This window comes from Brachionichthys hirsutus, chromosome 1, assembly GCF_040956055.1.
Source record: "Brachionichthys hirsutus isolate HB-005 chromosome 1, CSIRO-AGI_Bhir_v1, whole genome shotgun sequence".
NCBI classification, from domain to species: Eukaryota; Metazoa; Chordata; class Actinopteri; order Lophiiformes; family Brachionichthyidae; genus Brachionichthys; species Brachionichthys hirsutus.
In genome coordinates this window covers 11,640,670-11,701,617 of record NC_090897.1, presented here as the reverse complement: position 1 = coordinate 11,701,617, position 60,948 = coordinate 11,640,670, and the positions used below count along the sequence as shown (strand labels likewise).

Sequence of the window (60,948 nt, the reverse complement as noted above, 5' to 3'; positions counted from 1 at the left end):
CATTCTTAGCGTATTCCACCCCAGTCTTCGCTTGCTTTATAATAATAGACTGAGTAAAAAGACCAGTCTGCTTCAGGTACAGTAAGTAAATCGCTGAATAAAATTCTCTCATTATTGACAATAATTACTGTTTTATTCTGTGTTTTTCATAGTGCAAAATGTCCTTTGGCCAACCATCACTGCATCACAGAGCACAATTTTCCAGGCATACCCAGACTGTTACGGAACATATTAAAGTTCTGTGACATCATATACTGAGCAGCATTTAAATGCTGCTTTGAAATCTAAAACTTCAAAAAGCACAAGTCGTCACATTGTGAGATGAGTCATTATCTATGCTTTAGGGTTGGTGTTGGTACCAAAGCGCTTGTACCTTCACTGCATCAGCAACACCATCATTTTTTCACAGAGGAGACAATAAATTAAATTAGTTTTATCCAAAATCAAATTCATAGATAGCGCTGTAACAATAATACAGAGTTATCTAAGAAGCAGCAGCCTCACGCACACACACACACACGCACACACACACATTAGTTCCATGGTTTCGGTAGTGAGAGGAAGCCAGAGAATCCGGAGAGAACGACACAGGGAGAACATGCAAAACTCCGCACAGAACCCGGTACTCCATCAACAGCGCCTCACACTGCGCCACCGTGCCGCTCACACCGTGCGCACTGCGCGTCCACCCACATCTCTCATACCCCCCCCTACAAAACACTGACAAATAAGAGAAGAGGATACAGTCGAAAGTGTATTCGCACATATTGTCTGGTTGCATACGAGCACCGGCCTGTCTCAGAGGGGTGGAGTGTGCTCCGGTGCCGCGCTCAAGTTTTACGCACGACATAAAATCAAGCTGACTTGTCACAGCATTGACTCGAGTATCATCCTCTTATGTTGAATACATGGATCCGTGCATGATCGTGATAAGTTCAAATGTTCCGTAAATACATATTCGTGAGTCGGTTACTGATGCGATTGACAATTAGGATGACGAAAAGAAGTCCAACTGTCTTGCGTTCCAAATGCGTCACTGTTTCAGGGTGTGTTCTTTACAACAGGGTATATAAACGTGTCACTGAAGGCACAGCGTTTATCACTGCGGCCGTCTGTTGCAACTCAACGCACAATCTCGGAGCGCTCTCGCCATTACAAATAAAATAAATAAATATGCAGGCTGAGGAATTCAATCGCAGAGGTGAATATTTATTCTGTTTTGCAGGATTGACTCGTTTTGTCTTTGACTTGGCTGTGACAGTGTATGTTACTGATCAGGTAAGGAGCTGGTGGACTACATCACGCACTACCTGGTCTCCATCAGGGACAGGAACGTCATTCCAGATGTGCAGCCAGGTTACATGAAGGACCTTCTCCCTGACTGCGCACCCACAGACCCGGAGGACTGGGACAGCATCTTCAGTGATGTGGAGAAAATCATCATGCCAGGAGTAAGTTCCTTGTGCCAGCCATCGTTATAGCTGTCTGTCTTAAAACCAAAGCAACTCTTTTCTCGTCTTGCCCACCAGGTGGTTCACTGGCAGAGCCCTCACATGCATGCCTTTTACCCCTCCTTGACGTCGTGGCCCTCCATGCTCGGGGAAATGCTTTCCAATGCCCTCAACTGTGTTGGATTCACCTGGGTAAAGGAACTCTCCACTCTTTCTTCTCCAATCCATGGCACAAAATAGCATATATATAATCACCATCATAGTCATCAATAAATATATTCTAAAATGTGAATAATAATGGCTAAATTTATGTCTTAATTAGAAGATATTATAATGAGTAAAAGGCTTTATTCAGGATATATCTAAAGGCAGCATGGCGGACACCGATCTGTCATAACAGGAATAATAGAAGAGTTGTGTGCGAGTCGCATTGATGATGATGGATATATTTATTAGATAGAATGTTAGAGTACAAGCACAGTCAAACAGTAGCATGTATTACAGTACAAGTACAGTCAAATATCCTGTCTAAGAGGAGCATTTCAAAAAAGCCCTTGCGGTCTTGTTTCCGTTGAAAGTCCTTAGTACATAATCATCGACATTTAACAATACAAATAAAAAAAATAATTAATTACTCCACAGATGCTAAATAACAATAAATAAAAATTAATGCATTCACATTCATTCACTGCTAAATTGCCATGTGTATACTTAATTGTATTTTAATTTATTCTTATTTTGCTGTATATTTTACATGCTCTACTAAGTAGAGTCTACTTAATCTGTGTGTTCCTGACCGAACAAAAACAAACAATATTATAATTACAATGAAGATATTTCTCTGCACTGTTTGTGAACAGGCCTCCAGCCCTGCCTGTACAGAGCTGGAAATGCACGTGCTGGACTGGTTGTGTAAAGCTCTGGGGCTCCCCTCCTTCTTCTTGCATCACCATCCTGACAGCAGAGGTGGAGGCATACTGCAGGTTTGCAACACCTGGTTCCATTTATGTAAAACCAATATATTGTGGTCTCTATGGAAACGTAATTGTCTTTTCTTCCTATTCTGCCTGCCTGTCCTATTAGAGCACCGTCAGTGAGAGCACACTGGTCGCTCTCCTGGCAGCCAGGAAGGACAAAATACTGCAGCTGGGAGACGAGCTCGAGCACCACGTGGACGACTCGGTCCTAAATTCAAGACTGGTTGCCTACGCATCAGACCAGGTCTAGTAGAATAACGTCTTATCAATCTGATGAAATAATAGGAGACATTAATTTCATGCGTGTCTGCATTTCTAGGCTCATTCCTCTGTTGAGAAGGCAGGTCTGATATCTCTGGTCAAGATCAGGTTTCTGCCCACCGACGAGCAGCTATCCCTGAGAGGAGGCACTTTGAAACAAGCCATAAAAGAAGACAGGGAAAGAGGACTGGTCCCTTGCATGGTAGGTGTTGAAAAACAAATACAGTACTAGGAAGGTGACATGGGAGTATTTGAGTGAAGGATTTAAGATGAACGCTACTTTTTTCCCATCGATTTTGCATCTTGCTGACGGGTCTGTAATAGGAGAACATTTTATTACGGTTGAAGATAATCCAAATAATCATTATTAAAGTAATTTAAGATCATTATTAAAATGAATACTACAGGGCACCACCCTGGAGACATGGAACATGTAACACTAGTTTAATCTCTGTGTATCTTTATACAAGTGATAACAGACATCTATACTGTAGTGTGAACAGTGAAGGGATGGATTTGAGCTCTGACTTTTTTGCTACAGCCTCAAAACAACATTTAGACAAAATAAAACAAAACATCTTTTGTGAAGATTAATTCACATAATTAATTTCAATCGGTGGTGTCCCTCAGTAATTAATTTAACTCAAGCAATAAACTCTGGACGTTCACCAGCATTGTCCTTTGAGCGCTGATTGGTTATTTATGGAAATGTAGGTCAGAAAATGGTAATTTCTGCATGCACGCCGAATGCACCGTGGGTTCAGTGAGTCTGTCACACAGAGGCTGACGTTTCACTGCCATAAGATGATTAATGATTAATGTTTCAATGCAACAGGTGCTGTTGTACGATAAACCAAATAATATATGTGAGCTTCAGATATCTTTACAGCGGGCCATAGATGTTTGTTCCACATTGAGCTCTGTATCTTAAATGATAACGGTGTAAGTGTGGGTGCGGCGATAAGGCATCATAGCTGATGAAAATAATGCGGCTTAAATGGATATAAACTTGACCAGCCAAACGTTCCAACACACTGTCTCATTCAGTGGTTTGCCTTTCTTTTTATTACTTTTTACATTGTAGATACAAACTGAAACTGAAGTTTTGATGCCCTCATTGAGAATCTACAAAGTAAAATAGTCACAAAAATAAATAAACACATTAAATGAGAAGGTGCATGAGCCTCACTTTAAGTGGGGTTAGGTGACTTGACATATTTTTTCAAGCATGCATTGTAAAGTTTTGAGGTACTGGTACAGTATTCTAATATAATGTCATTTAAGTTTTTTCCCCTCATTATTAATCTCTTTTATGTCACTTAATGAATGAATATTAAATATTTATCAAAATGTCCCGAAAAACCAGGCTCCAAACTTCCCAAAACAAACTCATTCGGCTACTCCTCAATCTGGGGCCCATGACCCACCTTCTTCCTGGACATTTTGCTAGCCTAAATGGCTCAGGGTAGAAGACAGGGTTAAACAACTCAAAATGGGATTGGCATTTAAAGAATAGTCAATGCTGTAGTCAGTCCCCTCAATCCCTACACACCTGACTCAACACCTCCAAAGATTTAGTGACACCCACAGCCACAACACTAGAGGGAGCTCAAACAACAACCTGGTTACACCCTCCTATAAGACAAACATGGGTAAATCATCTTTTTACAATACTGCCACCCAAGGGTGGAACGGTTTGACCCCTGCCCTCAAAACATGCACCTCTTTGGCCTCCTTCAAAACAGCCCTGAAAATTCACCTTTCAGGGGGACAGAAACGGAGATAGTCATCACGACTCTCTCCGGATCAACCCCCCCCCCCCCCCCCCCTTTTTTTTGTCCACCTACGTTGCACATATTAAGTGTTTTTTTAATGTATTGTTATTTTGCATCTGTGGAGTAATTTAATATTCATTTTATTTGTATTGTTAAATGTCGATGATTTATGTACTAAGGACTTTCAATGGAAACAAGACCGCAAGGGCTTTTTTGAAATGCTCCTCTTAGACAGGATGTTTGACTGTACTTGTACTGTAATACATGCAACTGTTTGACTGTACTTGTACTCTAACATTCTATCTAATAAATATATTCATCATCATCATCATCTTAAAAATAAACATTAAATTAAGTCGACGTAAAATGTCATGTGATCTCTGATTTTGCTTCTCTCCTGTCCAGCTTTGTGTAACTTTGGGATCAACGGGAACTTGTGCCTTTGACAATCTGTCTGAACTGGGACCAGTCTGTACGTCTTAACTCTGCACGTAAAAGTCAGCACATTGTTGTATTTAGAAATATCGCAAAGAAATGCAGCGCTTGTGTTGAAATCTATTTCACAGGCGCAGAAGAGGGAGTGTGGCTCCATGTTGACGCTGCGTATGCTGGCTCAGCGTACCTCTGCCCTGAGCTCCGCTGGTCCTTGGAGGGCGTCGAATTTGCTGACTCGTTTGTCTTCAACGCATCCAAGTGGATGATGGTCCATTTCGACTGCACAGTTTTCTGGTGCGTAAAAAAACCTTTAAGGAAGAAAATAAATACGAATAAGAAAGTCGAACATTGTCAAATCCAAAGGCAGTTTGAAAGGTGTTTGTTGTTTCAGGATACATTTTGTTTTCTCAGGGTAAAGGATAAATACAAGCTCCAGCAGACATTCACTGTCAATCCTGTTTACCTCAGGCATGAAAACTCACACGTAGCCACAGACTTCATGGTATGAGACAACCGATAGAATCTAATCTATGAGCGACTCCTTTTAAGCAGTAACACGGCTTCTTCTTTGGTTCAGCACTGGCAGATTCCGCTGAGTAGACGCTTCCGTTCTCTCAAACTCTGGTTTGTTATCCGCTCCTTTGGACTGAAAAACCTCCAGGCTCATATCAGACACGTGAGTGATAGTCGCTTATCTTCATGCGCGTACAAAGTGTTTTAGGAATGAATGATAAACGTTCAAACGTTATAATCAACATAAAATCGATGCCGTCTGTTTCAGGGGATTGAGATGGCAAAGCTCTTTGAGTCTCATGTGAGGAGCGACCCAAATTTTGAGGTTGCTGCTAAAAGGCACCTTGGCCTGGTGGTCTTCTGTCTGAAAGTATGTTACAGGAATGTGGCGAGTCTATGCACTGAGATTTAGCTTGTAAGCGTTGGGCTTTTGATTCTGCAGCCCTTTATGGATACTTGATTTCTATTTCTCATTCTAGGCAGGAAATGCTTTGACCCAAGAATTGTTGGGCAGACTGACACAGTTTGGCACACTGTTCCTCATTCCTGCCGACATTGACAGCAAACGCATCATCAGATTCACAGTGACCTCCCAGTTCACCACAGCGGATGACATCCTCAAGGACTGGAGCATGATCTCCAAAACAGCTTCCACTCTTCTCGCCGAGACGCCAAGCGTTAGCAACGGAGACCGATCCGCGGCCGAAATAAATGATGTGACGGTGGCTGAGAAAACCAGAGAGCCCATCCCAGATGCAAGGTTTGAGGAAGGAGAAAATGTGTTTTACAGGATAAAGAAGCACGAGGTGGATTTGTGGATTGGCAAGGCATGGAACGGGTTGAGCGGACCAATGCGCTCTCTCAGCTGCAACAGTGAACCGCTGCCTTACTCTTACAAAGGGCCAATTCCTGGCCATGACTGTGAACAAAAGCCTCACCTTAAAGATAAAGGTGTCGACCCCCCCAAAGCACCGACAGCAGCAGGACCCAATGTTGTGCCCAAGATTACAGACGGCCCCTCAAAACCTTTGGGTAAACAGGTCCAGAAAAAGATGACAAAATTCAGCAGCGTGCCAAGTTTCTGCAACAAGTGAGTGCAGTTTGGGAGCGAAGTACTTCCTTTGAAGATTGCACACACAGCCCTAAAACACTTGACCTCCACCTGCAGAAAGATTCAATGTCATCAGTCCTCTGTCTTCTCTAGATACTGTCAGCTGTTTTGATAGTACCACTCACACTTGGATCAGTGTCAATCACCTATCTGAATCATTGATTTGAGATTACTTTGATCATTTGCCTTTAAAAGTAATTTTAATAAACAGCTTTTCCAACCTTTGAAATGTGTATTTGTGTCAGAGTGTAACAATACAGTTGCCAATTCCATGCATTGTCACTACAAGAGGTTCAGCTTAATGTTAACAAAAATAAAATCAAAGTAGCTACATGGGCCTTTTCTATATATACAAATATAAAGTATAAAATAAATGAATACAATTTCAATATAACAAATCTTTACATTTGCTTTTCAAAAAGTTCTTATTCCATAATGGATTTCAAGGTTAAGTAGCTGTAACATAAACAATGTCCATAAATGTCATCCACCCCTGTTGACAGTATAAAAACATTATAGATTTAACTCCTCCATGATAATGATCATTTAATTTGGCCAATAATCAATTCTGGAGATTTCTCCAATAAAGACACGTCCTAAAGACACGATATGTTGTGTCTCGCCATGTCATTTTAGTCGTGTTCATGAATAGTGTTTCATGTTTTATTATTATTTGAGTTCATGTTCAACGGTTTGCCGTCATGAGCACTTTATATTAAGTTGAAGTCTCGTCGTGGACTTCCTGATTGTTGACCACGCCCTTCATTAGTGTCACCTGTTGTCAAACACCTTGTGTGTAAAATAGTTCTCCTTGCCTCTTGCTACCGGCCGCGGTCAGGTTTTCAGTTTAGATTCAGGTAGCAATGGCTCAATGAAGGCTTGTACCGAAAAAGGGTTCAGTCCTCGAAGCTTTTCAACACAGTGCTCTCTGCTGCCACCTGATGGTCACATGCACGAATAGCATCTTGAATCTACAAATTCAAGTAAAGTTAAAGTCTAAATTTCCTGAGGAAAGCAGTGTGTTGTTGTTGTTGTTGTTGTTTTTTAACCTCTTCTTCAAATGGACCTTCGCTACATTCAAGTTTGAGTTAAGTCAGTGTTTTTGTTCTGTACGTTGTATTTCCTTCTTGAGGGTGTCTTTTTATTTATTTATTTGCCTTACTAAGACAAGACAAGGCTTCCCAATTTTATTCCACGCTTATAAACAATTCAGATTATATGACCGCCTCAGTTTTGATAACAATGTAGGGAAATGGCAACCGTCTGGAAGTCGAGGACTTCCGACTATGGCCATGCTAAAAATAAAATTAAACTACTATAATAGCCACGATTTTCTTTCAGACATTTTCAGTAAAGATTTTCATGTTCTTTGTAAATTAAGAGGTATTTTATTCACTTGTATGCGAGTTAATCATATGCTTGCAAAGCCAGGAATTTTGACATTTTATGCAGCATTGGTAACAAAGTCCACGCTCTCCTTTAGGTTCATTGCTGCAATTCATATTGTTCTGTCATAACTCCGTCCATGGAGGTCAAAGGTAAAGGGGGTTGTTTCACAACGTGAGTTAAACAGCTCTTTTTTGCTATAGCAGTGTACGAGATTATTACATTTTTGATTGTAACTTTTTGCACGTAGTAGTTACCCTCGCCGAAGGGGAGGCGAGGGTATTGCAATTGGGTGCGTTTGTATGTATGTTTGTCCTAAACATCTGACACAGACGACACTTCTCTAAGGCACCCCAGGGACAGCGACACAGAAAATAGTTAAGATAGTCCTGCACACAAAGACAAATGATCGAAGCCAGCAAGGCAAAAGGTCTCATTGGGATTCATTACCATTCATAAGGGAGCCGTTCTCCCACCCACCCTCACGTGAGCTGTCATGGTGAGCTGCACCCAGGTGTCGTGAACCATTCACTTTTTTTTTATAATAAAATGATCCCCTTAATCTATAATCTGGGAATAAATGCATTGACCTGTATAATGTATAACCAATAAGGTAGGGAACCTTCAAGGTCCACTTTGTTCAAAGGTGAGTTTTTAGCCTTTATCTTTGACTTGTCTCAGTGTGGTGAAGTAGAATAATTCAAGATTCAAGATTCAAGATACTTTATTGTCATTATGCAAGCATAATAAAATCGTGAGAAGGCCCACGGCTTAAGGCACACATCATAACAAACTAAATTCTCTCTCTTAAGAAACAATATATATACACACAGAGAGAGTGAGAATCACAGGCAGTAGTGCAAAACCAAAAAATTCCATCCATCCATCCCTTTTCTTCCACTTTTCTGCTCATACATAACAAGTTTCTTCTTTGAATGAATGCATCAAGCACAGAACACACATTATTGAGATTTGAAATTGAGACGTAAAGACAGGCATGCATTTTCAGAGCTCATTTCTATTTTGACATAGGTGAAGGGCAGGTCTCTATCAGTGCTTTCAGAAAAGAACAAGCGGAGACCTTTTAATGGAGTGAAAAATGCATGCATTTTATTTGGATGCCCCCCCCCAAAAAAAAAAAATTGATGCAATTCACAATGACCTCACAGTTTCTGATTGCAGATGACATCTTTGAGGGCCGGAGCATCATCTCCAGAACAGCTTCCACTCTTCTTTCTGAGACATCGAGTCTGAATAATAGTGAATGCAGCTTGTGAGCAGAGTGTTTCCTTTGAAAGTTCTATACATACAGCCCAAAAGACACGTGGCCTCCACCTGTAGAGGGATTAAACGTCTGTAGTCTTCATTAGAACCTTTTCTTTCTTTCATTCACACACAAATGGAAATGTGTGATACTTTTCAAAACAACAAATGTTTACAAAAACTAAGATTTCAAATACAATTATATCCCTTGACGGCTTTCCATCAATAATCACCATAGAAATGTAATGTTGGTTGTTCATTGCCATTTTGGATTTGGTGACATAAAACTCAAATGTTCTATTTGAGTTTGAAGATCTGTCATAAACATAAACTCATTCACAGCCTAATTCTGCCCTCTGCAATAGAGTTGAATCTTTGCTGAGTCATGGGTACGTAGCCCTTGTTGTCCTCCAGGTAGAACAAAAGATCCCCAATGGTTGCAGGATTAAAGCCCTCGTTGGCCAGTGTCACCTTCATTTGTTTAAACGTGCCAGTTATTTCCAGGGTGTCCTGTCAGAGAGAAATTCTTATAGTTGCCAAAAAATATATATTTTCAGTCAAAAAAAATTATGTTGTAAATAAATTCAACAGGATTTTGTTCACCTGTATGCGAATGAATCGTGGTCTTGCATAGGAAGGGAGGTAGTTTTTCACATGCTGATATGCAGCATTGCTGTCAAAGTCCGTGTTCTTCTTTAGCTTCAGTGCTGCCATTCCGATCCTTCCCTCGTGTCCTAATGAGTTACGGTAAAAACGAAAAAGGGCGGGGTTATCTTACAATGTGAGAGCACAGCTCTCGATGTGTAATACAGAGCAAAAACATATGAGCTCTAATTGCGATTGTAGTATTGTGAACTGAGTTTGCAAGCTGACATGGATCACGATAGTGGAAATTAATAAATATTAGGCATGTTGATGGTTATTTAATTCAAAGGCTTGAAACAGGCTAAAAAAAAATAGATATACCGGTAGTTCTATTTGAAAAGACAAGTGATATTCTAATTACACACCTATATCCTTCAAAAATCTAAAATCGATGTTACCTGGCACCTTCACACCGTAGACGTTCGCTTCCTCAATACAGTCAACCATAAGCAAATGATCGGCCACTTCTGTGGTTGCCACATTTTCTCCTTTCCACCTGTGTTTAATGAATATACAAAAAACGACACAGTTGTTAGTTAGTTCAGGAAACTGTCCAAATTTAAATAAAAGCATGTTCACGATCAGACTGCCACATTTATTTTATCTGCAGACCTGAAAGTGTCTCCAATACGGTCTTGAAAGAAAATAAATCCCTCCTTGTCAATATTTAGAAGGTCTCCGCTGTTGAAGTAGAGGTCTCCCTTTGCAAACACATCACACAGCTTCTTCTTCTCAGTCTGTTGCTTGTTCTTGGCGTAGCCACTAAAAGGTGTTCTATTTCCAATCTTTGCCACCAACAGACCAGTCTCTCCTGCCAGTGACAGCACGAAACAAGGGATGTGTAAGAATGTGCGCTTTCAGGTTCAGGAGGGAGGCCAAGTTGTTTTTAGGAGACTGGCTTACCTCTGGGGACCTTAACACAAAACCCTCTGGAGTCCCTGACTGGTTCCTCCTTCTCTGTGTCGTACCTTATAAGGTCATATGGACATCCAATCTGAAAATCAGTTCAATAAAGAAGGAAAAGACAGACCTAAGTTCACATCTTGAACTTATACTGCATGTCTATGCAGACGATTGAGATTCAAAGGATGCAATTAGCTCTGTAAGGTAAAAGTTCACCTTGCAATGCGAGATCATCCCACAGTCCCACCCCACCGTAAAACAGCAAAACTCGATTGCATAAGGCGGGAGAAAGCCGCATTTCTGCTTGTCTTACCTTGTGGAGAAAATGCTCCTTGCCAATAGCTCCAACTTTTCCAATGTAGTTGACGAAACCAACATTTGATTCCGTTGCTCCGTAGCATTCGCAGATATGAATATCTCCAAACCGCTTCAGGAAATCCACCCAGGTGTCGGCCCTTATCCCATTTCCTATGGCCAGCCGTACTTTATGTTCTCTGTCGGTGTCCATCTACAGCGGAGGGAAGGAGAGGTGAGATTAAAACACAAGCAAGTGAATCTGATGATGCGCGTTTCACAAAAACAAAAAATTCACCTTTGGAGTGTTGCAGAGGTAGCGCATAATTTCTCCTATGTACTGAATGACAGTCACATTGTATTTCCTACAGTCATTCCAGAATTGGGATGCGGAGAATTTTGGTTTTATAACAACAGTTATACCTAAAAAAAATAAAAATAATAAAAAGCAGAGATTTCACAATATCGTTTTACACTGGCAACTTAGTTTACTAGCATGTAAATGATTTAGAAATGTAAATAATTGTGATTGAAGCCAAACTGCCTTTTATTTGAGGCCATTTAAAAGTTTAATAATTTGCAAACTGAAATTGCAGCCTAGAAATCGTGTTTTATGTTTTTGTGAGTCCATGAATCACCTCTTTCTATGGCTCCACAAAGTCCCATCATGAAGCCAGAACTATGGTAAAGAGGAAGGTGTACGTAGATGATATCATCAGAACGCACGCCAGCAAAGCTCTGAAGAAATGACGCCATCCACAGCCTCTCATGGTTAATTATAGCTGCTTTGGGAAGACCTGAAAAGAGCGCACCGCCATGGAAAACAGAAATAGCACATGCTTACTTTCCAAATTCTTTCGCTCAAGGCCTGCACAGAAGATTCGAGGCGAGTGCCAGATTACCTGTGGTTCCTGAGGTGTAGATGTATAGCGCAGGGCTCCTGAGAGTGATGTTGGCCCTCAGGTGAGGCGACAGAGGCTGGTCTGAGGCCTGCTGAATCTTATCAGAGAGGCTTTCAATGCCCTCCACATTGTGTTTGTCGCCGAGCATAAACACACACACGCCCATCTGGTTCAAGGAGGGCAACACCTCCTCTACAGCGCCTTGCAAGTCTGTGTACAGGAGGGAAAACAGGAGTAGAGGCTTCAGGGAGCTTTTAATTTATGGGCCCAGAGAGACCTAACCAGATTAATTCCCCAACCCAGGCATGACATTGAGGGTGGGTTGATCAAGTCTGTGCCCGTCTACTTTCATATAGCTAACCCATTTTGAAATGATTGAGACAACATACAGCATATTCCATCTAGAATCGATTATCGTTTCGCTGGGTGTGCGGATCACAAATGCCATCTGCATGAGACTAGCTGGTGAAGTGACAGTGCTTTCAGCTCTCTCTCTCTCTCTCTCTCTCTCTCTCTCTTCTGAAAAGTCAGCTCACAGCAGTTACGGTAATCGCATTCCCTGAAATCATCTTCACAAACAATAAAGCTTAAAGACGCTCAGAGTGTCAGTGATCTGAAAGAGCCGCTTTGTCGGCCGCCACGATCGACAGCAAAACGTTCAGGTTTCTGTCTGTTGACAGAATAGGAGTTAATGTTAGTCGTTTAGCGAAAAAACAACTAAGAATTAAAATGTATTATAATCAGCAGATGCACAGCTCTCAGATAAAACAGACAAATCATAGAAAAACGATTATATTATTTATTATAAATTACCACATGAAGATAACTGCTAGACCAGGGGTGGGAGTGTGTGTGTGCGAACTAATATGAATGCGATGTAAAAGCCATTACATGAATGGATTTGGCCTTTTACAGGTAGCGAAGCATGAATATACAAGTATCATTGTACAAATCACAGGGAAAAGGCAAAATGAATGAGGTTTAATTATATGAAAATGTTATTTAATGATATAATTCGGACAAATTCGGCGGGCCGGATTAAAAACCCCAGCGGGGCCGCATGTGGCCCCCGGGCCGTAGTCTGCCCATCGACTCAACTTACCGGCCCCGGCGACCAGGAGCTTTGCTTCGCAGCCGGAGAAGCAGTGCAGCAGGGACTTGGACCTGATGTTGCAGTTCAGCAGAGAAGCTTTGCATCCCAGCTTGAACAGTGCGAGCCAGATGAGCACGAAGTGCGGCTCGTTGCCCAGGAAAAGGGCCACCGTGTCGCCCTCCTTCAGGCGGCCGTGCGCGGACAGCGCTCGGGCCGCCTTGTTGCTTTCTTTGTCGGCCTGGCTGTACGTGTAGCGGCGCTCCCCGAAAACGATGAACGTCTTGTGTGGCTGCTTTGCCACGTTGTCCAGAAAGCAATCCAGAATACTGTGGAACGGCTTCTTCCTGCTGATTTTAGCCAGGCGGCTCCCGATTTGAAGGAAAACGATCGCCTGCTTTAGATCCTGAATGAAATAAGGGTTTTTGAGATAAAGCAAAAACGGTAAAATCACCAAACCGGCAAGAGCCGTGGAGAGAATGTACGCGATCATCGTAGGAGCGCCTCTGTCCTGGTCCTGGTCCTTGTCCTGGTGCGTAACGAGTCCCGGAGTGGGTCGCCTCGCCTTCCAACGTGCTCGTGGGTCCGGGTTGATAAACCTTGAACTTTGAGCGACCTTCGCTGCAGAAGGAGTTCAAACAGAGCCGAGGGTTCGTGAAGAGAAGCGGATCTCCTGCCAGCAGTTCACTTCAGAGTTTATTGCGCTCCTTTTTTTATGTGCGTGTCCCTCATCATCATCCTCCTCATCCTCCTCCTCGTACTAAACCGAACGCTTTCAAAGCAACAATGCGCGTTTAGATTGTTGACATTAAGCTAATGATTAAACCGCGTCTCAGAGAGTTGAGAAACCAGAAACCGATTCGCACTATCGCGTTATTTTGGTGGCGAGCAGCAACCTTCGTTTGATTCTGCAGCGCAAAAAAAAAAAAAAACCAGGACGCATTCTGCTGTCACGCGCACGCGCCTGAACTTATTTCGCAGACTGAGCGCTGCATGTAAAAGCCCAATCCGTTAATATTCAACACGATGAACTGTGCCTGTTAAAACGAGTAGCAAAGCGTGTCGGAGGAAGGAAACCTATTTCCTGTCCAGCTAGCTCAGATCTCTGAAGTTTTCATTTTTGCCATCTTGCAGTAAAGTTGTGTTTTTCTCTGTGCAAAGGTAAATAGATTGAGCCAATGGCCGCTGACTGATGGCCACTCATTTGACCAGTATCTTTATCTCTGTCTCTATGATCTCAATGTCTGTTTCATGTCTCTCTATCTCTATCTTCATCTTTGTCTCTACTTCTGCCGCTGTCTATATACTTCCATCTGTTATACTTCTCTTTGTGTCTCTATCTCCATCGCTATACTTTTGTATACTTTTGTTGTGCTTTTATTGGTGTGTTTTCAAATCAAAATAGAAAAATCATGCAAAAAAATACATTCAGCACAAACCACAGCACCTTTGAGTTGACTCTGGGGCCTGGCTCAGGAAAGCTGAACAGACGCTCCCGTTCTGTTGTCTTTCTGATTCTAAGTCTGTCCTGCCTGGATGCGAAACATTTATTATTTTGCTGCAGATAAATGGATTTGCAATTGCTTTCTCATGAAAAAGTGATATTTGAACTCATGAGCTTACCATCGAATAATTGCTATATAAAGTAATTAAAAGAACAATTGCAGCCTGACTTTATTTTTTATCCATGACCTTATTTTCCGACCCACTTCTCTCTGGGTTCTCCGGATGGATCTCAGCCACACTGAAGACAGAGATTCTGGTAGCACATGCATTTGTCTCCACCGTGTGGAGTGTCATAACCAAAATCAGTCCTACACATAAATACTTTTCTTCTGATTTTAAATTAAGAATCACATGAAACAGGTATGGACAGCATCTGTATTGGTGTATTTTTATTTTTTTTACTAAGAGGTGGGATGCAATGTGAAACAAGAATGGCCAATCAATTTTTGTTCACTTTTCTCTTGGCAAATGAGTTGCATTGTGTGTTGCTGGCAAATTGAAAGGGCCTGAGTCTTACTGAGATCCAAGTATATTAAAAAAAACACACACAATGAGTGTCTTTTGTCCAATTCCTGATGTCAAGATTTGATGTGGCTCAGTGGGTTGGGACCTGGGCTGGGAAACGGAGAAGTCCACCACTTCCCCGGCTCAAGTCCCAGCTCTGGTGAAATGTGGAGTGTGGGCTGGTGACTGGCGAGGGGCCGGTCGCCATCCAGAGCACTCCCGCGGTGCCCTTGAGCAAGGCACAGTCCCCGCCTACTCCCTCACGTCTTAGTGTGTGGTTGTTTCAAGGCCCCTGTTTTTCATTGTGTGTCAGGACAGATAATGCTTAAATAAAGTATTTCATTTCATTTCGTCAACTTTCTCCAATTCCTCCTGTCTGACATTTTTACCAAACACTCTGTAAACAAAACAGAAAGCTGAATTTCTACCAGGTCAGTTCTCTTTATTCATGTCCCCCTATGCCGGCCTGAAGCAATATTACTATATATATAAATATATACTGTATACAATATTAATATTATTATATTAAGCAATGTCACTAACAAATAGCATACGCTTTCATAGCTAAACTGACTAACATTTATTCATTCCTTAATTTTCTTGATTGCTTTATCTGAAATCCGGGCGTTGCTGGAGTCAACCCCAGCAGTAGGCAAGAGGTGGGGTACACCCTGGACAAGTTCATGACAGGGCCATACATAGACAATCTTTCACACACACACTCACACACACTTATGGACAATTTAGCGTAACAAATTTTCCTAAATTGCATGATTTTGGTGATGGGAGGAAAGCCGGAGAACTTGGATAGAAAAGACCCAAGCTGGATTTGAACTCGTGACCTTCTTGCTGTGAACCTCTTGCTACCCATTGCACCACCATGCAGCCCTACTGACTAAAACATGTGGGAAATGGTCAATGTATTTACAACAGTCTGACCTGGAGGGTTATTCAGATAATCAGGGGCAGTTTGCTGACCCTAAAATGACATTTCCAGATGGTGGTCGTGACTGATTGCCTCTCCAAGAAGCCAGGCCGTGGAACATCTGAATGTCATCAATTGCAGATCTGTTGTTGGGATGGGCCTGAAATAGCATAAAAGCTGTAGGCATCTTCCATTTGTTAGCGACACACTCTCAAAGTGCTTCATCTCCATGCTGCCTGTATCAAAGTGATCTGATTCATCCCACCGAGTCTGGAATTCTACAGAGAATTAGTCACTGAACCAGGAAGAATTTCCCTGACACACACGTATGATGCTAACATCAAAAGGTTCCCATAATGTCATTATTTCCTATTTTGACTAATATCAATCTTGAATGGCTGTTGAAGTTCTACAAGCCACCAGATGGCACTGTTCTTGATGGTTTTGACACTCCAATGTTAAAAATAAATTTCGTCAGATTGACGGCATGCTTTTTACAGGGCGTGTCATGTGGGCGTGTCATGTGGGCGTGTCATGTGTCACTGCTACATTGTCCTGCTCTTTCTCCTGCTCTATTGTCTGTTTGTTCTTTAGGCTCTGTGAAGCTAAAACCGAGTTATAGCTTCACTCTAAACCCAAGAGAGACGAAAATGACAATTAGAAATAAAATTAAAGTTATGGAGGCTTTAGTCTTGCTTCAGAGCCTTGGTGAGGAAGACTCTGATGGAGGAGCAGGGTCAGAGATTGATGTCTCTTGGTGTTTGGAAGAAGCTTCAATTCGCTCTGAGTGATTCAAGAATCATTTTAGAGATGCCCCCTAGCAAAAAAAGACGAATGGAAACATCGAATTCCACACCTATTGACATCCCATCAACTAATTTTCAAGGTATGAGCCTACAGGAGGACTCCTTATTATCAGCATTATTATTAAGCTATATTTCTGGAATGTAAGCCTCTGCTAGTTTTATGGGATCTTGTGAGCTTCTTTGCCTTTATTTAGGTATGCAGGCCTCCAAATAATTTATAAAACAGCATGATTTTGTGATAGGCAGCTTTTTGGTCCACATTTCTGCACTACAGAGGTGCTGAAATGTGACAGTGCAACAGTCTATCAATGCAAACCAAGGAAAATATCTCCATACTAAGCACTGTCCACACAGCTGTCAACAAGTGACCGCAAGGCTAAACCGGAGACTGTTATACTACAACAGAACCAAGCTTGACGTAGATGTGCTTGATCAAATGGGGAGGAAATACTCAGTGAAAGCACCACGAAGATTGACTGCGTTTTATAATATTCTTGACCTGGCTGCCGTAAATGCTTCGATCCCGTTCAAGAAATGCACCAATGAGATGCTGTCATGGGGGAACTTCATAATGCGAGTCGTAAATGAACACATGACAGCAAAAGCTAGACCAATGATGGTGCGAGAGCCCCGGCTGGAGCAGCAGAAGCAAAGCAAATTGGCATCGCAACAGCAGAGTGTCTTCAGCTGGCTGGCCGCCCCCTCAAAGCGTTTTGGAATGTTCATTATAGTTAATAATTATCATTGTAATTATTGTAATGAGGTCTAATGATGGCACCAACCTGTTTTGAATATTTATGTTTATAATGGTTAATAATTATCATTGTAATTATTGTAATAAGGTCTAATGATGACAATGATGATTCATTCATATACTTGCGGTAATTGAAATACTACTTTACACTTCAACTAAACCTCCTCTACTATCTGTCCAATTATGCTGTTCTACATTTGTCTGACCGATCTAGACACTTCTCATATTGCAGGTTTAATTTTCTTCCCATCTAATACAAACCATGTATTTCAAATGTTGCTTTATGTCAAAGATAAAATAAAATAAATTCAGACAAACAGAAAAACCAGAGTGTAGGATTTAGTACCAGCTATAGTAATGGGTTGAAGATTGCAGTTTTGCAAAAAAACCAAAAACAAAAGGGCCTCTTGGGAGTCTGTCTTTATTTGTCAATACTGGAGGACTATTGAGACATGGCAGTGTCGCAATGTGGACTCAGTAGAAGAAGACCCTTACAGATATCAGAGTGTCATTTTCTGATGGAATAAAAAAACTGTAAACTGTAAACGGGGCCTTGACGTCAGAGCTATGTTTGTGGTGCTTCTGGATTTGTGATTAATTACCGCAAGTTGATTAAGACCCAGGCTGAAAGGTAAAAGGCAATGCCATCTATAGTCCTAATCACAGATGAACCTGTCTGTTTCATGCAGTTCAGTTTTATATGTAATCTGAGATTATGGGGCACAAATTAAAAGATAACACATGTTGCATTCGATTTGTGCCAGTTGATCGCTGCAAATCTTGCACACTGAATAATGTTCCATTATGATTTGATAAATGAAGGAAAAAATAGCCCCAAAAAGCACACATTTATAATTCATACATACAATTCATTATGATAAATATGACCCTTGGATGTGAGCCCGCTTACTTGATATGGTAAAGTAGCTTGGCCAGCATCTATTCCTAGAGGTGACCAGATACAGACGAGCCTCTTACTGCTACATGCTCATGCAGTAAATTGAGACCGCTGTTCATGTGATGCAACTGGACACTGTGAATTGTCATATAGCTAGTGCGAAGGTTTTCTCCCTGATACAGCAAGAGGAGAACACGAAAACGCAAACATATACAACGAGGTAGTTCTTAAAAGTCTGCTTGACAACTAACGATGCAGAGGATTGGCGTCTGCCCCGAGGTTTAACATTTTATTTTTTGGGGGGGGGGGAGCCAGCTGTGCTGTTGCTGTTGGGAATTTACAGATTTGGAAAGTTAATCCCGGACTATATCTGACTCTGGCAGCCTGCTGCAGCCGGTTCACAGTTGTCTGTCTCTGCAGATGTCTCAAGTGAAAGAATTTATGAGAGGAGGGCAGAGAGGGGCGTGGCTTTCACAGCCCGCCGCTGAAGGTCCTGCTTCAGCTTCTTGCAACCCCCCCGTGTAATGCCGGTGAGCACTTTGTGGTGTTCCCGTGCACATCCGTCGTGTAGAACTTGGCATTTCATGTCCTGATCCGTATTTTTGATGATGTTAATGTATTTTGGGGGGGATTCCATATAGTGTGCCATGAGTTTCCGTAGCGGCCTGCGGTCTACACTATCGAATGACTTTTCAAAGTCAGTGAAATTGACATAGACAGGTGCGTGCCATTTTATGAATTGCTAAATGATGATCCTGAGGGTGGAAATTTGGTCCCTGCACGGTCTACCGTTCCTGAAACCGGTTTGGTTTGTCTCTCAGTTCATCATCGACGCCTTTTCCCAGTCTGTCCGAGATAATGCGGTTGAACACTTTGCCTTGTGTTGAGAGCAACGTAATCCCTCGCTAGTTGTGGTGATGTATTTACAAAACAAAGTTCTTAGAAGGAAATAAATGAATAATAGATGCAAAGACAAAACTATAGTTTTGTTTTAATTAATTATAAATATAATATAATAGCAGTTATTTATATTATTATTTTTTTAACTATAGTTTGTTATAGTTTAGTTTTTTTAGTTTTTGCTTTATGTCATTTAAATACCATAAAACAACTTCACCTTAAGGAATATAAGAAATTTGCCACTTAATTGCAATCCCAAAAATTGCTGGGCAATCAATGGCGGCCACACCGATACACTTGAAAGCATGGACAACATCAAAATTGAGTTTGTGGTTGATGAGTACACTTATCCTCTGCATCATGTGTCAAAGCCAGGCCATGAGATCTTCATGAAATTCAAGGATTCAAAGTGTTTATTGTCATATGCACAGAAGAGAAAAGAGTTTCCCTCATGATAATAATAATAGTCAAGGAAATTGTCTGTCTTGTTGGTTCCATGTTTCACTGTGGCGTGGCACAGCCATGTAGGAAATAGCACTTTCATAAAACATGATAACAGAGGGCAGGTGACGGTCACGATCACTTAAATAAAATACATTGCATGAAACTCAAACAATGACTGACATCATGTATGATGTCATTTTTGAGCACAAATGCAGACAAGTAGGAAAAAGTAAAAAGTTAAGAACACACTCAAAAAGATTTGTACAGACGTGTTTTAGGAGTTCATTACTGAACTACGGAAACTACGAAGCATTGACTGGACGGTTTATTTAGCTGACCATTATAATGTGGAAACATGGGGAAAGTGAGTTTTTCCATAATATGGGACCTTTAAAGGAAATTGTAGAAGCAGAACATGAGTGTGGGGCCACAGGAACACACACACAGTCAAACAGCGTGACCATAACAATGTGTGGCCCTGCGTTGAGCTGGCGTCTCATCCAGGGAGTACCGGCCGTAGCCAGCTGGGACAGGCTCCAACAACTCTCCCCCCCCCCCCCCCCCCCCCACACACACACACACACAGATAAGCGGCTGTAGCCTCTGGACTGAGACCTTAAGGATCGTATCAGGAGTCAATGAGGACGCCAGGTTGTGAAACTGATGGTGAAGGAAGCACAAGGTCATTCCTTCCACCCTTTGCCCCACAAGATGATAATGATTATGAGATAACCACGAGCATGCAGTCTGATGTTTGGAAACATTTAAATTAAATGAGAGGAATGAAAGCTCTTTATTTGTATGCCTTTCGAATATTGCATTAATAATTATGTACCCAAATGTTACCAAAAGGTTTATTTATTGTGAGTCCTTTTCTGCAAACAAAACAAGACGACATAAAAAACATTTATGAAAATATTTGGGTGCACCTTTCCGTGGAAAGTCTTAAACTCAATAACCTGCTGCAGCTTGATAAGAATTTGCTGGCGCCGGTGTTGTGGTTGCAGAAATATTTTCTGTCCGTGTCACGTTGCGCCTTAACGCGAAGGCGACCAATGATCTCGGATTGACGCGGACCGACTCCTATAAAGCCGAAGCTTCTTCAGTCACGGGGCAAAAACCGTGAGGCGGATCCTGCTGCTGCGTGATTTCACTCACCATTTTCACGGGACGATGCTGCGGGTCAGGTGTCTGAGAGGAGGGAGCAGAGGGGCCGAGGCTGCCCATCTGATCGGAGCCATGGTTTGTATTACGGTGGTTTCATTTTCCTAAAGATTTTAGAGGGGGGGGGGGGGGGGTGCGGACGGGGGAAACCATTTTATTTGTTTAAAAACACAATGTCAATCATTTTGAATAAAATATAAGTTGACATTTTTGCTCACTAAGCTGCATCCGAGATGAATCTTTCACTTAAGCTTAATTTAAAGGATTCGTCGCGTTAATTAATTACTTAATTAATTAGAAATCCCTCAAAAAAAGATTTCCAGACAAGCTTCAAATAAAATGCTGGCTTTAAATTTGTCTCGAGCTCATTTGTAATGACCGATTTGTTTTTATTTTTTCCAGTGTTTTCTTTCCTTTGGCCCCTGAGGGACACTTGAGCTGGTTCTGTAGTTCTGATCTAGCAGAGGCGCTGCTATCTATGCTATTTATAACGCTTCTCAACCACACCTGCACTTTGGCAGCAAATAAACTGAGGGCATTTATTATCTATGTGTCCAAGGTTGATAAGATTTTTCTGGCCTTTAATGTAATTATTTCGTTGAGCTTTCAGACGAGTCATTAATTTAACAAAAAATAAAATTTCACTGACATAAAACTGAAATATAAAGAAATGAAGGTCGGTCTGGCGCTTGCGAGTGACTTTTTTTCTTTTTTGCACGCATTGTGTTCATATGGATTCTATATAAGTTATGAAAAATCCATTAGATGAAGCATTGTTCCGAATTTGATTCGCTGCCAAGTTTGCTCAAGTCATGCTCAAATGAAAGTGTTAAACCTTTCCGGTTCTGGTCTCCGAACCTTGGTTGGGGGACACCGGGGAGACGTCTTCTCCAGGGCCGGAGGCAGCTTGTCCTCCGGGGTTAACCTCCCGACTTCTTCACGCTGGGGAAGAGGGCTGAATTGCAGCAATACAGGACGCCAGACGTGCTGAATTACTGAAGCTGCTTTATTTCCTTTGCACTCAGAACAAGACTCCTTTGCGCTCCTATCGATATATATATCTCTCCTTTCGCTCCTCGGAGGGGGAAGGGCGCATTCCTCAGCTGGGCGCACACACACACACACACACATCCACATCTCACAACAAAAGGGAAGGTCTGTCCAAACATTGACTGGTGCTGTATGCTTTTTATTTTGAGCCGCAGCACAAAACAGAGCAATATTAAACAGAAAAAGTGATATATTTTTTCCCTCCACCTTCAGCTTGGCCGGGCAGTGACTGGACGGACCCAGAAGCTCTTCCAGAGCACCTCAAGTGCTGCAGCTGCACAGGCGCAGCATGTGGTCTTAGAGGAACATGTTACTAAACCCACAGAGCAACAATGCCCTGTTTCCAGCTACAATGAATGGGACCCTCTGGAAGAGGTGATAGTGGGCCGTGCTGAAAACGCCCGTGTTCCTGCCTTCACTGTGGAAGTGAAAGTAAGTGATGAAGCTGAGATGCCTTATATGTAAAACACATGCACATTACATAATGCCCATGCTTAGCTATGTAGTTACTGCTGCTGCATAATAAAGCATCAACATCGTATATATAGTGGCTAATTTGAACTGCTACCCCCTCGACAGGCCAACACATATGAGAAGTACTGGCCCTTCTATCATAAATATGGGGGCCACTCTTTTCCCGAGGACCACTTAACGAAAGCCGTTGGCGAGATTGAGGAAATGTGCAATATTCTGCGCCAAGAGGGCGTCACTGTGAGAAGGCCAGAAGTCACCGACTGGTCAAAGGACTACAAAACTCCAGACTTCGCTTCATCAGGTAACGCAACCTCTGAAGCCGAGGTATTACTCACTCCTTCGGCTTCAGTTTCAACATCCATTCATGTGAATGGGTACTTTATACCTTATGCTACTACTTCAGAGGGAAATAATGAAGGCTGCTTTTTTACTCGGCTAAATTTACTCTCTCGTCTGCAGTTACTTGCAGATTTTGCATACAAAGCACAAGATCAGTTCATTCAAAATTATGCATATAATGTTAAGAGCACAAATGAATCTGTATAAATGACCCCCTCCAACCACGGGCAGCATCAATGTGACGTAGAATTCAATGCTGTAGCTAATACCTGATGTAGTAATTCTCTATGTAAGGTGCATTCTGATTCTGATTATAACCTAAATAACATTTCATCGGCAACACTTTAATGTGGAATGGACTATTTCTAGTCTTCATACCTGCACCGCTGGTCACACATTTATCTGTGTATGGGAACAATTTTGATTAAAAAAATATTTTTGTAAGCTAATCCTATGGAAACTCATTGTGTCATGCATCATGTGACAGGCATGTACGCTGCCATGCCGAGAGACATCCTTCTTGTTGTGGGAAATGAGATTATCGAAGCTCCTATGGCATGGAGGTCTCGCTTCTTTGAGTACCGAGCTTACAGACCTCTGATCAAGGAGTACTTCAGAAAAGGTGCTAAATGGACCACTGCTCCTAAACCTACCATGGCCAATGAGCTGTATGATCAGGTGAGGTTTAGGTTAATCATAAATGCAAACCACACCACGTATTAACTGTATGATTATCCTTTTATGGCATGGGATGATTAACTTCCACACGAGGTTGGTTCTGTATCAGAAAGGTTAACATCCTCATATTACCCCCTGACCGTTTTGCCCTGTGCTCTTTGTTTCACTTCATGCCAAGAGATTATGCATTGATGGCTATTTGCCAGGTTGTGTATCAAAATGGTGTGATGTCATTCAGGAATATCCGATACGAACAGTGGAGGACAGGCACCGGCTGGCTGCCCAGGGGAAGTTTGTGACCACGGAATACGAACCCTGCTTTGATGCTGCCGATTTCATCCGAGCCGGGAGGGATATATTTGTCCAGAGGAGTCAGGTATGAAGGTTTTTTTTTAAACACACAGCTATGTCTGCTATGTGATAGGGAGGCAAATTCCTTCTTTCTCATATGTCGGTCGCATGCAAAGATAGCGAAAGGAACATTTTGCTAGTGCAATAGAATAGCAGAGGGGTCTCTGTTTCCTCAAGCAACTCTTACCATCCATCCAGACAAAAGGCAATACATACCTTACATGAAATAGTTCTGGACTTCTTTCATCTGAACTTTCATTCACATCCTTTTCCTTTTCTTTGCAGGTTACAAATTACATGGGAATCGAATGGATGCGTCGTCATCTGGCCCCCGACTACAAGATCCACATAGTCTCATTCAAGGATCCCAACCCCATGCACATTGATGCCACTTTTAACATCATCGGGCCAGGACTGGTGCTGTCAAACCCTGACCGCCCCTGTCAGCAGGTACTCAGAGAAGGGGGGCTTTCTCTCCCCACTCTGTACTTCCCTCTTGTGGACTAATGCTTTACCTAGTTTTAAAAAGATAAGCTGCTCCGTATGAAATTGATCCATGTTGTTCATTTCTACCTCAGATTGACATGTTCAAAAAAGCGGGCTGGACTGTTGTGAAGCCTCCAACACCTCTGATTCCTGATGGTGGGTACTTCAGCTACAACTTGCTTCTCTTAGATAATACGTTCACTAAAAAGCGGGCCTCTTCAACTGTGCAGACCACCCCCTGTGGATGTCCTCCAAATGGTTATCCATGAACGTCCTGATGTTGGATGAGAAGCGCGTTATGGTTGATGCCAATGAAACCACCATTCAAAAAATGTTTGAAAATCTTGGTAAGTCCATATGTTCTAATTTATGTTCAATGTGAACAAAGATTCACATTCAAGATGCATTTCGAGAATGCTCCACTTCAAGTTATTTTTTTCTTCCAGAAAATAAGACCTCTACGCTGTGTAACGAGGGATAATATTTTGATATTTGTTATTGCAGGTATCAAAACCATAAAGGTGAACATTCGCCACGCCAATTCCCTGGGTGGCGGCTTCCACTGCTGGACAACTGATGTCCGCCGCCGTGGTGCCTTGCAGTCCTACTTCTATTAGCCTTGCCAGAAATAGGCAGTTCATATTGAGCTTTGAAAATCATAGCCTCAATGTCTTATCTTAATAGCACTGATACTGTCGATTCTTTTTATTGCCAATGAATCATTTATTTAACAGGTGAATTAAGGGTGGAGGATTCTTCTGCTGGCAAATTACATGCTTCAAAAGTAGACCTATTTGCTGCTACAGCAAATCAAACTGGCTCATAGTTCTTTCTTCCAACCTTTGACGTGGCATTGCTGTGCAAATATTGCATTGTCTTGCATACAATCTATGTTCAGTAGCAACAAATTACTTCACACAAATCTAAAATCTCAATATTTACTGCATTTCTGGCCTGGCTATTGTGAAGCTGAATGGTTTATGATTTCAACATCTGAAAGTCATAATGAGTTTGAGGGCAAGGTACAATTTGGTATGCAAAAAATCATCAGACAAGGACACAGGAGGAAAGAAGCTACCTCCTCATGGAAAGTCATGAAATCTTCACTTTATATTTCCCAAAATGTTTTTCTATTGAAAGAAATGTGTAAAAAAAATGTTTAGGTAGGTCAGTGAAGAATATTAATTTCCTATTGCCAGTATATTATTAAATATTGATATTTACATGCTCTTTATTGGACTTCCCGACAAATGTTGTCTTTTTTTAAAAATGTTTTTACTTTAATTTGTACATCCATATCAGATATTGTGTACCATTTGCCTCTTCTGTTTACTTCTATTGCATATCTGGGCCAGTTATATGCTACGAGTCATTTTCAGTGCTTGACTGCTGTTGTGCTTCAATAACATTGTGAAAATTGATGTTTCCTCATCCTTTTGAGTTTATTTAGCTGGATGTAAGATGTTTACTTCTTTCTGTCTTCCTTGTTATTTCTTATGAATTCAAGGTAAATTACAGCTTTGGGGAGAAATGCGAGTTATGTATTGTGTTATGCAAAATTATTAAATTCAAGTTCAAAAGTTGTGTGTCACTCTGATGATTGTGTATTTGTTGTTAATTAGAAGATAATAAAATCATATAAATCAAAATTATAGTAAATTGTTAAATACCAAGCAAGTATTTTTTACATTACATTATCAACACAACCAGTTAAAACACTGTTTTTATTCACATAAGCATGCAGCTGTAGTATTGCATTACAATTGCTATATTGCTTTTTGTTTTGAATACTGCATCATGATTACAGCTATATGGCAAGAGCTAGTTGATTATGAGCAAATAACCAGATGACTCTGTGCTAAGGGACACTGTTGTGAGGGTCATGTCATTTTGTGATGATGAATATATTTATTAGATAGAATGTTAGAGTACAAGTACAGTCACACAGTAGCATGTATTACAGTACAAATGAAGTCAAACATCCTGTCTAAGAGGAGCATTTCATAAAAGCCCTTGCGGTCTTGTTTCCATTGAAAGTCCTTCGTACATAAGTCATCCACAATTAACAATACAAATTTAACAATACAAATAAAAATAAAACCAATATTCAATAACTCAATTGATGCAACGTAACATTAGAAAAACAAAAATAAAATGATTTTACACCGCCGATGCAAACTAACAATTAATCTAAAATAAATTACACCACCGATGCAAAATGACAATGGATGACAATAAATTACATAAATTACAATAAATTACTAAGGCAATTAATATGTGCAACGTAGGTGGACAAAAAAAGGGGGGGGGGGGGTTGATCCGGAGAGAGTCGTGATGACTATCTCCGTTTCTGTCCTCCTAAAAGGTGTATTTTTAGGGCCGTTTTGAAGGAGGCCAAAGAGGTGCATGTTTTGAGGGCGGGAGTCGAACCGTTCCACTCTTGGGTGGCTGTATTGTAAAAAGACGATTTACCCATGTTAGTCCTATAGGAGGGGGTAATCAGGTTGTTGTTTGAGCTCCCTCTAGTGTTGTGGCTGTGGGTGTCACTAAATCTGTGGAGGTGTTCCGTCAGGTATGCAGGGATTGATGGGACTGAGGCCAGAGCTGCATTGACTATTTTAAATGCCAATCCCATTTTGAGCTGTTTAACCCTGTCTTCTACCCTGAGCCATTTTAGGCTAGCAAAATGTCCAGGGAGAAGGTGGGTCATGGGCCCCAGATTGAGGAGTAGCCGAATCAGTTTGTTTTGGGAAGTTTGGAGCCTGGTTTTCAGGGACATTTTGATGTTTGAATACCAGGAGGTGCTAGCATAGTCAAAGAGGGGCTGAACGAGGGCTCCAGCAAGTGTCCGGAGAGCACTTTTGTTGACAAAAGCAGACATTCTGCCCAAAAATCTTGTTCTTTGATTGACTTTCTTGATCACCTTAGTTGCCATACTATCGCCAGACAGGTATTTGTCAAGAACACAGCCCAAATAGGTAATCTCTTCTTTGCTGGAGATTACTGTATTATCGACTGTGACCTTGAAATCATTAACATTTATCTCACGTAGAGAGTGTTTAGACCCAAAAAGAATCGATTCGGTTTTACCAAGATGTAGTGACAGTTTGTTATCGGTAAGCCAAGTACGGATTCTGGTGACCTCAGAGCTGTGATGCCTTGTTGTTTTCCTTTTCACTCACACCTTACGGATTAGTGTGGCGGTCAGCCAAGACGCACCTGAGGTGGATTTCCAGAATCACGTGTGGCTGGATCTTATGTTACCATCGGATTAGTAGAGCTTGCTTTTTAGTTCTTTCTCTCGCCAGTGAGATTTTGTTATATGGACTTGTTACAGGACCTGACGTAATGCTGTGATGTTCTGTGTTCTGCCAATCACATGCTCTGCCTGCGCGCATGCGCATTGTTGTACGGAAGCTGCAGCGCGCTTAAAACAGCGGACCTGATAAACAAGCTTGTTAAGTATTCCTGTGTCCATCATTCCTTCATTTGTTAGCACCGACACGAACAGGACTACGTTGGGCTCCAGCCGGTCCTCGCCCTGTTTGCATGCTCCAGATTGTTTGCTCCTCTATTGTTTTTTTGTCAGTAAAAAGAGTTCAACTGTCGTAACGTCTCTATTCTCTGCTTTCTGGGGTCCGCTCATGTTAGTCCACAACAGTAAGAGTCTCGCTGACTCACTTAACCAACTTACCTCCACCGTAGCACAAATAGACGGCCGAGTAGAACAAGTTGCCGGGGCCGCAGCGTACTAGTTCCATGGACGTCCTGGCGTTGTATGGGAAGCGCCTATCCAAGGTTACACACCGCACGGTCCCCGTCTCCCTCCAGTTGCGCTTTCCCTACAATTCACCCCCACAATGGAAAAGGAGGTTAAGGAAACCATTGTTCCCCCGTCTTGTGTGGTGGGCATAGAAATTGCATCCAGGTTTGGACCAAGGATCACATGGTGATACAGTATTGGTGACTCTAAATGGTCTGTAGCCATGAATCAGAGTGTGATTGGTTGCGTGATGATTCAGCAAAATTCTGGTCTTGGGTCTATGATAACTGACTCTTTATTTCCTCCTTTAGTCCTAGTACATTGGCACTTGATATAAATCATGAGACAAAATTGTCCATCAAGGAAAATCCTCTCAATATTTGTCTTCAGTAAAATATGATGACTTTAACCACTATGGTGGTATGAGGTCACTTTCTCACATCTGAAAAAGCTCCAGTGGAGAAGATACTGTTCGATTTAAGACTTTTTCTCCCACTCTTGTGGAATGAAAGAAATCGGCCGAGCTCTCCCCCAAGGGGCCCGGTCCTCGTCAGAGGACTGTGTGAGCTGGTGTTGAGGAGACTCGCCTAGCACTTACACACACACACAACATGACGGTTGAAAAGGCAATGACACCCAGCCTGCATTTTTTACGCTGTTGCCATGGCGCTGGCAACCCCGCCTATGGGGAGGGGTCCGACACCAACTTTGTCGGACAGCCATGAAATTCGGTACAGACATGCGTCATGTCAGGGCAAAAATATATATATATATATAATGGCCACGCCCCCAGACACACAGGAAGGCGGCCATATTGGATTGAAACTTCAAAACTCCTGATGGCAGAATGCCATATAATCCAAGTAACGATTTGACTAAACTGTGAGCTACTAATGCAGCTCAAATCTAAACACTTGTGAAGCACTCAGGACAAAAGCGGCGTGCGTCGGCGGGTCAGCTCATTGGCCTGTCGGCCGGCGAGGGCCTACAACGCCGCTTGCGGCTTTAATTATTATTATTATTATGTTACAAGTTTAAGCTCTGGTACCACCTGCTGGTAAAACTATTTACAGTCAAGGGTGGGCGTGCGGGGGAGCAAACGCACAGAAGGTGAATACTGAACAGACTCGGTCCGGCTGTATGTTTTGGGTTCGATTTGTCCGAGCACTGTAAAAAGTTTAAACCCCACAGAGTGTATTGTAACAAGCCAAAATACGATTCCAGTACAGTAACAGCACAACAGATCAGCTGAGACATCTGAGCCTGTGTCAGGGCCGTCAACAGACTTGCTGGGGCCCGGGACAAGCAGGAACCATATGGGCCCCCCCCACCAAATAATCCTCCAGCACAACATCGAGCGATTTGTTTAAATTAAACAGCCATACAACGGGAATTTGAAAATTACTCTTACTAACAAAAACTGAAGTATATAAGAACATTACAAGAACTTCACAACCAATTTCAATTAAATTGAACACAAAATGAAAAACAGTTGATTGTTCATAAAGACCACAATCATCTGCAAGGTAATATAATGCCCTCCTATTCTAATTTAATTAGTTTAGCAGTACATATTTCAGCCTTCTCTCTTCATTCAAGTCATCCAATTCACAATCAGGAAGTACTACACTACAGAAAATGAAAGTGTTAAAGCCATGCGCCTTGCTTTCCTGATTGCAGAGTCATTCATAATGTCACTGAAATCGAGTCTTTGAACAAGCTCCCTCTCAATGGTCAACATGGCTAAACTTATTAGTAGGTGGACCGCAGGTAGTTTTTAATTATCTTCATTTTACTGAAGGGACGCTCTCCTCCAGCTACAGTCACTGGCCAGGACAAGAGATTAACTTAAATACTCTGTAGTCCCATGTCATAGATGGCATTACTGCACATATTTTATACACAGGGCATGTTTCATATTTCAGAAGCTGGTCATTCATTCTGTTTAAAACTTTTATTTTGAAAAGTAATTTGTAACTATGGTTACCATATACTTGCACTTGAATGCGTTCAATAATGTCCTCCACAACATTAAGGAGTGGAAACAAATAGCATAGAGTGTAAAAACTGTGATTATGTAAATTAATTAATTAATTGTGGTTGGAGGTATATGAAACAATTGCTAAAGTGAAATTAAATTGAATTAATGACGTTTCTCCCTATGATTAATTATCTGGCTGGCTGGGATATGACAAGGAAAAATTAAGCTTTGTACACAAAGAGTCTTGAGTAGGTCATAACGGAAGACCAAAAAAAGTCTTAATATCTGCTAAATGAAAGAGTCTTGAAATCTGTTGACCTCTGCTGCGGTATGCTGCCATCTAGCGGCGAAAAGTGCATACAGCAAAAAATGTAAAGAATGTTTCAGACAAGTTACACTGAATAAAATGTTAATATATTTCAGTGGCAGAACATTACATATACATTATTTGCATTGAGAAGGCAACACAGCAAAGGCCCAGTTACCCAATGTTAACTTCTTTAGACCTTTTTAAGAGGTTGACTATTTACCCCATTATCCTGTGAGGAGTTTTTTTTTAATCAGTCTAAAATGATAACATCAATCCTTAACTCTTTTCTAACTCTGCTCTGGCAGCAATTGCCTTCCATGGGACCTGAACAGCTTGCTGCCGGTCAACATATCCTGCGTATGTACAGCACTCTGACATTCAACGCAAGCATGCCGCCTATTTAACTGCTTCGCCTTTGCCACAGTGTGGCTTGGCACTTTTGGGCGAATGCTTTCTGGCTACAGCTGTGGCATCACACTCTGGACTGAAGGTGACTGTCTGTCTGTTCACGTGAACCCAAGATGATTCTCTTCACAGCTGACTGGTCGCTCTTCAGATAGATTGATTTGTTTGTGCAAATAACATATAGTGCAGGAGTTGCTGCAACAACTGTCCACAAACAGGAAACTTCATTGATAACTAGTAATGATCAGGTCTCAGTTTCTGCAGGACACCAGCTGTAATCTGTATTTGAATTAGGTCCAGAAGTGTTGACTGGACAGGATCAACAGGTTCACAGCTTTGGTAGCTGATAAATACTACTATGCTAAATAGACTACTACTCTAGTCTCATTAAACAAATAGACTAGAGTATTCAGTAAAGGTGTCTCAACGGGCATGTGCAAAATGAATACATTCATCAGTATATTAGGACAAACGATGATTTGAGGATTAGGGTATAGGAAAATAATCAGTTATATAACAATACATTTTTAGATAAACTAGTGATCTCACACATGGTTGTTTTTCAGCATCAACAGTATAAGAACAGTTTGTTAGATATCACTTTAATAAAGATGAAAAATAAATGGAACCGTTAACTAAATAACAAGTGGGTAGAAAGCTTTATTTTTGTCATAGAAATGTTGGCCACTACAAACACCGCAACAAAATTTCATTTAAACCCTACTACAAGGGGCCCCTCGAACCAATCACACGCATGCATGTAGGCATAGGCCAGGGTGAAGACGCCGCCATGATCGGCGCATCCGGAGCATGATGCTTTGCTCAAGGGCACCTCAGCAGTTCTCTGAGGGTAGACTGACCCCTCTCCTGCCACCAGCTCCGGTTCCCAACCCAAGGCCCAGCCAACTGAGCCACTGCCGAAAAAGATGCTGAGCCATCAGCAGATGTGTCTGTCAGCCCGACGATCTTAATCACACCGACAGATCTAATCCAGCAAACACGCATGGGCTAACATTAGTCAACAGAACCTTTTGAAACTAACTTTATTTGTTGCCATGGAAACACATGACTACCAAAACATCCTATCACATCTTATCTCGCTTTACCGTAGCCTACCTGTCTTATGTTATCTTAACCTATCCTGTCTTATCTTCACCGCGTCACTCTTGTAGCAGTTTTTTTTTTTTTTTTGCTATTAACACAAAGAGGGATGACAAATAACGATTAAAAAACATTTTCAATAAGGTAGTTCTGTGTATCACGTTTAATAACATGGACTTCACCATGAGAGTTTGCATTTTGTACCAAGCAACAAAAATAGTGCATGGAATTTCTTAGATAACTCGCCTTACACTTACTCCGAATTGCACATCTGACATGACTAGAGCACGTAAACACATCGCAGAATCAATGTCAGGACTATGAGGATGTGTGATATTTAAATGATGATAAAAGGTAACTTCCTGCCAGCATTTGTGTGAATGTTGACAATCAGTAACTGTTCCACAGCTGATCAGTGTGTTGCAGTGATAGATCACCAGGAACGACTCATATTGTCCAAAAAGAAAAAGGGTACAGGACTGCGAGACAAACTATTCAAGTCCTTGGATTCCCATAGGTTTAAAGGTATCCTTGAAAAGAAGACAAAACCGATCCCTGCTAGAATCAGCAGTTTGCAGTAACTAACTCACTGTAATTCTTCAAGTATGCATGTTATTCACTGTGGCTACTTGGAATGGAAGCTTTGTCCTTAGCATTGTTTTTTGTTGTCGTATGGATCATTAGAATTCTTCATTCATTCGGCACAATGTGATCTGTGGTCGGCCAGCCTGCAGCATTCCTCTGCCAAACAGTTTACGTTCAAGGAAATTGGTTTTTTGTTTGATATGCATGAATTCATCATAACCATTCAACTATGAAAACATGACGGAAAGCAGCGAGAAACCTAAATTTAACAACCCCAATGAGGTTTCAGCCTCCGATTCCACAGGGTCTCTTACCTGGTCTATTGAAAGAGATGTGATGTTTTGATTTTCTTAATTGGAGAGTAATAAAAAAGAAGTCTCATTGTGATTGTGGAGAATGAAAGTTTAATACAGGAGCTTGCTCTGGTCAAAGCAAACTGGCCTATAGACGCTTCAGTCACTGTCAGATGAATTTTTCATAAAAGCAAATCAATGCTGTGATCTTTATTAGAGTAAATATACACATTTGTGTGTTTTAGACCACAGATCATGGCAGCATTTAAACTTCACATCTTCATTTGATAGTTAAGCAACACAGGCTTCCTGACAATAAACCAAACACTGGCATATTGGAGGTTTAATCTTACTATATCCCAGCACAAAAAAGATGCAGAACAAGTCAAGCCAAGTCCTTTTATTCATAGAACACATTTGAAACACAACACAAACATGACCACAGTTCTGCACAGTATATAAGAAAATAAATCCACAAGGTTTGTAAGACATAAGAGCAAATACAGAAAACGCTTTAGATAAAACAGTTGAGACATAAGCAAAGATGTAAGATGACACATAATATGAAAGTCTGAAGTGCTCATAATAAATACTGTTCAAACAGTACAAAGTACAGTGATGACAGCCAAAATCACAAATGTGCAAAAGTGCAGTGAGTTCCAGAGTAAATATGCCCCCCCCCACAACCCCTTGTGAATCATGTAATCAATTACTGAAGGTTTGCAGAAAATCAAACAGCTGACGTCCAGTCCTAACTCTTAACACTTAAACATGAAAGCGGTGATTCGAACTGGCCGTTGCAGCTCCACAACATCCTTGATCGTTTGCTTAATCCTACACGACTGTGATTGATCGCTGCTTCCTTTATGTGGATTTATGGAAGTGCAATCCTGAGGTGTTTGAGCACTTTGGCAACGGACTATTATTTATCCGAGTGATGCTGCCAGTGTAGATATTAAAATAAGCGAGGTCAATGGCTAGCATTAGCTTGTAATAGACTCTGGGTAGAGGCATTAGGGTATTGTTAGAGGGCGAGTAACAGGAAACATTATGTTTATGATATTTTAGTTTGTCCACAAGAGGGCAGAGAATGATCCATTTCAGAGATTTCCCATCAATAATTTATTATGTTTGCTTTGTTTAACCAAATAACATATATTTAATACATGCTCTGATTGTGTATTATTGTTTATCACAACAGCCACTACATTAGATATATTAAATGCCTGATGGTGTAAGGAATTTAATGAATCATTTAAGAAACTATATGGATGTTCTCTTAGCGCGAGACGGAACAAACGAAAGTTAATTCTTGTTGTCGAGGCAAGTATTGACCTGAAAGTTGAGTTTTAAAATAGCAAATGTCATCAACAGAGAAATCATGTCCCTGACAGGCTGCAGACTCTGGATAGCCATAATAGAGTAGATAAGGACCACACATGGCTACAGTGTTCAAGGCAAACAGCAATGAGAACAAATTAAATTTTCAAATAAAAGTGTTAGAGGAGCCGTCATCAGAAAAATAGAGCGATTGTAGACTGCTAGCAGCTGAAGCCAGCTCGCCTCACACACCCTCCTGCAGCTGCTCGATAAATAAATAATTAGCAGTCACTATTTTATTATTTTCAGGGTTTGGTGCTCCACGATGCTGTGTTTTAGTGGTAATTAAAAATGCTAGGATTTATTTTGTGCCAATTTAGCAAGCATAGGAATGCAATGTTATTTTGCATCAAGAGCCAAAACTCAGGCAAACGAATATGTCAGTGCTGATCAATGATTGAAGAGTTCACTGCAGAACCTTTAAGAAAAAGTGCCCTGATGAGTTTCCTTTCAGTCTGCAGCCAATAATCGACCTTCATCGTGATTATGACTAAGTGTACCAAAGTCTTTCATTAAATTACAGATTTTCTCTGGATCTATTCTGGCACAGTTCCTGCAACTGAGAACAGCTCAAACTATGAAGTGTTGAGGGTTTATGTTAATATGAACTTCTTTCATGCGGAACTAATATTAATAATCACGGTTCAATAAACATATCTATGACTATAGTTTCATTTTATTCATTCAAGTAGACCTTTTAATGTGATCATTAGAAACAAACATCAGGTTGGTATTAATACAACGCGCAAATAAACCTAATTAATTTTGGCCCACCTGCTACCCATAGCTGTGTGATTCAGTCTGTCAGCCATTAGCAGCAGAAAGAACCGTGGAAAACTCGGGCTGTAAATAAAAAAGAAAACGCCTTTCTCCTGGGTTACATGTGTCCGGTGGAGAAAACGCTCCGACGGTCGGCCTGAGCGAGTCTTTTCCTGCCTTCGTAGTTCCCACGTAAAACCGCGGAACCGCCCCGCGGCGCCGAGCACGACGCCCGATTGGCTGCGCGGAGCTCATTTGCATTGACGTCAGTAAAGGCTGTAGGTCAATCCTTGCGGGTGCTTTTATTGGATGTGCCGCTGTCAAGCAGTGCTGAAGAATTGGAAGGGCAAACGGCAGAAAAGGCAGCGGAAAGACAAACATGAAAGGAAAGCAGCGTTCTGTAGCTCCGGTCTCGCCTTAACTCCGCTCTCGTAGGATCATCCCGCCGCCCCCGGTTTCAGATCAGAAACTTGTGAACGCGGAGCGGTCTTCTTTTTTTTTCTTCTCTTGTATTATTTTTTTTTTTTAGTATTATTATTTTTTTTCTTCCTCTGCGTGTCTCTCTCAAGGGATTACATTCTCCAGAAGTGGTACATCCACATATTACAATCTGACAGGCCTCGACAATCCGTCTTCCGGAGATAACGAGAGAACATCGCGGAACCACCCCCCCCCCCCCCCCCTCCCCGCACCCCCCCCCCCCCGGGTTTGGACCTCTCACATGAAGCGGATCATCCTCGGCCGGACAGATGCATGAATGGAGACCGTAAGCTATCGAGCTCTCCGCTCCCCCGAGCTGGTGAATTCGAGCAGATAGATGGAACGTCCCGTGGGTCTGCGTGGCATCATGAGACACGGACGGTGTGTGACATCGGAGCGACCGACCGGAGTGACACCCTGCTGTGCGAATATTCCAGCCTGTTGATGATGAGCTGCTCGGGACTGGAGCAAAGTGTAGTGGGAACCGGTTTATATGGGCCCGGGTCTTGAGCTGAAGTGAGGAACCAGGTTGTTTAAGAGTGAGAGAGAGAAAGAAAAGAAAAGACAAAAAAAAAAAAACATCCTTTTTTTTTGATGGCTCCGGGAGGGGGGTTGGATGACTACACATGAAACCTGGGACGCGCACAAACGGATCAAACTATTTGCATGAAGCCGGCTGCATGGTGCGTTCAGGGCCTACTCGATAGTGGGTGGGGGGGGGGGGGGGGGGAATGGTGATGTGGTACGAAGAAAGCTTAAAGAGGAGCCGGAGTGCGGGATAATATCTTTGGGGAGCTATAAGACATGTCCGGAAAGTAACGGGAACCAAGTTCTCGTGGAGAAGACAGCTGCCCTGATTAAGGACCTCCAATTAACTTCATGTGAAAAAGACGGAGAGGAAATCTGCTTCCTGGTCTGGGGGTGGGGGGGGGGGGGTAGATATATTATTCATGCCTTGTGTCATAGCATTTGGAAAACCGGCTTTGCTGTGGCCGAGATGACACGTATATATTTATTTATCTATATTTAATAAAATAAAAAAAAGAACCCTTAGGAGGAAGAGTGGACTTTAAAGACACAAACAGGGGCAGCCTCCAAGTAAAAGCTCTTGCGCAAAAAGAGAAAGGCTGAAGTGGGTTGAAGCATGGGCTGTGCTTCAAGTATTCATATCTCTGATAGGGTGGTGTACCACAGTGGAAAAGAGTCCGAGGATTCCCACTCACCCCAGCAGACAAATACCACTCAGCATCAAGGAAATCCTGCCTCGGGACTACCCCTAAAACCCCTGAGCTGCAAGGTGAGCCAGCCTACATTCATGTCACAAAATGTGTGTGAGGATGTTTATGTTTGTGTGTGTGTGTGTGTGTGCGTGAGAGAGAGAGAGCTGCAAGAGGCCTCCTCTATAAAGGATGAACTTTTCTGAATGACATGTAGTCATTTCTTCAAAATTTCTCTAATGGCAATATTATAAAAAAAAAAGAGAGAGAAAAATCAGTAAAATATAAACAGAGGAGACGATAAAGTTACAGGCATGGTTTTTTTTGACATCACAACGTTTTTAATTTAGAGGAACTGAGTCACGATACGCACAGAGTGAGAGGTCAAGGGTCACAGGCCTCCACAACAACCGGCCTTATTGTTCTGTTCAGACTCTTGGGAAGGTGTGTCGGTTTTATTTCCCTTAATGTGTACACGATGCGTCCAAACTTTAAAAAAAAAAAAAACAGCTGGAGGGATGAGCGAAACGTCAGCACAAAACACTTCCATCTGTGGCCAAACGTGGTTCCTTTGGCCTCTGGTTCACCTTTCTGAACAGTGTAGCGTTCAAGAAGGACGCCTTATCGCTTATCTTTCTGTTTCCTGGAGAGAAAGACGCGAGTAATTCATTAAAATATCCAACTCTGAAAGTGTGTCCGGTGAAACGGGTTATATGAACGGCCTTAGGTGGCAAACGGGAGTAATTTCAATGTTACATCACTGCATAAATATCAGTCCCATTTGTTTACTGGGCCACAAATAATGACACTAACAGAAGGATAACAAAAATGTGCTGCTCCTGCATAGTCCGGGGACTAAATGGTGTTTTTAATCACAGTGATTCATGCTATTATTTGGTTGCTTATGCACACGAGAGCAACCAACCGCATCGTTCCGATTAAGAGGTAGGTGTGTGATCATTTTGTGCAGAAACAAAGGCCTTAAAAGATCTTTAGTTTTTTACGTGCTGGAGGAAGGCCTTGTCCCTTTGGTAGAAAACTCCGTCATCACTCCGCATTAACAGTTATCCTATTTTCAAATTAAGAGTAATGATTTCGCCTCAAGCAGCGGCACGCTGTTAACAACATCAAAGTAAGGCCGCGCTGCAACGTCCGCCTGCTCTTCTGCAGGCATCTATAAACACTAAAGATCCAGAACACAAAGTGTGATCTCCTGAATTTGGCAGGCCGCGGGTACATCTGTGCGCCGGTTGCCTGTCGGACCGCAGGCTATTTGAGGTCTCTGTCGAGATGAATTTTGTGGCCAAATGTCACAGTGAGAAGTCGGTGTGACAGATGCGCCCCCTCCCCCCACCCCCACCCCCGCGTCACGACTTCCATTGCCTTTGATTGAATTAGTCCCTGGATCGAGTTACGATGATGGTATACAAATCTCCTTCTGAAGGAAATGGTTAATCCCTGTTCTTTGAGGTGTCATCATCCTCTGACGTTGTCCCCGATCAGCAGCTGGATTCAGTTTTACTGCAACGTGTGGAAAAGTAAATGCTAGTTGCTCACCAAAAACAAATGCATACATCAGCTTGCAGCGATGCATTCAGGGATCGGTGACGATTATCGTTCCTGCCGTGGGTGTTTCCCCCCCCGCCCATTTCTATCGTAAAATCAAGCAAGGGTTAGAAGTGCACTGCATCTTTGCTAATCTTTCTTTTCTCTTGGAGAGAGAGCGAGGAGAAGAGCATGTGCAGATGTGTACAGTGTGAGAATGATTCAATAAAAGTTTTGGATGTGAGCCTTTGTCAAGGGTACGTTACCATCTGGGCTGCTCTGGCAATGATAAGGCTCAAGTACAAGGTCCTGTAAGAGTGGGTATATATTTTTTTGACTGTGTGTGTGTGTGTGTGTATGTGTGTGTGTGTGTGTGTAGGACCAAACAGACAGAGAAATAGCTCAGCCAAACACAACACCATTTATCTGGCCTTGGCTTTTCCCAGTCTGATTGCCTCCACTCAAGGAAATCAAGTAGCTCTGAACAGCGAATGTAGTCGTGGCTTAGCCGTCGCCTCCGACTATAAATGGAAAAGAGCAATAAAAGGTGTTAAGCTTTCAAGTACGTGGAGAGTAAAACCGTCGCTTGCTGCGTGATTCCATCCCATGCATACATTAACGTAAGGGGTGGACTCACTTCCCCCATCAAAGCCCTCCCTCCCCAGGTGTGACACGGCACACACAAGGTTGCTCTTCTACGCTGCAGCCTCCGTTTGGAAACACCCAAGTGTTGCGAGCTGACAGAGCAGAACGTAAAAAGTCTCTGAACCACAGAACTCGCATGATCCATCTTCATTTTGCTGGAGTGTGTTGTAAGATAAGATACACTGCTGACCTGGGCCGCCTCTCCCCGGTTTTCACGCCCACTGTTTTTGTGTTTGCTGTCTCAACCGTGTGTGTGTGTGTGTTTAGTCTAAGTTGAGCGTTATTGGGTAATTTATTCCAGAGGAGGGCAAAGGCCCGGCATGGTGATGAATTAATCCACTGTGCTTTTTCTGCTCCCTGAGAATAAGGAGACGCTCTTTTCATTTCTCTCACTCTTCCACTTTTTTCGTTTGGCTATCAAGCATCCTGTGATCCTCCTTCGTTTCTGTCATTTTAATGATCTCTGACGCTACTTTCCAAAATATGTTCCAAACACCTCCCCATATAGCTATGTAATTATATTATATTATATATATATATATATGTTAAAGCCATACTGTGGCCACCACATGAATAATTTGCAAATGTGAACACAGTAAGAAATAACACAAAAAGACCAAACATTCACAACTTAGTCATTGTTGTGTGAGTTTGTGTGTGTGTGTGTCACATTGATACAATTAAATAAATACAAATTTCTATTGAAAATATGAAGAAGAAAATTGTGTATTTCCAAATATTAATGGGCACAGTTGTTTGTCATGGTTAATCAAAGGGGAAGCGGTTTGGTCCCACCCAGTGCTGACTCCGTAGATAAGGGCTTTTCTCTTGCTGTATAAAAATGTTTGTTCTTGGATATAACTGTGAATGTGCAACATTAACACAGTTCTCTCTCTGACAGAGACTATGATATGGTTCACACACAGTCTTCCTCTGTGCACCCATAGAAAAGTTAACTCCAATGCTTGTCTGTGTCTCTCAAGGAGGACATGTTTGTACTGTATGTGTAATGGTCCTTTATTGTGGGGCACTAGTGATGGGAGTCTTGCTTCTTTGTTGTCAGTCAGATCCTTTGACTCCCATATGGCTCTTCTTGTAGCTCCACTTCTGACTTTTTCAAACACTTTTGAAATGTTCAGACATATTATCGGTATATGTGCACATATACGAGAAAATATAAAAAATAAGAATAGATTCTGAATTTATGCTTATATTTCCCCCTGAGAGTGAGATGAGAAGAATGATCTGCCGCTTGTCTGTACAGTAAAATGTATGTAAATTCAGTCGTCTACTATTTTGAGTAGTTTAGTGTTATAACCTGAAACAGGAAGGAACAGCTTGCCTGGTTCTGTCCTGCTAATAATATAATAATAATAATAATAATAATATTAATATTTGGCGAGGAAATGAATAAAAAACAATTCTCAAAATGTCCAACTTCTCATTAGCAATGAAAGCTTTTTTTTTGCAGTAAATGTGGGTTTATTCTCAGTGAGCCAACGTGGTGTTTGGGAACATTTGATCAGTAAATGAAATTAAGCTGTTTGCCATTTTTGCTTTTAATTACTAAAATGTACAGTCCAATGTCTAAATTTGCTTCCGCATAATAAAAAAAAATATCTATTTTTATTTAACCCTTTCACGCATAAATTATTACGGTACCCTCAGCCAGGATTTTTTTTTCCAGTTTATTTACTCTCTTTTAGGCATAGAAAATAAGTGTGAAATTTTGTTTTGATGAATTACAGATGAAGAATTTTCATGAACTGCTGCAGTAATAGACTAATGATAACCTATGATTTGTAATAGAAATATAGCCAGTGAAGCATGATGTTCATTTCACAATTTCCACTGTATGTAATATAAATACAGTAATACCTTGACATGTGAGTGTAATTTGTTCCTGGACTGAGCTCGTAACTTAAATCACTTGTATGTCAAATACATTTTTCCCATATAAAATCACTGTAGAAAACGAATCCGTTCTGGCCATCTAAAAATACTCAAATCAACGTTAATTACAATGGAAAAAACATAATTAATTGCTATATAGATAGACACACAATGATATAATAAATAATCTAGATGTGTTTTTATTATGAGTTTTACCTCGAGACGGTAGCGCTAACAGCGGTGTGCTGAGCGCATGGGGGGCACATACACACTTCATTCCGTAATTGTTCCTTACACGTACACTTACGTACAGGTAATACATTTTTGAGTCTTAACAAATAAGGCCACATCTAAAGCTTCTTCTGCTCCCCCCTCCAGGTTCAGAATTTGGTATCATTAGATCAGCATGTGATCATGAGATTATGGAAATAGTATGCCTCTCAAGACAGGGGGGGCTATAAGTGTTTACTCTGTAGCAGCGCTATCTGTTCTTTTTCAGAAGCTCACAGGAATGTCAATGTGAGTGGGCCCGGGTCCGCTGGTGGCCGCTTTAAGCTCATCCTTCATTCGTCCCTCCCAGTTTCCGTATGGGGGGGGGGGTGGATGTTTAAAAAAAAAGAAGTACCCGGAAATAGTGATCGATTCGGAATCGTAACTTTTTTTTCCTAATGTCTTGGCTTTTCAAGCTGAGATCTTTTGCAGGGGTCCCTTGTGTATTTCAGACTGACTGGACTGGAGAACACCAGCAGGAGGACGAGTGCAGATGCAGCCAGCAGCAGCAGCAGCAGCAGCAGTGTGTGTTTTATAGATCACGTTTATGACAAAGGCACTCTAGGATTGATGCTCCTGAAGTTTTCTGTAGTTTGTCGACTGTTGTATTATCTTTAAAACATAGAGACCATTACTATTAAAGCCACATGGTGACCGGTCAAGAAATAATTTGCTCAGAATGGGTGAGTGTTACAAGTTTCACTTCCATCCATCCATCCATTTTCTTCTGCTGTGCGGGTCACAGGATTTGCTGGAGCCTATCCCAGTTTGCTATGGGCGAGAGGCAGGGTACACCCCGAATGCATCGCCAGCGCTTCGCGGGGCCGCACAGAGACAGGCAACCAGTCACGCACACACTCGCACACTACGGACAATTCGGGGTACCCAATTGCCCTGCATTGCATGTTTTAGAAAATGGGAGGAAACCAGAGAAAACCCACTTGCTGTGAGGCGACAGCGCTAACCACTCTGCCACCGTGTCGCCCTAGGTTATGGGAATCTAAAAATAGTAGCTTAGTACAATCAAGAAGTAGTCTTTAAATGTTTTCATGTGATAGTGTCACATAAAAAGACGTCTCCAATCATAGAGGGGGGACAAAAAAAGCCATCTGAAAGGTGGAGAGGCTCGGTGAGCATGAGGGTGAATTTGTAGGCATTATATTTCGTAGTTAAAAAGAATTCTGTGCGTTTACTAAAGAGTCATGCACAGAACAGACAAAAGGCAGCTCAAGGAATAGTCTGTCCAACCTTTTGGGGGGGGGGGGGGGGGCTCACACCTGTGATGCTTACTAACTATTACAAGATGCTCATGTTCGTGCAAAGGAAGTGTGACAAACTGTGGTTCAGCAACCGGTTACATGCCTGACTATTTCTTGGCAAAGAACAGCTTCTTCCACTGCATCCATTAAAGCTCCTATCATTTATACTTTTTTTTGTACAGACTGAAAGGACAAGATCAGTGTGTCGGTTTGTGAGCACTAAAGTTGCTTGATTGATTTGTGTTTTTTCTTTTTTTTACCTTTGGACAGAACTAAGCCCTCTGGCCCCAGTCTTTACGCCAAGCTTAGCAGCATCTGGTTGTAACTTCATCCGTACCTTGAAAAATGTATCTGGTGGACAACATGGCCCAAAGAATCTCATGCATGCGTTTGTCTCTTATATTCCATATTTCCCATTGTCTTGAATGTCATTGATTTACCGGTATTTGTTTATCTTCTCTTTAACCTTTAGAACACTCAAAGACATAGCTAACAATGTTATAATGTCTGACTTTTGCTCTAAAGATACAGTATACCATATCCTCAGTTGATGTATCCCTTCCAGTGTTATGAGGCAGAGCGCAGATGGTGCATATTGTCATGTGTAGTACGAGGTGTTTGTTTGCAAGGACATTTTGGGGTCAGTACAACAATTCAGTCCAAAGCGCAGCTGACATTTTGGCCTTTAACTAAATAATAAGTAGGTTACGCTAATCTGTGCACTGTTTTCTATCAGTTTTTCTGAATTTTGGTAAATATGGTTTTTGCTCATGCTGCACCGTGTTTAAAAATAATACTGCTGAAATATTTGCAGCAAAGCTGTGTTTTTTTTATTACCAGTCATTGAGCCATGCCAGGCAAAAAACAGGAAGTAAGGCTGTCTGCATTGCTCTCTTGACTTGTAAGATTTTAACACAGTGAGGCACTCACCATTGAGCACACTGCAGAGAAACTTGAATGATGTCGATAATGATGAATTTGCTGTGCAATAATGATGACAATGAAGGTGATGATGATGTTTACTGCACAGCCAATGAGAGCTTTACAGTTCTTCTGACAGCTCTTTGTGTTTTGTGAACACAGATCTCGTACAGTACCGTACGTTGCAATACTGTATATGTGTTGTAATATGTTTTAATTTATTAATTTTTTTACTGTTTTATTTTACTTACTTTATCAATAAAATAATGAAAATAATGGTAATAACAAAAATTTATGCCACAGAATCCCGTGATATAGCGGAAAATCCGCAATACATAAATACATAAATACATATGCTCGGCAAGAAAAGCCGCGATAGTGAAGCCGCGGAAAGTGAACCGCAATACAGCGAGAGACGGCTGTACATGAAAAGAACCATCTTTATTATCAGCTAAGGCAATGTTTTCACCCATGTGTGACTGATGTGTTTGGTATTTACCTTGTTCCTTTGTTTTTTGTCAGAAGGATTATGCAAAAAGTATTAGAATTAGAAATATTTTCATGTAACTTGGTAGAAAGATTACCTCAAATTTGTAATTTACCTTTGAAGGATGTTTTGCCATTTTTTTCATAACCAATTATTTCCAACGCTACACTGCGCCATTGCACAAAAGTAATTGTATTGAAAGTACTTTTTATTGTCTGCTTTTGTGCCTGTAGTTACTTTGATAAAATCACAAGGGCATCAGTTGAAGATACAGCACATGTGGAGTAACGATAGGAGGCCAGTAAAAAACATGGCTAAATATTGTCAAATTGATAGTTTAAACATAGCATCCAAAGAATCTCTCATTGATTCTACCTGCTGCACCTGCCTGATAGCATTCCTTCCACATTATCTGGCTTAACTATGCTCAGTGAAACTAGGAGGGCTGCTGGTAGCTGTCAGAAATATTATTTTATGATGCATAACACAAGTATTGTGTTAGTCAAGCAAGAGCATTACGTGTTTGTGTAGTCATTTCTGCTCATATTAGTCATCCATTCTAAATAATCTGTGAGAAGTCAACATGAGTTGTTAAACAAAATAATGCCGTTTTTTTTTTTACTGAATCCACATTGCGTGCTTTCATAAATGTATCGCATTGCTGTCATATGAGAGCTGCAGGAAAATAGAAACTTATTGATATGAACTAATTTCCAGAAAACAGGTTTCCTCACAACCTGTCTTATTCATGCTCCTCTTAAAGCAGGCAAGAATGTAATTATTTACCCCCTCAAAATTTTAAACAGTGGGAATTTAATCTGAAATACAGTATTTTAAATCAGGAAGAAAAATAAACTGTCCTTCTCAGAGCTTGGTCTTCAGGTGATTATAATGAATTCTGCTCTCAGAGTTTGTCTGTCTGTGTGTGCCAATCCTGATGCTTCATTGATCCCTCGTGCAGTGGTGACATCAGCGCTCCTGTTTCAGCAGGTGATGATGATGATGATGATGATGATGATGATGAAGGGGAGGGCAGAGCCTGGTTATTATCTAATGCTCACATAGCCATCTGAAGAGTCCCAGAGAACTGCTTCTGATATTTTCAAAAACATCTTAAGCTGTTGGCGAGAGGTGGAGCCACGCAGAGCTGCACGTGTGTCAGTGCGGCTGCTGTTTAGCCCTATTGCTAATGCTGATCCGCCGGACTGGTTGCGCAAGCAAGAGTGGAAAGTTTGGTATGGCTCTGGTGAAAAAGTGACTCTTATACAGGACAGGAGAGACATTGTTCTTTTGTAGCTTGCTGTTTACACACTCCTTGTCATCATGCGCTGTATTTGATTGGAATGAGGAGTGGCTGCCCGCAATGGAAGTATTCCTTTTACAGTGACTGATCACCATGGTGCTACTGAACCAAGCAATAATTAACCCACTTACTCCTCCTCAAGCTCTTCTTAGTTTGTTCTTTTGCTTTGTTGGCCTTTGACCCATACCTGGAATGAGCTAAGAAGGGAAAGTAGAGTGATGACATGTGCCTGGTCAGCAGAGCCTCCGGGGTTCACAGTGCAGATGACAGCGATGGCTTTAAATAAATAAAATACTAGCAAAAGATGATTAGGAAAGAAGTTTGATTCTCCTTTTACAGAAGCATGCAGAGGGTGGGGGTTTGTCATCTTGTGCAAATGTAGATATCATGGGAGATATTACTACATGGACTAGGGAGGGACCATGGAGTATTGTTTGTGATGGGGAGGTGGGAATAAAAACAGGAACAGCCGGATATGTAGATCTATTTCATTATGCTGGTGTGAAAGGGAGGCTGCTGGGGGTAGAGGAGCAGCAGAAGGTATTAGGAAGGGGTTGCCCCAGAGCCCTGGGTGTTTTAGGATTCAGGGGGATTTTCGAGGTAATCTGGATAAGGACAGAAATAACACTGGAGAAAGCTTCTCCTGGATCTGTCCTCCGTGTTTAATTAATGTGCTCACGCTGGTGCTAGATGGAGGAGGAGATCATCTAGATTTAGCAGTTGGGGCAATCCATTGACCCCCCCTTGAGAAAGAGGGCCTCCATGTATCCACTCATTTTGTTACTGGGGCCCCTTCCTCACAGTTTGAAACCTAAATATCTGTAGTTTGGACACCTCCTGAATCTTCCTGGGAAGGAAAATGAAAAACAAGGTATAGATGGGCTGCTTTGGCTGAGCTTCCCGACGCCTGGGGATGGGCTGAATCAAGTGGGGGGGGTTATGTGAGGATATCTCGCCCTCTGCTGCTTTCATTTTGATCAGATTAAAGTGGCGCTCTGCGTAGTCCGTGGATTTACATCACCCGGCCCAGGAGCTCTGGGGCTGTGGTCAGAGGCTTGGTTCTGCTCATTTGACTGTCGGCTCCTCAATCCTCCAGTAGTTAGTTTGGTCAGGTTCACATTAGAAGCACAGTTTGAACACGATTCAGCTACAATATTCATAAATCATTTTGACCTGAGGAAGGGTGGGGGGAGGGGAAATTCATCGAGCAGAAGCTACTTTAGAGAAATACAACCACAGGAGATGAAAATCAAGGGCGTGATTCCAGTAAGATTTGGTACTTTGAATTGAAAACATCCAAGGCTCAGTTTGGCTGTTGGCTTGTTCGCAGCAATGTAGCAAATGGCCTCATGTATTTATGTCCATGCTTAATGAGCACACCTCCATGTCCTGCTTTGCTTCTCATGTCCCTGGAGGACAGTGTTTGAGGGCTCTGAGCGCAGTGCCGAACCCTCGTCACTCGGCCTGTCGTCACGAAAGGCTCCACTGCCAGGCCTCAGCTCCTCTCCTCGGCGCAGTGACGCACGGAGCTTATACACACTCTTCCCACTATGGGCATACACACACACAGGCCCGGGCAGCACCACCAGCTGAGGGCATGCAGCGCACGCTCTGAAATCACACACATCTAAAAGAATATACACACACGGTGGGAGCTGAATGAATGCTGCATCCTGAGAGTAAAAGAAGGAAGATTACATCAGAGCAGTAACTTGTTTCTGAAGTTCTTTTTGGGGGGGAGGGGGGTACATGTAAGGCCTTCGGGTTGGGGAATGCACAGCGAGAAACAAGGACAGATCACCAAGGATGAAGTAGCCTATCCCTTTTCTGCAAACTCTGTATTTTTAAACCGCAGACGTCATCCAGGGGCATTTGGGACTGAATTCCAGGACAAGTTCAGTCTCCTGTGACTAACTCGGTATCTTCCCTCAGTGTGTGCATGCGCATTCCCCTTATGCTTGAATTTCTGCACTATCTGGTGAGGTAGGAGAGATGTCACTGCAGACAGAATAAAGGTCAGGGCGTACTCTGAAAGCTCTGCTCTGAAAACAAAGATGAGCGTTTGTGGGGACTTTTGTCCGTGACTGATTAGGAATCGCTTCTTTGCATGTTGACCAGTAGCTTCTCTCTTTAGTATGTGTCAGAATCTTTGGGAGTGTTCTTGGGTTAAGCTTGTTTTTCATTCATTTTTATTTTTTAGCGTTGTGTTGAACTGCTTGTACGATTTCTATTTTACCTCGCGGTGTGATTTATGACAGTTGGCAGCTCACATGTGTAACCACCAAACTACCAGAACCATTAAGTTAAACTTACTGTTGCTGTTACTTTGCATACCAGAGCTAGAAAAAGAAAAGAGAGAGAGAGAGAGAGAGAGCAGCCACTGGCTTCATGAGATAGCACTACACAAAGACCAAAATGCATTCAGTCACTCTGTCAAACTGTCAAGCTTGTGATATGATATGAAGTCACAGCCTGGTAGATGTGTTTGTGTAGACTTGGCAGAAATAGAAACCCTCTGAAGTTTACTGAGCAAAGAGGTGCATAAATGCTATTCCTATTCCATTGTTGTGCTAACTTAACCATCTGTGCAGCGTTGATTTGTAGGCCTTCTAGCAGTAATATCTTGAGTGAAATGTATTCCTGGACCAAGCTCGTAACTCGAGTCACTCGTATGTCCAATCAATTTTTCCCTTCTAAAATAACTGTCCACGCGCATAACTCAAAAACTAGTAACCCAATCGACTTGAACTTTTTAGACAAGCAAGGTTCTGTCCGTGGCTCGGTCCTCCCCGAGAATGGTGTTGATCCGGATCTGGATCCAGATTCTAGAATTTTTTTAAGGTTTCTTTAACATTGCGAGAACTGTCTCACAAGATCGAACAGTCTATTGGAGGCGAGGGTCTGCAATCTCTGATTGTTAGAAGTTACAATAGTGGTCTCAACGTCTAGACTATCGATCACTGACTATGAGTGATTACTACAGAACCTGTGTGCAGATGTGATGAGCAAGTAATATAAAATCCCTGCTCAGGAATCACAAAAAGCCCCCCCAACACATTCAGCTCTGAGACCGTGCGTATTATTATCGTCTCTTTGTCACGGTATCATCATTTGCTTTGCACTTGGCCCAGAACCAAAGGGAGGTGTAAGGAGTAAGAAATAATGGAACGTCTGACTAGCGCGGGCTTTAACACAACACATTTTGTATTGGAGAAGGTGTTTACAAAATGACTCACTTTGTGTTTTAGAATCAGTTGTGATTTGTGTGGAGGCAGAGTGGGCTTGGCGTAGTGGTTCTGGGTTCAAATCCACCTGAGGTCTTGTGTCTGTGGATTGCCTGCATCTTCTCCGTTTTTACACCGCCAAAACATGCAGCACAGGTAAGCTGGGAATTTGCCAGTAGGTGTGAATGTTGGGATAGCCCCCCGCCACCCTACAGCACTTTCCTGCTGCCTTGCTGGCCTGTCTCTTTGTGTGCAGGCATCAGTTCTGTGCTGTTATAACCTCTGCTGGTTGAGCACCAACCTTCCATTCCGTATGCAGAACGGCGAAGTGCAGTAAAGGTGCGGCAGTCCGGCCCTGAAGAGGCTTCCTGAAACCTTCTGTCCTCATGTACTTTGTGATTTTAAAGTCCATTCATTGCAACTCAGTTGGCTCAGCAACTTGAGGGGGGAAAACGGCTTCAGTGCAGATCTATGGTCAGTGCATGTGAGTGAAACATGAAAGTGAATTATTCTCTTTGAGGCAACGCACACAGCATGGGCAGTTAGCACCAGAGTGGCTCAGCGTTGGGGCGAGGCCGAGGTGTCTCTCAGTGGCATTTAGCTCACTTAGCTCAGCGCGTGTGAGAGTTAGGTGGTCTGGCTGTCTGTCTGGGACACAGTGTGCATCCACACCTGTGGCTGGGACAGATCTCCTTAATCAGACCTAATGAAGGACATTGATTCATCTCCATTTGATTCACACTTTTAAGACGGGGACATGAGCGAGACAGCCCGTCATTAGTAGTGGGACCAACGCGTTTGACTACTTTTATGGAAAAATGCTGATCCTGTTGAATGCTGCTGCAGGGTCATTGGTTCGGTATATAATATTCTACTCAGCCGCATGGAGAGGTTTTAAAGAGACACAAAGCGACGTTTGGGAGCTGAAGAAGGAGTGGGAAGCATTGTTGACGTAAAGGGACCTGGAGATCGATTGTGAGCGTGGCAGCCGTCCACGTTTTCCCAAGGAACGCAAGCAGGACAGGCATCCCAAGATTCCCTGCATCCTGGTCCCAGCTCTGGGCTGGAGGAAGCTGTTTACTCTTTCTATCTCTCACTGCTGACGTCGGCCCACCGAACAATGTCATCCAATTTCCTGTTTTTCACTTTAGTGGAAAGCCTCTCTCCCAGTGTGTATAGTGTGGTGTGTGTGTGTGTGTGTGAGAGACAAAAAAAACCTGTTGGGCTGAAGGAGGAGAGGAGGAGGAGGAGCAGAAGGAGATCCATAGGGCCAGATACACTGCAGGCAGGATATAGGGTCAGAGGAGACTCTGCTATGTAAATATATTGGGTGCCTTGAATAAGAGGAACAAGAGCAAACAACCTGAGATGGCTGGAGACACCTCGCCGCTGTGGAGCGGTCCAAGTGGCCTGAACAAGGAGGAAAGGTCTAATATCACATGATTTACTACTTGGTTATTTTAATAAATCACACACAAGATTTAGATTTTTTTTTTTTTTTAATCATGCCAGCGCCAACCAAACCTTAAACATAAATTACCCATTATTATCGTGGTTCTTCTCAAGTGGCTCTGAGAGGCTGACATCTCGTCTGGAGCTCCTCTCATAAACTCTTCACAGGAGCTTCATCACACTTTAGCCACACACTAGCCAGCTGTGCGGTGCTTTGCTTCATAGTCTACACACAGTGCACTAAATCCACATGGTCTGAAGGTTGGCTAAGATAACAGTCGAGATCAATTTCAAATGAGTTCATCCTTTCAGATGTGATCATACACAGTACTTAAGTACTCTCTTCTAGAGGATATGTTGTTTGTTGAAGCATTTGTTGTACCGTTTTCTGTGGGTGCCAGGGGTTATGTAATCTGATACATTTAGATAACTGGATATACAAGGTCTTTTCTTTTGTTTGTTTGCTTATTTTTTTTCATTTGGGCCATTGTTGCCTTCATACTGGGCTATCTTCAGTCGGTCATTGAGACTGATGCACATTTATTTTCTGTCAATTTGGGCGGTGAACTGACTTTGATTCCTTGCATTGCACTGCGAGCACTGTCATCACCTCAGTAGTCTGTATCAGCAGATGCTCTGAGTTTTTTTTAGGAGAGCGGTTTGATCGTTGCTCTCCGGACATAGTTTTGGTGGATCCTGCTGCTGGAACAGGAGCCGAGACCTCCTGGAGGGGGGGGACTGTTGCACATTAAGATCGTACGTCTTTTCTTGCAGGACACTTGCTCTTCTCCATCAAATGAGCTTTAAATAAGTTCTGATTTAAAGCTCTCAGCTTGATTCCATTTTCCCCCAGATGTGGTGTTCTACAGGAATCCCAGTAAAGAGCAGGGAGACCTGCAAACTGCGGACTTATTGAGAATGTTCTGATTAATTCATGTCAATAAATACCACTTTGTCCGGGATTTTTCTTTCAGACGTAATATTTCTAAATGCAGTACTATATATTTCTGCATAGTAAAATATGACAAGGTAATTGTTTTTCACATACTATAAATACATATATGCACATAAAATGAATCCATCCAGATCCAAAAACTGAAAATTTTTGAAGGTTGGTTTTATTGCAAGACTGTTGCAGCAGTTTTAGCTTGATGATCTATAAACTGCAAGTTAAGTGTATTTAAACATGCACAGAGGAATGATGAGGTCAGGAGGTCATTTTTGTCCCAGAAATTTGAAAAAGATAATTTATTCTGGAAACTGGTAATGAGAGAATGAGTCTGACTTTTTGGCTGTGGCTTGTAAAAACAAACATTAATAGTCGGGCCCCTCCTCCCTAGCTCAAGCGCCCTCCCCTGACTGGAACTGCCTAGAATACCACCTGCAACCGTCACACCCTGTGTGCTGTTATTGGCCGAGAGCTTCACACCCACCGCCCACAGTTTGATCCTGATCAGAATAATGGGATACAAGCAGAAAAAGTAAACAAATGTATACAAAACTACAAGTAAACACGTTAAAGCAATAAACTTTAAATAAACAAATGAAACATTTATAGCATTACATCATAACATTTTGATGCTGTGTGATTCCACTCAAAATGAAAGGGATTCTGTCACGTCACCCGGTTTGACCAAAAAATAAATAAAAAAATGCAACTCCAAAAAAACTCCAAGGACCAGAATGCACCACATTTGCATCAGCCTTCTGTTGTAAAGAGACAGCTCTTGTCTACACTGTGCTTTCTCTACTCAACAAACTTGTCATCTGATTAACAAGTTCCCCGGGGTGACTGTTACAACACAGCGCGTCTAGCCCGAGGGAGGGAGGGACGCGGATTACGTAGGCCTCCTCGCCGTACTCCTGCCTGCCTGGCCAACATGCTCGCTCACTTCCACTGCTTTGTTTGTCTCTGGGTGACTGCCAGCATGGTGTTTGCTGGATGCAAACGCTTGACTGAGTGATTCATTGCAGTGTGTGTGTGTGTGTGCGTGGCATGCTGGCTATTCAAGTTGCACAGCCTTAGCTTTGCAGTTGTATTGGTTGTGTCAGTGTCAGTTAGAGAGGGAATTCTCTCTGAATTCAGTGCTGCGCACCACTCTTGTACCTTAGCCCAGAGGGGTCCAAACCGGAGGGCCGAGACACTCCAGGTTTTCTTTCCAACCATCTCTCCAGCAGCCGATCTCACTAATGAACTCCTCCTATCAAATTGAAGGAGTCGTTGATAATTAAAATCACTTGCTTTAGCTAGTTGGAGGCGCCGTGACCAAATCCATATGCGAGAAACCCTGATCTCAACAAGTTCACCCGACAACACAGTGACAATAGTAGCAGGATTTGTGCGTGTGCTGCATTTCGGTACGACATTTACCCTGCAGTAGGAATAATGTTTTGTTTTACCTTAAATGATTGGCTGGTTTGAATCTAAATTCAAAATGTATAAAGGCTAAAGCTTAAGAGCTGCATTTTTGTTCTGACACATCTGAGTAATTGAAACAGGAATACTGGGTCCTGTTTGGAAAGGCACGAGATGCCGTGCTCTTTGTACACACATACATACACATGCATATTGTCTCTCTCCAGTGCACGTGAGCTCATCATGCAACCAGGTCCTGGTGTCTGAAAGATCGGATGATCAGAGCATCAGCCATCCTGTTCATGCCGTCGGACTACTCGCTGTCTGTGTGGCGACGACAACAAACGGCCCAGTGTCACGATGACGTCAATTGGACTGCAGCCAATCAGCTCCCACCCCCACCCTCCCCTTCACAATTTAGCAAGAAGTGATTTACTACTAACCGTCATGCTCTAAGATTCCACTCAGTATTCCTCCTCACATGTGCAGATTGTTTACGGAGGGGAGGAATTCTAGAGAGGGATGGTTGTCCGCAAGGGGGTCCCGTCTCCATGGTTACTAACCCCTGAGCTTGGTTCCATTCAGCAGGAAGGAAGCTAAATTATTTGCAGACAGAAAAGACTGAGCTTATGTTGGGAAAGAGTAATGTGATGAAACCTGTGTGTGTGGGCTCTGTCCTTTTACACAACTCGACCACACAGTTCAGTTTGACATCGGATGAGCAGCCTCAGCCGTCGCTGCTATCCAGGTGAAAGTAATGGTACAAAACAAATGAAAACTCAGTGTTCTGAAAGTACAATAATTCAGTGAAAATTTAATAAATAAAATAAGAATTTCTAATTGGGAAAAGTGAGTGAGTATATAGAGGCTCCATTATTATGAGTGACTTTACAGAGGCACTGTCCAGAATCCCCAATCTATGTTGAGTTGGTGTCAATAAGCAGGTTCTACATCCAGTGATGTGTGATGGATTCACATCCTTTTATTTAATAAGTACCAAATGTACTTGATGCAGAAACTGTATAAAAGTGTGTATGATTGACAAAAAGACTTTGTGATATCTCCTGGACGTTTGTTGATGGCAATAATAAGGCAATATATTTAATCTTTCTGAATGTGTTATATAGAAATGTAAAACTCTTCTGATATACTACATTTACATGTTAATATAATTTTAATTGTTACCTGGTGACGATTTTAGTCGAAACAGCACGTGTGAAGAACTATGCATTATTCATTTGATTCAGACTGAAGTATTCAGTTAAGGACATTTCTCTTGCGGTGTACTTCGTCACAGCATTTGTCATGTCCTGCCATCTGCTGCTTTTCTGGGACAGCTGACTCCTCTAACTTTTCATATTCTTCGTACTCTGAGTGGTGGTTTGTTCTTTTAACTGCAAACCCTTCTGTTGAGCAACTTTCTACTTCATAAAATCCGACCACCGCCATAGAAATGAGGACGATCCACATATTGCTGCTAAGTCAAACGAAGTAGATGCAGAGGCTTTTTTATTTTTATTTGTTATGCTTTGCATAAGTTAATCCTGCTAGGCTGCAAGAGCTGATGAATGCAGGGAATTACTTTGTGTTTTTGATTGGTTGCAAAAAGTGAATGTCAGCTCTGACATTATTTAAATGTCATCGTAGACCATCACACACCCCTCCTTCTGATGCAGTCAAATTATCGTTGATCTTTGTATTGCTATTTATTACTCTCCGCCAGGCAAGGAGGCGTTTGTCTGTTTGTCATTTGTTAGCAGGGTTAGGGAAAAACTGCTGAATGGATCTTGATGTTAAAAAAAAATAAAGCTGGGGGTTGGTGTAACTCAGATTCCATTACATTTTGAAAGTTATCCGGATACCCATTTGGATCAAAATAAAACATTTGCATTTTTCTATTTACTTATAATGGAGGCTTTTTAAAAAAAATCTTGTAAAATATGCATTCAATTCACTCCCCAAAAATCACAGTCCGATATGAACTATCATGGAAAATGTCTTCTGGATCTGATCCAGAATGAGGTCAGGAAAAAATATTACATTTTAACATTAAAACCCATTTATGGATTCAAAAATGAGTTAAAAATACACATCAACTCTGATTCACTTTTACTTTTCATGGTTGGTGTATAAAGATACCAATAACACTCTAGAACCTTTTGATGATGATCCAGATCACCATGTGGACGGTGTAAATCCAATTATGAGCTACTCGGCGGATGTCTAGGTGCTCTGATTGCTTTACTGCAATGTTTGATGATGATCACTGTAATTATTAAAGATGCTTTAGAATAAATTTGTACAATCCAAATTGTACTCTGTAGGTGTAATGCACAAAATCTAATGAAGTAAAACATCTTTGAAAATGGAAGAATCCTTGAGCCCTCATCTGAATGCTTGTATTTTCTGTAATATTTCTTTTTTTTTTTTTACTAATGGTCATCTAAATATTTGGTCACCTTCTACAAATATTAGTAATTCAATACTTGTATGCACTTTGGATTTTATTAAAGTCAGGGGGAAAGAAACTCTAGGTGATTTTTTTCTATTATCATGGGCCTCTAACCAAAGATGAAAGAAACAACAAATAAGCTGACGTACAGATTTGTGGTAACTGAAGCTGAATATGACATTATGACATCATGAAATGGTTTTATTCTAATCCTTGTATTCTTCTTGTTATTTTTCAGACCACATTAACAGAGGTGCAATTTGGACCAATGAAGTTAATCAAAGACCCACTTCAGGTATCGTAAAACAACAAACACCGGTTTGTGCTCATGTGTTTGAGTGCATTAAGGAACAACAGACACGCTCCAGGGAAATGTTCATGTCCATATCACTCAGAGGCCTTTAGCTGAGCTCTGGAGCTACACTTGCTGTGACTGTCAATATTTGCGAGCATTTTTTAAAGCCTTAGTACTTTAAAATGTCGCAAATGTTTGTTTACAGTTAACATTGTCGAACGTTCGATGGCTCGTTTATACAGTTTGGTAATGTACAGCAAAAGAGTCAATAGAAGAAGAAAAAACATTCTGGTTATGTTCAGCTCTTGGGTATCAAGTAAAAAACATGTTTGAATTTAAATGAAACCAGAATAACTGAATAAACTTAGTGTAAAAATAACGACATGAAAACAGCGAGAGTCGAAGAAAGACAACGAGTTCGGCGGCTTTAATGTCTGATGCGCCTCAGTGTGACCGCAGTAGGAAAACGAGGTACAGAGATATCCCCTTCCTGTTTTTGTCACTCACAGCTGATCCCGTCATGCCCTTCTCCTCTCTGCTCCTCCTCTTTTCTCCAGGCTCACAGGATCTGGCCGGGCCCCTCTGTTCTCGACAACGATGTTTTCTAGACAGAGTGATCAGACTCTGCCAAAATCCCCCCCCCCCCCCCCAACACATACACATATTCTGCTGTCTGCGTCTCTCTGCTCCTCTCTGTGTTTTTTATGGAGCATAAGCATTGTATCCTCACTTTAAAGCAGTTTTTCTTGAATGTAATTTGGAAGACTTTTTTTGGCTGTTATGACTGGGTGTGTTATTAGTGAGAAAGGCGTATCTGTCTAGTCTGAGAACAGGCATGTGAAAAGACCTTATCTTTCCCCATTCCTCCTCCTCCTCCTCCTCCTGTTGACTTTCTCCCAACATCCCAATGTGGAATTCTGATCTAATTCCCTGTGCGTACCGAACATAGCTTTAGGACTCAGTGGTGATGTATTTATGACCTGGACACTTATTGCCGCCTGTAGAGAAAATCCTCATATGTAGGGTATGGTTGCATTAGCATTTAGCAGCACCCCTCTCACGTCTCCGAGGCTTTCTCCTTCAGCTCAAAGCTGCAGTTTGGTCCTTAAATGAAGATAATCGGCAGAAAGAATCAAAAGGACATCTGCACAAAACAAGTCATTCTCGACCCATCATTGCATGGAGCACAGTAACTCTAGCTAAAGGTCTCTGCCCTAACTCCATTTTACAGGTGTGATGCAAATTTTAAGCTGCAGAACAAACTTTCCCTTCTTTGCATTCGTTCTGCTCCCTGCCGAGCTGGATGATGACGTCTGTTTGAGAGAGTGACTCATGAGTCGGCTCTTCGTGCAGCACTGCTCATGGAGGCAGGCCTAAATCTCTGGTCCCCGTATTTACGCAAGTAAGGGTTACAAGAAAGTACGCTGGCGGAGGGAGAGCATGCTCTCAGTGGACAGTAGGAGAATCACTAGCTGCTACAGCCTTGGCAAACGGGTGGGAGGGGTTGCAGCCTGTCAAGGCCACCTCCACTAATTGAGTCATAGATCATGGCAGCGGACAATAAAATCTGTGACGCACACGAGTACTAGCTGAGTCTGATCAAGTGGGTCTTGTCCAATAGAGACCTGAGGTCACAGTCAAGCCCACACAGCAGCCTGATTAAGATGACAGGGACACAAATCAGCATGAATGCAGCAATGATTATTTGAGAACTCAGCACTGAAGCATCAAAACCGCATTTTACTGTATCTCTCTCTCGCTGACTGTGTCTGATCGGACCACTGATCAGCTTAAAAGTCGCCTGTGACTGACCAGTGGAGGTGAGAATTCCAGTCAGACTTCAGATTGGTCTCCTGAACAGTTTGATTTCATTTTCAGTTATTAATTATCTTTAAAATGTCTCTCAACATGTGCTGTATGTCATACCGTGCTCATTATCCTTGCAGAAATTGCTGTACATTACTGTAAATGACACTGCAGAAACTCGCCTCCAGCTGCTGAAACACCTATTTTAACCTTTGACTATTATGACTTTGCAAATGACCCAAGTAGGAGCACAGTTATTGCTACATGCAGGGCACAATTTTGTCATCAGCCATTAATCAATGACGGGCAAACATAAGATGGACAGAAGAGACGGAGGCAATAGGCAGAGCAAAGCAGAGTCACAACCTCGCACCAGTGCAAAGCTCCAGCTACCCCAACTGTCAGTTACAATCACAAAGTTAGTAGAATATTAAAATTAGTGTTTGATTCAATTCAGTGGTGTGCATGAATTTCAATCTTTGTTCATCAATTGCACTATAGATTTTGAAAAAGGTGAACATAGTCAACTGTATTTTGCAAATTATTCCTTTTTCATGAACATTGTGTACAACAAATTCTTAACAATCATACTGACAAAATATAACATATGCTTTTTTTTCTTCAAATATGTAACTAAATTCCAGATGACATTTTATTACAGCATATAGAACAGTTTAGAACAAATATATATATATATATATACACAGTATATATGTCAAGTAGCTTAGCCATTTAGAGGAAGCCATCTTTGAATGTTGTAACAAAAATGACAAATCCTACTCATAACTTTAAACCAGAAAATATTATAATTGTAATCATTTCAGAATTCTGACTTAATGCTCAGAATTGATTCATTATCATTTATGCCATGCTGATTTTAAGCCGGGACTCACTTCCATAATGTTTCACACAGTTATTTAATTGAATCCAATTACTGGCTGATGGACTGAAACAGTATTTCACATAAGATAACTCTTTTCGGATGGTGAGCTGGAGTGTGAAAGCTTGAGACTATGTGAGAACAATTGGCCATTATGTCGAAGTTTCTCACCGCTGCTGAGTCAGAATTGCGTCAGAATTACTGAATCCCATTTGTAAATAAGATTCTCATTAATAGCCAGGTTGCATCGGAAGTCATAAACAAGGAAATCTTTTCCTTGTAAGCTTCTGTCCCACGTGGCGTCGACACAGCATCTGCACACCAAGACCAAGAAAAGTGACATCATGCGGGCAGATCAGATTTCAGCTGTGGCCAATGCTGCCTTTAAATACTTTAGGTTCCATATCATTTTGCCATTCCAAACAATACATTGATTGAGCAATTTTGTAGGTAAAATGCTGGAAGTAAAAAGCTTCAGGACTACTAATACAAATATTTTTGCATGTTTTGCAGAAGGTGTGTGTATTTATGTTACCACTGACTAATTTCTAGTATTAAACTTGCACTGGGTGTGTGGCTGATTGTCTGTCTCTGTGTTGCCCTGCGATGGACTGGCAGCTTGTCCAGGGTGTACCCCGTCTCTCGCCCATTGACTGCTGGGCTTGGCCCGCGACCAAGCCCAGCTTGGCAAATGAATAAAAAGGATCTTGCACTGATCTGTAAATGAATCAGTCAGCCAACTGAAATCTTTTGATATTTTACCACTGAAGTTATTAGTCAAATGAGGAATAGTTATTTAATCCTTAATATTGCATTGGTCAGAGCTACAAGATGAGATGACACTTTTCTTTTTGCATATATTTTTAACCAAATTATAAAGTGAGACTATTTGCAAAGGTATAAATTATTAAATGTAAAAAATTTACAAATCAACTTAGACGTAATCTTGCGTGACACCCTTCTTGCATTTTCTCTCTGAACGTCACTTCTTTGTCTTGAATTCAAGCCCCTCCCATCAGACAAATATTATTGCTTCAATACATATACTATATAGGATGTTTTCATACCTGATTTCTTATGTCTATTTTCCTCATTGTTTGTGTTTCTCTTCTGTAATGTGCTTTGCATTCATAGTATACATGCAGTGTCTTCGTTTATGGCATTAAATACTATTTTATCATATTTATTTATCGTCCCTATGTATAATATCAATATGCAAAGTCTTTGATGTCTGTATTATTAGATAAGCGTTTTTGTTTGCAGAGGTCATCCGAAAAAAATGCATTTACTCCGTATGTACTCAGTCCTCTATTTTTTTGCAGGTACTTTTAGTTTTTGCCAAAGAGGACAGTCAGAGTAATGGCTTCTGCTGGGCATGTGAGAAGGCCAACTTCAGGTGCAGCATGACACGAACGCCAGAGTCGGCTCTTGAATGCTTCTTGGAGAAGCAGCATGACCTCGTCATCATTGACCACAGACATTCCAGACACTTTGACGCTGAAGCGCTATGCCGGTAGGCCAGTTCTCTTTTCGTTAATGTATTTATCGTTGTGTTTCTGACGTCATCGTACAGCCAACCGCTCTGAAAACTCTGTCCAAGTACCCCCTAAACAATGCCTGTTATGTTACAAATAGGTGCATTTGAACTGGGAAAGCTGTTTTTTTAATATACATTTAATACAATTTATTTCATTCAAATCGATACTGTTAAAATATTTCTTTTGTACAACTGCTGGAATTTAGCTGGAGGTCAGAGTGGGACCTTGTCAACCCTTCATTCGTGAACTATTTTCAAAATGTCGCCATTATATTCATCCAGCTTTTAATTGCATACTGTAACTAAATATCAGGATGTATCCATGCCTAGTTTGTTTGGAAGAGAACAAGTTTCCCCAGACAGACTGGTCTTGGCTGGCGTCCAGTTCCCTGGAGCAGCTAGTCTGTTGTCAGAAAGCAAATGGACCAACCCGCTCTATTCTGCTACGGTATAGTTGAGATTCTAACACATATGAGTGTGAAGTCATAAATAATGTAGTTACCATGGTAACAATCATGCACGTCATCATGGATATTTTCCCTGATTAAGAGGTCAAAGGCCGTTAAAACTACTGTGCTTCAATCCTACTCGGTGTACTTTGTCAGTTCTTTAAGTCAATGACCGGTAAATACAATAATCACGTGTGTCTGATTGTGCAGTATCATTGCCAAGCTGTGGAATACAGAAGCACTGCTCCTTTAACAAAATGTCTGACAGAGATCCCATACAGTGTGCTTGTAGGATGCCGCCCGTTAGTCATTTTAACAAGCTGTTGATTTGCAGTTCAATAATACCAATAATAACTCTTGTCATCAGTTATTTTTGTGGGCTCTTTGTGACATCATGCAATGTAAAGAACTGCAGACACCACTGTTAGTCATTGGAGCCAAATCCCCCCCATTGGTCTTGTTGATGGGTCACTTTTCAGTCAATAGAGCATCAGCTTTACAAAAAGAAACTTCAGCATTCAGCATAATCTTTAACAAACTGTTTATTGCCTTTTGCTTCCAATTGTTCCAGTTATATCCGATAATTATCCATTATGTTTTAACGCTTCACCAATGATCGATTTCAGTGAATTGTTTTTCTCTTACCGTACTGCTAAAGCAATTCATGAATTACTTTTGGCTTTGTACTTCATCTAGTCTTTATTCCTTTCGCTAAGTGTTGCATACTTACTTATTTTCACATTGGTTGAGTTAATCCACTAATCACTGATGACACGCACATTGTTGAATTTTGTGTTCTGTCCAGGGTAGTAGCACAATCCCGTCCAGATGATCTTGAATGGCAAATTAAAGCGCTCCTTTACGTCTCTTGCAGCAACATGGTATCATGTGTTTTTTTGGGCTCATATAGCTTCCATGCATGTTTCCCAGTGGAGTTGTGCTGATGAGAAATGAGCAGTGTCTGCCCATACCGCCCTCCATCTTTAGCCACTACGCAAACCAAAAGCGCATTTACAAACATCCATTTGCCCTGCCCAGCATATGTGTAAACCCTATTCATTTCGGCCAGTCCATATGTTCAGTGTACACGCGCAGGCTCCGGAGGGGGAACTAAAGGCCCTTTATGACCACAGGCTGGGGGGGAAACCACAGGCGGACGAGTGGCCCTGTACACTGTATTCTTTAAGACTCCTATGCAGAGCCCCACCACTGAGCTCTGGGAGAATCGACGTGTAAATGACAGAAAAATACATTTGATATGTTGCCGCAGGTTTCTTTCCCGAAGGTCTTCTGACTAGCTAAAAGGCTCCCTCTGTTTACATCCAGGTCAATTAGAGCGGTCAACTCCTCAGAAAACACTGTGATAGTCGCCGTTGTGAAAAGGTATGGACAACCCGTTGCCCCCTTTCCCGCTTTCCGTACCTTCGTGTCCCTTTTCTCTCTGTTTTAGTAAAGTCACTAATTATCAGGAGTTTGTCTGAATAAAAACAATCCCGAAGCAGTGGAGTTCTGTCGGCCTGCAGCCTGTCGTTGGAGCAGCTCTCCGATGTTTGCCAGCTGACATGTGCTCTCTTTTTAAGGCCAGACAGAGAGGAAGCCTCTGTAATGCCCCTCA

The 60,948-nt window shown here is 41.8% G+C and overlaps 4 protein-coding genes across 4 annotated transcripts in view; 3 read left to right on the top strand and 1 right to left on the bottom strand.

Annotated features, from left to right (window-relative positions):
* The first annotated feature begins 1,173 nt into the window (after positions 1-1,173).
* hdc (histidine decarboxylase) lies at positions 1,174-6,635 on the top strand. The gene is given in 12 exon segments (XM_068741684.1): positions 1,174-1,201; positions 1,279-1,451; positions 1,530-1,643; positions 2,312-2,434; positions 2,535-2,672; positions 2,748-2,891; positions 4,870-4,936; positions 5,031-5,193; positions 5,311-5,401; positions 5,477-5,575; positions 5,681-5,782; positions 5,892-6,635. Coding segments are annotated over 12 exon segments (1,986 nt in total).
* Positions 6,636-9,508: 2,873 nt separating this feature from the next.
* LOC137902195 (long-chain fatty acid transport protein 2-like) lies at positions 9,509-13,499 on the bottom strand. Its single transcript, XM_068746305.1, has 10 exons — positions 13,019-13,499; positions 11,917-12,126; positions 11,653-11,811; positions 11,313-11,437; positions 11,034-11,228; positions 10,721-10,811; positions 10,430-10,628; positions 10,216-10,313; positions 9,776-9,906; positions 9,509-9,682 (listed from the first exon to the last, which is right to left on the bottom strand). The coding sequence occupies exons 1-10, from the start codon at positions 13,497-13,499 to the stop codon at positions 9,509-9,511; spliced, it is 1,863 nt and encodes a 620-aa protein (XP_068602406.1).
* A 7,378-nt stretch (positions 13,500-20,877) lies between these two features.
* Positions 20,878-25,868, top strand: gatm (glycine amidinotransferase (L-arginine:glycine amidinotransferase)). Its single transcript, XM_068738819.1, has 9 exons — positions 20,878-20,985; positions 22,171-22,389; positions 22,537-22,732; positions 23,258-23,448; positions 23,687-23,824; positions 24,085-24,249; positions 24,378-24,441; positions 24,516-24,632; positions 24,790-25,868. Exons 1-9 carry the CDS (start codon positions 20,917-20,919, stop codon positions 24,900-24,902), a joined length of 1,272 nt encoding a protein of 423 aa, XP_068594920.1. The 5' UTR covers positions 20,878-20,916; the 3' UTR covers positions 24,903-25,868.
* Positions 25,869-36,294: 10,426 nt separating this feature from the next.
* Positions 36,295-60,948, top strand: part of pde8a (phosphodiesterase 8A) — a 37,321-nt gene continuing 12,667 nt past the window's right edge. The window contains exons 1-5 of the mRNA XM_068739705.1: positions 36,295-36,639; positions 54,605-54,661; positions 58,670-58,860; positions 60,660-60,716; positions 60,914-60,948. The exon at positions 60,914-60,948 is cut by the window's right edge and continues 20 nt beyond it. Coding sequence (XP_068595806.1) covers positions 36,487-36,639; positions 54,605-54,661; positions 58,670-58,860; positions 60,660-60,716; positions 60,914-60,948 — 493 coding nt within the window. The 5' untranslated portion in view covers positions 36,295-36,486. The remainder of the gene's footprint in view (positions 36,640-54,604; positions 54,662-58,669; positions 58,861-60,659; positions 60,717-60,913) is intronic.

What these genes read in the sequence shown, in the direction of transcription:
- LOC137902195 (XM_068746305.1), bottom strand. Translation starts at nt 13,499, where the DNA reads ATGATCGCGTACATTCTCTCCACGGCTCTTGCCGGTTTGGTGATTTTA. An exon ending in GCTCCTGGTCGCCGGGGCCG is followed by an intron (nt 12,127 to 13,018) that starts GTAAGTTGAGTC and finishes TCCTGTACACAG; the next exon opens with ACTTGCAAGGCGCTGTAGAG. An exon ending in CGTATTGGAGACACTTTCAG is followed by an intron (nt 10,314 to 10,429) that starts GTCTGCAGATAA and finishes CATTAAACACAG; the next exon opens with GTGGAAAGGAGAAAATGTGG.
- gatm (XM_068738819.1), top strand. Translation starts at nt 20,917, where the DNA reads ATGCTGCGGGTCAGGTGTCTGAGAGGAGGGAGCAGAGGGGCCGAGGCT. An exon ending in CCCATCTGATCGGAGCCATG is followed by an intron (nt 20,986 to 22,170) that starts GTTTGTATTACG and finishes CTCCACCTTCAG; the next exon opens with CTTGGCCGGGCAGTGACTGG. An exon ending in AAAAATGTTTGAAAATCTTG is followed by an intron (nt 24,633 to 24,789) that starts GTAAGTCCATAT and finishes TTGTTATTGCAG; the next exon opens with GTATCAAAACCATAAAGGTG.